Source organism: Sciurus carolinensis, chromosome 1, assembly GCF_902686445.1.
Source record: "Sciurus carolinensis chromosome 1, mSciCar1.2, whole genome shotgun sequence".
Classification (NCBI taxonomy): Eukaryota; Metazoa; Chordata; class Mammalia; order Rodentia; family Sciuridae; genus Sciurus; species Sciurus carolinensis.
The window spans coordinates 172,936,410-173,007,664 of NC_062213.1; the positions used below are offsets into that span (position 1 = coordinate 172,936,410).

Below are 71,255 nucleotides of genomic sequence, written 5' to 3' on the forward strand. Positions count from 1 at the left end.
TGAAGGCTGAATAGTACTCCTGTGTGTGTATGTATGTGTGTGTGTGTGTGTGTGTGTGTGTACGCACGCGCGTGTGTGCGCATGTGCACGCGCCACATTTTCTTTATCCATTGTATGTAGATGGACACTTGGGTTATTTGCATATCTTGGCTGTTGTGGGTAATGCTGCAACCAACAGGGGGTGCAAATATCTTTTCAAGATACTGATCTCATTTCCTCTGACCTTATAGATGTGGAATTGCTGGATCTACAACAGCTATTCTGAAAAGTGAAGAGGAAGGAATCTATGTTAATCACTAATCAGGATTTAGGAACCTGATTCCTGACAGGCAGTGAACCAGAGGACTCCATGATGTTTCCTGATGTTTCCTCATCTAACTCTCACAATTCTTAGAGATAAGAATCCCATTTTACAGATGAGAAAACCGAAGTGTGGAGGGGTGAGCTCACTTAACCAAAGCCACACACCTTCGGACACAGGTGTACAGACTGCACAAGCCTGGGCTCTCTCTACTGGACCATGCTGTCCCCATACTCAGCCGTCCTCCATCCCAGGTCTCCTCTGAAGTTCAGTGAAAGCTGTGAGCCCTGGTGGAGCTGCTGCTGATCCTGCTCCTAAGATGCATAAGACAGGCCTCCAGGAAGCGGTCTTGTGCAAAATAACACAAACAAGAGCAAGACTGATCCGACTCTTACTAGACGGCAGCATTCTCATGAATTGAATCCTCACAGCTAAGTCATCTCCACTTTACAGATGAAAAAACTGAGGCACAGAGAGATGGAGTGACTTGCCCAAGGTGAAGCATTTAGTCAAAGGCAGAGCCAGGATTTGAACCTGAGCTCCAGACCTTGTGACCCTAATCTACACCCAGTACTGGAGATAGTGAGAGATGAGCCCTGTCTCCCTCATAGTCCTTCCCCGCCTTGACACACACAGTCTCTATGCTCCCATTGATCCTGGCCACTGCACTTGTTCTGGCCCAGCCCCACCTTGGCCCAGCCAAGGATGGCCTTGGAGAAGAATGCCCTGGGGAGAAGGTAGTGCTGGAGTTCCATGGCAACAGGTTCCCAAGGCCTCTTCCCCAGTGAACTGGACGGGGCAGCCTCAGGGCCATTTTCCTGTCAGGGCTTGCTGCTATTTAAAAGATGTGACCCCAGGTTGTGCTCCTGATGTGAGCGAGGATTTGCCTGTTGTACTGGGGCCTCCCCATAGTCATCTGTTACCCTTTAGAAGAGGCTCAGTACATAACCTGCCCTGCAGCCAGGCGGAACAGCCTCCCCAGCTTCCAGGCTGTCTGTGAGGAGAGAAAAATACTCTGGGCCCCTCAGCACCCTTCTGTCCCACAGATCCTGGGCATCTCAGCATGGCTTCACTTTTCCAGGGACAATCTGGGGGAGATGTTCCCGACCCTCCTGGGAAGCTGGCCGGCCCAGGAAGCACCCAGCACTCCATGCACCCAGTGTTTGGGCCTTACAGCCTTCCACTCCCAGGCTCAGCACCTCAGGATCCAGCTCTTCCTGGATTTTGGGACCCTGACACAGCAGCTCCAAAATAGAGACCTTTGTATTCTCTAAGACTCTCTTTTCACAGTTTGACTCTTTGACAGAACTGGACAACAGACTGGGGAGATGAAGGCACTGTCTACACAAGCAGCCCAGTTGGACAAAAAGGAGACCAAGTTGTTCTGTAGGTGTGGACACAACAGCCTGCCAGAAAAACAGCCTCCTAAGAACTGAGTCAGAGGCCAGCCTCCATTGCCTCATTATTAATTTGTTCCTCAAATCACGGCCTACTGCACAATGGAGCCAGTGAATTCAACTCATCACAAGATGAGAACTCCAGCATGCACATTCTCTCCCTGGCTTCCTATATGACCTTAGGTAATACATCCCTCCCTGGACCCCTATAAAGTGAGGGGTAGGCCTTTGCATCCACCTAGAACTGATCATGAAGATTTCAAGGACTCTGGTCCACTGTAACTCTGTTATCAGTTCAAGGTTCTTGGAAAAGCACCCACTGATAACCAGATGTCATCATGGAAGGTACCCCCCTCATTACCCCCTCATATCCCATTTCTCTTTGCCCTCATCTTGTCCCTTATGTTAAGAAAATGCAAAAAGGGCTGACCCTACGATAGGCCAAGAAGATTCAAAAGACATCTTGGATCTGCCAGGGGGTGGAACTGTTGGCTGGAAGCCCCCACCCCTTAAGCCAAGCAATTGTCCCCTTAATTAAAGACACACCCTGGACTATGGAGACAGCCAGTGGAGACTGACTCATTTACCCTTGGACCATGAACCAGGCTGTGCTGAGGAGCCTGCCTTCTGGCCCAGAGGAAAAAGTGGCCCTTTTTATGGAAATTTCTTGAGTTTTCAGGAAAATAAGGAAAAGATGAAGGAGTTAGTGAGTTTATATGCTGAATTCAGAAATATCCAATGAGCTCTGTGTGCCAGGCACTTTATCCATTGTCTGGAGTCATTACGGATTAGAGTGACAAAATAACATCTAACACTTGGCATAGTGCCTGATACAGACTAAGTATTCAAACAGAACTTGAGAGAATGAATGAATGAAGTACTAGAGGAAAACTCCAGCTGCCTTTACGCCATTGAACCACGAAGCATCCAGGAGTGACCAATTTTTTAATCTGTGTACTAAGCCATGACTGCACACTCCACTGACCTCTGCTCTTCTTCATGATAACTTATTCTACCATGAAAGACAGCCTTTCTGTGTCAACAGGGTCCCTCCTGCCCTCTTGGATGCTCAATGCACCTTGTTCTTTCTAGAGACAAGGTGATCCTCTCCCTACCTAGTCCCTCCCCTCCACCTACCCACTCCACACAGCTGGATCTACTGGACCCTGCTGAAAAGACCTCCATCCTTCCTGGCCTAAAACTGATCCTTGCTGAGACAGCACTGAGAAGAATTGCTGCCATCTCTTCCTATTTGCACCCCACAGGGGCACGACAGCCTAACTCAGCTTTCCTGACCCTGCTTTCTCTCAGGGAGCCCCCAAGCTGACAGGGAGATACAAGTCAGCTCCATCCCTAAGGAGGGGTGTTGGGCACCCCTCACTGCAGCGGTAGCCCACTATAGCTGCCATCACAGATAGACATGATGGGCTTGCAGGAGGAGGGAGGGTTAGATGGGTGGGGGAGGACCCCTGATCACTGTGTTCCCTGTGACCCTGGCAAGAGGCTTGCCAAGGGCCCCTCCCACTGAACGAAGCAATCAAGAGAACCACATATGTATTTGCATAATATTTGCATTCAATTTGTTTCTGATTTACATAACTTCCCTAGCCTGGGCCCATTCTCCGGGGCAGTTCTCTAGGTGAACATGTATCTCCTGTCCTAGAAAGTGCCAGCCTTATCTCAGTGCTTCAGGAGTGCTCCCCTCTTAACCTGCCTAGGACACCTGGAGCATAGGCTGGGGGCTGGATTCCCAAGAATCAAGCATGCCAGCATGGCCAGGGTCCTGCATAAGGATACACAACTATGATGAAGCCCAGAGAAAGGAGGGAGCAGAGGAAAGGTGCCTGTCAGTGTCTACATGCTACCTGGCCCTGCCCTCCTCTCACCATCTCCCCTCCAACAAAGCACTGGAACCATTACAGCAGGGTGTAGGAAATTCCCAGCCAGGTAGAGAAATCAAGGAAGATTTTAGGAAGCAAGCACTTGAGCAAAGCTTTCAAGGAACAGTGGAATGTGACTAGGTAAATGGTGACACAGTGGTGAGGGACAGAGGCCATTCACCCACATGATTTAATTATTCATCACAAAGATTAGATAAATAGATAATAGATGATAAAGGATTGATGGACAACAGATACCTAGATTACACTGATTGATGATAAATTATTGATAGATAATTGAGAGACAAGAAATGATATATTGATAGACAAGAAATGATAAATGATGGATAGATAATAGATACACAGATTAAATAGATGACAGAAGATAAATGATAGATGGCAGATAGATAGACAGACAGGCAGACGAATGTCCAGCTCCGAGCCCAGTGCCAGAGATGCAATGATGGGTTAAGCATGCGACTCCAGCCAGTGAGACAGACAAGCAATTCTAATTTGAATTAGAATTCAAAGTCGCTAGAGCTGTGCTAGAGAGCTGCACAAATTGTTTGGGGAGCACAGAGGAGGGGACTATTAATTCAGCTGGGAAAGGAGATAGGAAAAGATGTGGAAAAGAGTATCATAAGAGTGACATTTGAACTAAGTGTCCTGAAGAATAAAAGGAAGGTTACCACAGGACAGGATGCAGGGAAGAGTTTTTCAGGAAGAGGAAATGATCTGAGATAAGGAATAAAGGCGCATGCCTGTAATCCCAGTGGCTCAGGAGGCTGATGCAGGAGGATCTCAATTTCAAAGTCATTTCTCTCAGCAAAGGAAACTATCAGCAATGCGAAGAAAGAGCCTACAGAGTGGGAGAAAATCTTTGCCAATCGTACTTCAGATAGAGCGCTAATCTCCAGAATCTATAAAGAACTCAAAAAACTCTACACCAAGAATGTAAATAATCCAATTGACAAATGGGCTAAAGAAATGAATAGACACTTCACAGAAGAAGATATACAAGCAATCAACAAACATATGGAAAAATGTTCAACATCTCTAGTAATAAGAGAAATGCAAATCAAAACCACCCTAAGATTCCATCTCACCCCAATTATAATGGCGATTATCAAGAATACAAGCAACAACAGGTGTTGGTGAGGATGTGGGGAGAAAGGTACACTCTTACATTGCTGGTGGGGCTGCAAATTAGTGCAGCCACTCTGGAAAGCAGTGTGGAGATTCCTTAGAAACTTGGAATGGAACCACCATTTGACCCAGCTATCCCACTCCTTGGCCTATACCCAAAGGACTTAAAATCAGCATATTACAGAGATACAGCCACATCAATGTTCATAGCTGCTCAGTTCACAATAGCCAGATTGTGGAACCAACCTAGAAGTCCTTCAATTGATGAATGGATAAAGAAAATGTGGTATATATATACAATGGAATATTACTCAGCCATAAAGAATGATAAAATTATGGCATTTGCAGGCAAATGGATGAAACTGGAGAATATCATGCTAAGTGAGATAAGCCAATCTCAAAAAACCAAAGGAAGAATGATATCGCTAATAAGTGGATGATGACACATAATGGGGGGTGGGAAGGGTTAGTGTTGGGGTTGGAGTTGGGTTTAGGGAGGGGGGCAGGAATGGAGGAAGGAAGGACTGTATAGATGGAGGGGAGGGGTGGGAGGGGAGGGGGGAAGGGAAAAAATGGCAGAATGAATCAAACAACATTACCCTATGTAAATTTATGATTACACAAATGGTATGCCTTTACGCCATGTACAGACAGAGAAACAACATGTATCCCATTTGTTTACAATTAAAAAAAAAAAAAAATTTCAAAGCCAGCCTCATAATGGTGAGGCGTTAAGCAACTCAGTAAGACCCTATCTCTGATTAAAATCCAAAATGGGGTTAGGGGTGTGACTCAGTGGTTGAGTGCTCCTGAGTTCAATCCCTAATACCAAAAATAAAAATAAAAATAGGTATAGACAAAATACGAAAGGGCCAAGTAGAGAGAAAGAATTCCAGAAAGAGACCAGAAGACTATAGCAAATCAGGCCAAGGAGATTCCTAGTAAATAGAAAACTGCAGGGTCTGTAAAAACCCTCTGGGCTAGAAAAGAGGTGACAGATGCTTTGTAAAAAGTTCCTAGTTTCAGCCAGTTTTGCCTGGAATCCCAGAGACTCAGGAGACTGAGTCAGGAGGCCTGCAAGTTAAACACCAGCCTTAGCAACTTCATGAGGTCCTAAGAAACTTTGCAAGACTGTCTCAAAATATAAATAAATAAATAGGGCTGGGGATGTAGCTCAGTGGTAAAACACGCTTGGGTCAATCCCTAGTACCAAAAAATATAAAAGTTCCTAGTTTATAAAGGGCATTTCTAAATTGCAAGGTTGGAAGACTGAGGAAGCCATTCAGAGAAATTAGGTAGTTGAGTAAGGAAATGACATGGAAAGGAAATGGCGAAGGAAGGAAGGAAGGAAGGAAAGAAGGAAGGAAGGAAGGAAGGAAGGAAGGAAGGAAGGGAGGGAGGGAAGGAAGGAGGGAAGGGAGAAGACTTAAATGCAGATGAATGGGTGACCCTAGGGCAGAGAGGAACCTATTCATCTCCAAGGAGATCTGGGAAAAGAGGGGCCTCCCACACTGATAGAGAAGGTAACTTCTCAACTGAGGGAGATATACAGACCTTATTAATGAGAGTAATGGTGCTGGTCAAAGTTTATATTCAAAGGTGACTCAAACTCCCAAACAACAACTATGTATTTGTTTCAAGTCACTGAAAATTTCAAGTTGTGAAATCAGGTTCAACATCCATCACAACCTCAGCTAGAACTTACACAGTCATGACAGATTCTCCTAACTGAAATTCTAGCACACCTAGCTAACTCCCGCTGTAGGGAACAGTGACAACAGACTAGAGCCTGTGACACAGGGATTATCCTGAAGAATCAGGGAGCTGTAGCGGGTGAGTGTCTCCAGTCCCCCACCAGCAATGACAGCAGACATCTGACCCACAGACCCCCACTGGGCCAGGAGGCTGGTGGGAGGAAGGAGCATGGCGAGCAAGGAAGCATAGGAAAGGACAAGTGGGAGGACCCTGCGCCTGCAACCCAGGGTTGTGCCAGGGCACTGGTTCAGGTAAGCCTGACATGACCAGAGCCCAGCTGAGGGTACTGGAGATGCTTCCTGGAGGAGGAAACGGCCCAGCTTAGGAGCCGGATGGAGTCTTGCACAGACACCAGGGGAGGAGCAGTGGAGGGCATAGGAGAGGTAGAGGAAGCTGAGCAGGCATGGCACAGGGAAGTCACACATTTCATTAACCCCCTTCTTTTCATCCACCCCCTCTATCAAAGATCCTCCCATCCTTGGAGGTCTCCAAGGCCAAGAAGGAACTGGTCAGGGGCAACCAGGAACCAAACCCAAGCTCAGCCCACATGGCTCCCGCTGAGCTCAGATATCTTTCTGACCACCTTGGGCCAGCTCGACTGCCTTCCCCTCTCCCCTCCCGCTACACTGCCAGCTCTCCTGGCCTAATTGGAAAGGATTCCTGTGTCCTCCGTCCAGAAGAAACAAGGTTAGCTGTGTAACCTTAGTTAAATCAGAAACATCTCTAGACCTAATTTCTTTGCCTATAAAACAAATTTAATAATCCCAGGGCTTTTATTAGACTGAAATGAAATGCAAACTATCACCCATTTGTATATCTGTTAAAGGTAAACACAATTATGTTAAGCAGATATTTTATTTTCTTCTTTTCACTCATGGCAAAATAGTCAAAATATATATATATAGCTGAGTACAGTGGGTCCCATCTGTAGTCCCAGCTATTAGGGAGGCAGAGGTAGAAAGATAGCTTGAATCCAGGAGTTTGAGGCCAGCCTGGGCAACAAACCCTGACCCCCACCCACTGCAAAATTAATGCTATACATGTCAAAAGATTTTAGGAACAGAGGGTGTAGCTCAGCAGTAGAATGCTTGCCTAGCAGGCAAGGCCCTGTGTTCAATCCCAACAACTCCACCCCCAAATTAATGTTTTTACAGTGAATAAGAATTATTTGTTTAATAAAATAGGAAAGCAAAAAAATTGAAAAAAAAGTTATACTTAGAGATTGAGAAAAGTTAGTATTTAAAATTATAATAGCTTTATCTGCATTGTTACTTTCATTACAAGGATTTTCCTTTAGGTACTATTATCATCATTGATTATTATTCCCAGCTTACAGATAAAGAAACTGAAGCTCAAGAAAGCTAAGTAACTTTCCCAAACACTCAGAGTCAGTAATTGGTGGAGCCAACACTAAAATCTGTCTGCAAGACTAATGCCCTTGACATAATAAACATACTTTTGTATAAAATCTTCTTTATGTTGACCATGCTCACATTCAAGTTTTTATTTTATTTTATTACATTTCATTTCAGTTTTGTACTAGGGACCAAACCCAGGATTTTGCAGATACTAGGCAGGTTCTCTACCACCACACCCCAGATCCATGCATTCAACTTTTGATTATTATGTGTGTCCAATTTTCACATACAAACACATACAAATCACATATAAACCTCAGCCACTGAGAACCTTTGATTAGTGTATTAGTCCAGATAACTGAGCTTTCATACAGTCACAGACTTAAGCATCAACTTTAATCATTCTTAGAAATTGTTCTGTAAAGATATGAGACTGTATGGCATTTGCTTGTAAATGGATGGAGTTAGAATATCATGCTAAGCGAAATAAGCCAAACCCAAAAAACCAAAGGTCAAATGTTTTCTCTGATATGTGGATGCTAATTCACAATAAGGGATTGGGGGGATCTGGGAAGAAGAGAGTTACTTTATATTACATAGAGGGGAGTGAAGGCAGGGAAAGGGGGACATGGGAGGGAATGATAGTAGAGTGAAACAGACATTATTACTTCATGTACATATATGACTGCATGACTGATGTGATCCTGTAATATGTATAATCAGAGAAATGAGAAATTACACTCCATTTATGTATGTTCTATTAAAATATATAAATGCATTCTTCTGTCATGTCTAACAAACTAGAACAAATTTTTTAAAAACTTTTTTAAAAGTTGAGACTCTAACTTCTTAATCAGGATATACAGAAAATAATGTAACCACTTCTTAACACCTATGAGCAGTCCTTGTCCTGCTCAGCCTGAGTGTATGTATCTCATCACCTCCTGCTCTCTCCCACCTCCATTTTCTCAATAATATAACTAACATTTATTGCACAATTACCATGTGCATTATTTCAAAAAAGTATTAACTCATGGAATTGCCCTAACCCTGGCCGATGGACATTGTAACTCCTGTTTGATAAACAAAGAGAGAAGCAGAGGAGGTGAAATGATGTGCCCAAGGATATAGAGCCGGCAGCCCATTGGTAGATCACAGCCACCCAGTCAGGATTTGAAACCAGGCAGTGGAGCTCTGGCAATGAGACCAGGGAATTCCAGCTGCTCTGGCACACAGGCTTTATCTTCCAAGTCCAAAGAGGAGTATAAGAGGCACAGATGCCTCCCCAACAGGGCGGAGGCTCTGGAGAGAGAAGGCACACTCCTGCAGAACTCCCCAGAGCCCACCTAAGGCCACAGCTGAGACTTCCCTGACATTCTGTTTCCTTTGTTCCCCATTCCCAAGGGTGGCCACTTACAGATCCCCAGCCCTTCCCCTGTCAGTCTCCAGCCCTGCCAGTTCTGAACTTTATACCTTCAGCTGTTTCCTGGCTCTTTACAAGTGGAAAAAGTATTCTTAGGATTGGGGTGTGTGTGTGTGTGTGTGTGTGTGTGTGTGTGTTTCCTTGCCCACAGAAATAAAATAGCAAGTCTGGTCCTTCCCCCTACTCCCAGTTGCATAACTCCAAAAGAGACAAGGAGCTGGACAGAAACACGAGGGGATAGCCACAGCCTCCTGCCCACCTACCCGCCACTGCCTGCCACGGGCCACACAGCAAACCCCTCTGCAGCCCAATCTTTTCCCCTTCCTTCTGCAGGGAATTACTGTTGTGGCCTGAAACCCAACCTGGAAAATGCATCATTCCTGCCCACCTTCCAACCTCATTGCCCGCAACTCCCTGGCACCAACCCTTTTTTCCAGACAAACCAGGCTCCTCATTGATCTCAACACATGTTTCATGCTTTCCTACCTCTGTGCCTTTGCCCACATGTCTTCTCCTCCAGGAATGCCTTTTCTTCTCCACTCCCTTTACCCAAACCCTACCATCCTTCAAGGTGTTGCTAGAAACAAGCACCTGGCTGAGAACCTACCATGTGGTGCTAGGATACAGTAAGGCAGGTTGGATCTCTGCTCTGAAAAAATCAAATAATAACCACACAAATGCAAATGATGAAAAACCTTCCCTGTTGACCCTCTGCTCAGATTTCCTGCCTATGGCCCACACTCACCAACGGCTGTAGTGCCTGCACAGAACAGCCTTAATAACCATTTTGCACTGCCATCTCCACCAAGGGAAATTCTCTTAAACTTTCTTTTTTTTTTTTTTTAGTATGGGGATTGAACCCAGGGGTGCTTAATCACTGAGGCATATCCCCAGCCCATTTTTATATTTTATTTAGAGGGTCTCACTGAGTTGCTTAGGGACTCACTAAGTTGCTGAGACTGGCTTTGAATTCTCGATCCTCCTGCCCCAGCCTCCCAAACCACTGGGAATACAAGCATGAGCCACCACACCTGGCATGACTCTTAAACTTTGAAGACTTTCAGCCAATGCCCACCTCCTCCATGGAACCTTGTACCACTCCTCCTCTAAACTTATCCTGCTTGGTTAGGTGGACTTCTCCAGGGCAACCCTGTGCTGAACCTCATGGACTCACCACGGACCCTGAAACCTGGAGGCCTCTGACCCGCCGCCCACTTCGCTCACCCCAGTGTGCTATACAGAGGCCATTGTGTCACCTCACAGCAGGGCCGAGAAACACTTCAGTGAAACCCTGTGATGTTTACAGGGCACATCTCACACTGTAATGTGACACTGGTCGTGCCTGAAATGTCTCAATGTTCACTACACAGATCTAGAAGTTTGTGTTGAACAGTGTCATTCCTATGGCTAAAGTCAGATCATTTTTGACTTTTGTTTGTAGCGGCAAACTTATTATCTTGGGTGATTTGTTGATATCTTTTTAGTAGCTTGTACATGAGCTGCTTGACAAATAAAACACAGTATATCAGACAGATACAACTTCAACCAGCAAAAATCATCTCTAAGAGGCTGGGATGTAGCTCAGTTGTAGAGTACTTGTCTCATATGCACATGGCCCTGAGTTCAGTATCCAGAAAGAAAAATCATTCTCAGACTGGGGGTGTACCTCAGTGGTAGAGCACTCGCCTAGCATGCACGAGGCCCTGGGTTCACTGTCCAGCACCACACACACACATGAAAAAAGGTTTCTGGTTTCTTTTGTTTTGTTTTGTTTTTCATTTCTCCATTCACTGACCTGCAAATTGTTCAGGGTTTGGGACAATGAAAATTCTTCATTCATTACTATTAGTCAAAAATAATCTGTTAAGACAAGAAAACTCAATGGGGGAAAGGACCAAATCAGTGTAAGCCAGTATTCTTTATAACGGACATTTAAAAGAAGGTGAAAGTTAAATCAGGCTCTGTACTCCAACAAGCACTGAGGGAGGGACGGTATCTCATAAAGATAATGAAAAGTCAGTCAGAGATGCAATCAAGTCTCAAAGTTTTGGACAAATGTTTCAAATTTCCTGGGTCCTGGAGTGTTGGCTCCCCAGAGGCAGTAACTGCTTGACCTGCTTTAGAAAGGGAAGTAGGACAGGATTTGCTCCTGAGTGAAGAGGTGGACTAGCTCACTGGTGGAATAGGATCTTGCTCCAGCCCCACCCTCCCCATACTTTCCTATGAAGATCCCACCAGATGACCCCAGGCAGTGCTTCCTGTGTGTGTTGGTGGCCATCTGCCATACTGAAGATGATCTGCTCCACTCAGCCAGTTGCTTTAGAAGCCACTCTGACAGGGGACAGAGCACTTAGTCCCATCTCAGAAGGGCAGGTGTCACGGTGCAAGGATTCCCCACCTTCTGTAGACTTTTATTGGAACACTCCCACACCCATATTCACATGCAGGGAATGCTCAAGAGCCATCCAACAGACCTGAGACCAATGATCCAGATGTCATCAAGGAGCCGACACACCGGAAGCCAGGGCGTACCCTGAGGTGGAAAAACTCCCTCTTGTTGCTTTCAGTCAAGTACCTGTCCAAGGTGCCATCATCACAGGCAGCACTTTCCCTGGGTAAATTCTGTACCTAAAGGCCCTGTTATGGTTTAGATTAGGTGTCTCTCAAAAGCTCTTGGGTGAGACAATGCAAGAAGGTTAGGGTGAAAGATTGGACTAAGAGAACCTTGACCTAATCAGTGAATTAATCCCCTGATAGTGATTAACTGAGCGGTACCTGTAGGCAGGTAGATGTGATTGGAGGAGGTGGGTCCCTGGGGTATATAGTTCGTCCTTGTTGAGGAGAGCTCTCTCTCTGCTTCCTGTTGTCATGCTCCCCTCCTCCACACCCTTCCACCATGATGTTGTGCCTCACCTTGAGCCCCGAGGAATGGAGTTGGCCATCTAGGGACTGAGACCTCTGAAACCATGAGCCCCAACATAAACTTTTTCTCCTCTAATAGTTCTTGTCATGTCTTTTGGTCAGAGGGGCAAAAAAATTGACTAAAACAGACCCATAATAGGAAAAGAAACAGGACTACTCCCAAAAGCATTAAGAAATAAGTCACATATACTCTGGTGACCGCCAAAAGACTCAAACCTGAGAAACGGGACTGCTGGAAACCTTGATCTCTTCAAACTTACTAGTGACCTCCTTCTTCAAGTGGGTCTGAACAGGAAACACTGAACACCGTGCAGAAGGGAGCCAGCAATAACAGCAATGTGTCAGTCAATTTTCTGTTACTGTAACAAATACCTGAGTAATCAAGTTATTAAAGAGAAAAGATTTATTTGGGCTTATGGATTCAGAGGTTCCAGTCCATAGTCAGTTGACCCTGTTAGTTTAGGTTTATCATAAGGTAGCACATCATGGTGGGGAGTGCATGGTGGTACTCTGCTTCTGGCCAGGAAGTTAAAAAGGAAGAGGAAAGGGCAGGACTCCCACTATCCCCTTCAAGGGCACACCTCCTATGACCAGAAGACTTCTGCTAGGCCCCACCTCCTAAAGCTTCTGCCACATCCCAATTGTGCCAGGTTGAAGACTAAGCTTTCAACACATAAGCCTTTGGGGAGCATTCTAGATCCACACCATAGCACCACACAGTCACAAGACCTAGAAGGATCTTGCAATAACTCTCCACAGAAATGGAAATGAAGGAGAAGACATTTGTTATAAAATATGTTATGGTTTGGAGGTGAGGTGTCCCCCAAAAGCTCATGTGTGAGACAATGAAGGAAGGGTCAGAGGAGAAATGATTGCATTGTGAGAGTCTTAACCCAATCTGTGAATTAATCCCCTGATAGGGATTAACTGAAGTGGTAGGGTGTGGCTTTGGAGTATATGTATATTTTGCATCTGGAGATGGAGTCTCTCCCTGCTTCCTGATCACTATGAAAACCACTTCCCTCCACCACACTCTCCTGCCATGATGTTCAGCTTCACCTTGAGCCCCAAGGAATGGAGCAGCCTTCTATGGACTAGGACCTCTGAAACAGTGAGACCTCAAATAAACTTTTCCTCCTCTATAATTGTTCTGGTCAGATCTTTGAGTCACAGCAGGAAACAGCTGACTACAACAATATATGATCATGTATTCAGCTCTTCTGAATAAAAGCAAACATCTCCATGGGTATAGTTCACTAGGTAATCAGGAGGCTGGTAAGAACGATGCATCTAACCCTCTCACCAAATTAAATAGGATCCCAAAAGAGTGGAGGATACATAAAACAAAATTTGACAATCTAAGAGGTTGTGTATGTTTGAAAATGATCATATGAAATAATTTTTAACAAGTGATCTCAAAACTTCAGAGGTGCTGATCCTACTTTTTAAACACTGTTAAGTCTTTGAGGTTTAGGTAACTGGATTACACTAGTCTTAAAGCTACCCTCTTTGTAGTATATGCAAAAGAAGATTATGTGATTGCAGAAAAAAAAGAAGGAAGTGGCGGGGGGGGGGGGGGGGGGGGGGAGAGGAGGAGAAAGTAGGGCAGGCACGACAGGAAGACAATGAGCTTGCTCCTGAACTGGACCAGGCCATCTATGCCAGCAATGGAACATGGGAGATGTATGCTGCTCTCTGCGTATCGATTTCTTCTTGGAATTAGAATGCTGTCCTCCTAAGCTTGTTGTGGGGCTATAATTAAATAATAGATGTTGAATACTTGGCACATAGTAGGCATTCAAGAAATCCTGACTCTACTTTATTAATATCTGTACTTTACAAAATAGATACACTCAGAAGATTCCTTGCTTTACAAAAGAATTCACCACAGGGACCCTTTAAGCCTTCTGCCCTGCAAGTGCATTTTAAATGGGATTGGGTTTGCAGAAATCCATTTACACATGACTTTTCAAAAACGCAGCCAAGGCACTAATGAAGGCAGGCGGATCTCCAGCAAGAGCTCCCCGGGCACACTCTCTCAGTCTCAGATGCTGTCCAGCAGGATTCTCTGAAAGACTGGAGACTAAAAACATCTTCTCTGAAAATCCACAAAGACCCACTGGCTGCCCTCTGGGAAGTCTTTTTTCCATGCATATTTGGAAGGGCTGAGGTGTCTCCAGCTATGGGTCCAGGCTTATGAGGACAATAGCAATAGCAATTGCCTAACAACATTAGCTATCATTTATTGGAGCTTCCTACGTGAGAGGCACTGTGTTAATTCCCATCCATTACCAGCACAAGGCAACAGAAGTTAACATGTTTATAACCACAAGGGCTTGCAGATTAAAGAAGCTCCCATAATTCCTCGCAAAAATCTCATAGGGTATTATCTTTGTTATTGTTGCTTTTTTAGCTAGAAAATCTAAGGCACAGAGTAGGTAAGTCATTTGCTCAAGGTTGCCCAGCTGCAAATGATGGGTTATTTAGAACAGTTCTAGCTCTGAAGCCTACCTTATTACGGACCTGCTACTCTCCATCCTGTTTCCCCTCCCCACCAGCACCAGATCCAGCAGAGACAGGACTGCGTGGTGGAGGGTCCCTGCGGGAGGCGCTGCCCCTCCCTCTGCCCCCTCCCCGTCTCACTTAGCCCTCCACAAGCTGTTGTCAATTGCACTAAAGTATTTACAGCAACCAGCCGACCGCTGACACCTCTGCCCACGTGGGCTATAATTTGATGCTCAAGTTGTTAAACAGCCGCTTTCAAGCTCCAAGCTCTTCATACATGAGTGTCTCCCCCAAGAGCCAGGCTGGCTGTCTCTCCACTGCTCCTGATGCCTGTGTGCCTCTCCTGCTGGTCGCAGGCATGTACGCATGTGTACGTGCTAAGTACACCACCACCACAGAGCTGCCACACACACAGTCACTACCATAAAACAACCCCTGTTCTCTGTCCACTCTCACCGAAGCACAGGCGTCACACAGCGTATATAACCTATCACAGACCCCACCCTCGCCCCTTCATACACCTGTCATCAACAACACACAGAAGACACCAAAAAGAGAATGGCAGAGAATACCCCGTGTAAAGCAGTATTCACAGGAAGTGACAGCTAGTAATGCCCATCCCAAATACCCCCTCGGAAATAACTCTCCTCTACATAATAATTTATTGGAAAATTACTCACATGCTCAACTCAATGTGAGTAACCAGATAAATACTCTACTTATTTTTTCATGGACTTGAGTTAAGTGTAGCTGTCACTTGGATGTGATTCTATCCGTACGTGCTTCTATGCTGCTGCATTTACTTAAACCCCTGACTGAAATCTAAGTGGCAGGGCCCGTGTATGTCTGGGGGTGGGGTTAAGGGTATACATGTCCTCTGTGCAGAGTGAACCCAGCATTGACTCTGTTGCCAGTCCTCTCCCCAGAGTCTTTTCAGAGTCAGGCTGCCCACCGCATAACAATTCAAGAGCAAAGGCATCCCTCCATCCCAGAAACCATATCCCATACCACCCCATTAATGTAACAATGGTGTAGGGGAAATTCGGAAAGAGAAGAGGGAGTAAAGGATAAAGGAGGGCAAAGAGCAGGGATAAGGGCCATACAGTCCACCTACCCAGGAGAGAACAGACTCAGGGACAGGTACTCACTCCTCTGTAGTCACAGAGTGGGGATGGCTTGGAGCATTGGACGCTTACCTGTTGAGAGTCTGGAGAGGATGCATACTTCCAGCCCTCCTGGGGCCCTCCTGTCTTCACAGACCAGGAATCAGCCTTAGCCCCTTCTGGAGGTGCTGGGGGAAGTGGGCCTGGAAGGCTCCCTGGGGTGCAGGGAACAGAATGAGCCTAGTCAACAAGAAGCCCTGCAGAGCAGCCTTCCTATGGAGGTTTGGACCTGCTGCAAACAAAGAGATTGAGAGTAGGCCAAGAGGCCAGAAAGATAACCTGTAAAGAAAGGTGAGAATAACAAGGGAAGGGTGGATGGGAAGACTTAGAGGGATGCATGGGATGACTGAGGCCCCAGGTGGCCCAGGGCTGCCACAGATAGAGCTGTCAGTGAAAAGACTCTGGACTGGGGTGGAGATCGGGTCTCTCCGCAACTTTAGCAAATCCCTAATGGAAAGGTCCTGCCTTGTACCCCTCTAAATGACTCCTCCAGTCCTTAAGGAAATGCCCCTGGGTCCTAGACAGGCAGAGCAAGGAAAAGGCTGGGTATAACTTCCCAGAAAACTCAAACAAAGTACCTGACTAGAGGTTCTAGAACACTAGGAAGTCAAAGGGAGAGGATAAAAAGCAAAACTGAGAGTGGTAATGGGAGCAGGCACCTGGACCCAGATTCAGAGAACCTGAGTTCAAGTGCAAATATTCCTATTGCTGATGCAAAACTGCAGCAGCCACAGAGCTTCACCACATTTTATCTGTAAAGTAGTTAGCTGCAAGTGCCCATCTCAAGACACCAGATGAGACAATGGGGTAGAAAGCCTTTTTGGTGATGACCGAGCCTCCTTGTTGATCAAGACTGTCAGTGGGGAGAAATCATAAGCACAGGGTGGAAAGAACAGTGAGCAGTTACCTACCAACATGGAGATCTTACTATCATTACAACACGTGTGTGCTCATGTGTCCTGTCTCATTCTACACAGGATCTGAGTTGGTTGAGAGGGAAAGACCACTGACAGGCAGATGAATGAACAGAAGAATGAGGACAAAGGAAACAAGAGGACAAGAGACCTCCAGGGCAGCAAAGTCATTAATTTTGACCTTGTTCAATTTGACATTCAATGAGCACCTACTATGTGTTTGGTACTGTTGGGTTTAATTATAGTTAGGATCAGTGAATGTAAACTTTACCCAGGACAAAGCAATGGCAAAAGTGAGTGTATTCCTTTGCCTTCTGCATATGCTCCTGGAAGCCTTTTCTATGCACTAATGTCCCATTCCAAAAGAAGGAGTGTTCCCAATGGGATCTGGTAAAGAGAGAGAGGGGCATATACAAGAGTGTTGGTCCATGGGGCAGGCTACCATCTGGTGATCACATGGCCTACTGGGAGCCAAGACTGCTCTGAGTGACCTCTCTGCAGGGAATGGGATGTGGGGATAGGTGAAGGAATAAAAGAGAGGACAGGGTACTTGGTTGTAGGAGACATTCAGTTCAGATTGGAGCACAGACCTCTCTGTGCCTCCAGTTGGACTTACTGAACTAGGAATAAAGGAATATTTCTGTTTTCCTCTGTCCCTTTCCAAGATAATAGCATGATGTCCTTTGTGTTGTTCACCAAAGCTGGGCATAGTCACTCAGATGGATCTTTAGATACTGAATGAAACAGAAGAGTCCAGAAAACTTTGCATGCTACTCAAGACTATATACTCATACAGCCCCATTCCTCTTTCTTCCTGCACACCCAGCCAGAATATATTTCCCAGTCTCCCCTGGAGTCAGGAAGAGCATGACTATGATTGTGTTCTGGCCAAGGAATGTGGTCAGAAGTGATGCCTGCCACCTGCAGACCTGGCCTTTAAAAACATCCCCTCCAGAATCCTCTACTATATTCCTTTCTCCCCAGCCCCTCTCTCTCCTTCCTTCCTCTCTAGCCCTGCAGCCCCCACCCCTCAGCTAACTGAGTTTAGAAGACTCAATAGAAGATGTGAGGGGCCTAGGGGACCCATGGATAGAATTTGCTGGCTGAGAGCTCCATTAATTTGAATGGGGAACAATTTTTTTATCTTTATTTTCACAAAACCCTAAATGAAAATTCAGCATTTTATTCAATTATAAAGAGAAGTAACAAACCACAACAGCATTCCTGGCACCAATGATTTTGCCATTCATAAAAATTGTAGGCATTTACTATGTAGCAAGCTAAATTGTTATGAAAATATCAAAAGCTCAATTAGGTTGTATGAACTTTGAAATTGCACTGTTAATCCCATGCTATATTTTATTTAACTTGTCTTATTATTATCATTATTGTTATATCTGAAATTATTCAATTATTTTATCACAAGTATAATTTCACAAAAATTTCTTTAATATTTTTGGTACTTGAACCTCATTTGGTCTCTTCTGTTAGTACTGTGAATTTGATTTCAAGAATTTAGAAATCTTTATTCTTACAGTGAGAAGAAACTTAACTGGACTGCCCAACAGGTTCCAAGGCACCAAAAAAGAAAAAAATCAGAACTCCTTCACAAAATAATGGTGCCCCTAGATGGAAGGCCTATGGGCCGGTGCATGGCTGCCTGGGACAAAGTACCTCCCACTATCACCATCACTGAGCCAATATCTGGATTATGAGATGAGTGGAAAATAATCTTTATTTGTTCAATGACTGAGACCTTGAGAACCATTATAATAGAGATCTGCAAGGCATGGAGAGTGCAGGACAGTCCTCTCAGCTTAAGCTAACTTTAGACTCACTCTTAGCTCTCCTAAATGGCCTGCCTCATAGGGTGGAATGTCTTAGATGCACTCCCCTTTCACTCAACCTTCTACCATTCCAATTTATCCCAACCTTCAAGGCACAACTCAAATTCCACTTCCTCCAGGAAGTCTCCTGTGCCTCCTCCCCACTCACAAAACTTACTATCCCCAACCCTAAGCACCGAGAACTGTTAGCATAATACTCTGAGCCTCCCCAGGGAAAGAACTTGGTTAAATTCCCTATCTGTCCCCCAGCCTACACTCACCCCTACAGTGGGCCTTGTCCTGGGATGCCCAGACTTAGTAGGGCCAGTAAATGTTTGTTCATGGGAGGCGAGTGGGTGGCTGAGAAACTGTCTATTTGATTCAGCTCTGTCCTTTGACACCCTGGCCCAGGTCCACACAGAATATGTATGTTTAAGGAAAATGTATGATTCAAGTGGAAAAAAAATATACCAGTGCTTTCCCACACTGGGGCCTCAATTTCCCTTCCCTGAAACTATTTCTGACCAGTCTGGATTTCAGACTAATATATATTGTCCTCTAGGTCTCTGTACAGCAGTCTCTCCTTATCCTCTGTTTTGCTTTCCACAGTGTCAGTTACCAGTAGTCAACCTCGGTCCAAAAATATTAAATGGAAAGTTCCAGAAATAAACCATTCATAAGTTTTAAATAGCTTTTATTACAGTATATTGTTCTAATTATTCTATTTTATTATTAATTTATTGTTGTTACACTCTTACTATGCCTAGTTTATAAATTAAATTTCGCCACAAGTATGTATCGATAGGAAGAAACAGTATATATAGGATCTGGTACTACCCAAGGTTTCATGCATTCATTGGGGGTGTTGAAACCTACCCCTGTGGATAAGCAGTGGAGAGAACCACTGTGGTTTTGGTAGCCAAACCACACTACAAGTCAGGAAGGAGTTAAAAATAAGATGGGTCCTCTCCAGCCAGGGTGAATGATACCTCCTCCAGGGTCCCAAGGCTGAGTCAGCCTCTTTGTCCCACACCCTTCAAAGCCACGCCCTCTGCCCACCCCCTTTCTTCTTTTCCTGCTCCACCCCTCCCCCAGCAGGCACTTGGAGCCCCCCGCCCTTGGGTAGGAGCTCTCATCCTCTCCTGGAAGCTCTGGAGAGCCCAGGCCTGCTCCACAGACAGCTGCTGCACCAGGGGCATGAGGACGGCAAGCAGGCAGCTCTCTGGCCTGCTCCTTCACAGTGCCACTCCACCAAGCTCCTTTTGTCTCCAGGATGAAGATGCACCCAGTTTGAATAAAGGCCCCCCTCTCTCCCCTCAGGTTATCATGCAACACTGGGGCTCAGGGTCTCTAGTCCCCACCCTGGATGCTGCTGTTCCCACTCCCTCCTCCCCACCACACAAAGAACCAGAAATCATTATTGTTCTATGGAGGATCATACTTCTGAATAACATTAACTCCGCTCACCTTCAGGCAATGCAATACTCCTTTGGAGGCCTTGCACTGTGTGGTGGGTACAGAGTGATGTATCAGATTCAGCTCCTGCCCTCAGGAGCTCCCAGTCTAATGAAGGAGGTGGAGCAATAAGCAAAAAAAATAATACCTCACAATTTTTTTTTTTAAAGCAGGAAAAGTTGCCCAGTATGGTGATGCACACCTGTAATCCCAGCAACTCTGGAGGTTTAGGCAGGAGGACTGCATGTTCAAGGCCAGTCTCAGCAATTTGGGGAGACCCTCAGCAACTTAGGGAGACAGTCTCAAAATGAAAAAAAAAAAAATTAAAAGGTCTAGGGGCATATCTCAGTGACCCAGCACCCCTAGGTTCAATCCCCAATACCAGGGTCGGGGGAAGAGTTCTGGGGACAAGAGCTAACTCCAGGCTTGGGGACAAGGGTGGCAAAAAAGGTTGGGAGGAGGTGACACCTAAGCAGAAAGGAGGAAAAGGAACAATCAGACCATTAACCATTGAATCATTGGCTCTTAGGCTCACTAAAAGCTAGACCCACAGGCTCCTAGAATCATTCTTTAATCAACAACCATTTGTTGTGCCAGATGCCATGCTAGGTAAAGAGGTCTCAGAACTGAAGGTATCTCATATCCCAAAGTTGTCCTGGCTTCCACACCCTACTCCTGAGGGAAAAGCTGTCCATTCTAACTCCAAGGCCCCAGGCGGAGGAAAAGGGGACTAAAGATGTCCTGGGTGCCAGAATGAAGGCTGAATCCTTCCTCACTGTGTTGAAAGAGGGCTGCGAGAGCTCACTGGGGTGGGCCTGGCACTCTGAGAGGGGATTGTGGCTCCCTATGGATTCAGGGGCTGGTGATCCCAATGGTCAGAACTCTGTTCCAGAAGTCAGACAGGATAGAGTTTGGAGTGATGGCCTTTTCCCATGAGAGATTTCAGCTCACCAGAGTTGGGGAGGGCATCCTGCACCCTTCAGCTATTCTCTCTCAAAGCCCAAGGTATTCTTCCTTCAGCGCCTAATCATAGCTTTAATTAGATATGCATTTGTGAACTTCTTTCTCTCCTCCACTAGACTGACACCATACTAAGGACATGTTTGTTCATAAAACTTGTATCCTAAGCTTAGGGAAGAGAACTAAAAAGACTGTGGAATGAATTGGGACTGATGGGTGGCTATGGAAGGACATCCCAGCAGACCAGGGCAGCCTGGCAATGAGCTCATTTCATTTTAAAGAGGAAACTGAACCCAAGAAAGGAAAGAGTGGCACAAAACTAGAGCTGCCCACCTCTATGGAGAAGGCAGGGGTGTGGCAAGACTGGCAGCAGGGGCAGAAACAGACAGAGAAGGGCACTCACAGTGCTGGTCCCCAAGATGCATCTCCTGAAGAGAATTAGTTCCCTTGAGATCCCCCAGGGGACAAACCCCACCCATCCCCCAACGCCCCACATGCTCTTCTTGAGATTTTAAACTCCTTTGTCCCAGGGTGTACCTGGCCATGGCAGCCTTCTCTCTGGCCAAAACTGCCTGAAAGGGCCCAGGGGAGAGGAGTGGAGCAGTTTGGAGATAGAGTGGTGCAGCCTTGCTTGGGTGCTCAACCCACAGGACAGTTTTACCACCTAAACTGAGCAAGGCAAGCCTTGAGAATCAGCGCACCGAACAGTTCAGGTAGTCCCACCACATCCCATTTAGTCCTGGATCTGCCCTGGTCAAGTCAGGGTCATCCCTGTTAGCATGGGGTCAGGCCCACTCGGAGCGGGGTCACCCTTGTTGGCCAGAGGTCATCCCTTTTTAGCACCAGTTCTCCTCTTTGGAGCAAGGTCGCCCCGGCTTGCAGAGTCAGCCTCTAATGGAGGATCAACCTGGCATGGGGCGGGGTCGCCTGGGTTAGCACAGGGTCATCTCTATTAGCTTAGGCTAAATCCTGTTCCTCGAAGAGTAAGCGCCTGGGACTTTGGGACCAGCGGCGCCCCCAGGTGGCTGGGCCCGGCTGACGCTCAGGATCCAGTGCCCGGGAGGGCTTCAGGAACCTCGTCCTGAGCTTTCCACCCTCGCTTCTCTCACACTTGGGCGGGGAACCTCGCCCACTCGACCCGAGCCTCGCCCTTCAGGAACTGCATCTGCTTCCGAATATTCTTTGCACGCATCTTTGGAACTCCTTCTGCTCACAGAATGCAATTTACTGCGTGAGCGCATCTGAGACCGAGAATCCGAGATGTAGGCGGAGAGACTTGTCACAGGCAAAATCCAGCCGAGCTCCAGGGGAAGCTACAGAGAGGGCGCTTTGCTCTCTTTGGCCCCTCCCGACTCCCCGAGGTCCCAGCGCCAACACCCTTCTGCCGACTTGCCTCTAAGAGCGCCATCCACCCAAAATCTAAAATTCTCAGGTTTGCTCCCAACGGGGACCTCTGGGGCCACGGTCACTTTCTCAGGCTTTGGAAAGGCTCCTTCTCCTCGCCCTCCTTGCTCAGATTCCAACTCCCATGAGATGTTCAGTCTTTCTGCACACCCCAATATTCTTGTCGTGGCAGGGCTTCCGGAAAGAAGGGCCACAAGGAACTGAAGTAAAAGGGTGTGAGAGTAAAGGCACCCTTGGGCTTTTCATGCCACCCTATCCTAGAGCCATTGTAGTCACAATTGTTAGGGCTGAGAGCTCTGCCAGATGGGAGGTGTCCACTCACCTTCAGACTCCGAATGTCCCTCCTCCACAAAGGAGGCAGAACTGGGCATCAAGACCTGACTACCCTTTTAGGACCCTGCCAGCAGAGGAGAAAGTCCAGGGTCCTACGTGGAAGACCCTCAGATCCAAAAAGGAAGGGAGCCACACATCCCAGCAGGTATGGGAGTAGGAGCCCCAGGAAATGGTCTGTAAGAGTCCAACACAGTCCCATTCAGCACTCTCAGGAGAGAAAGAACTGGGCTGGAGAAAAAGTTCTTCAGCAGAGGGGTGGCAGGGAGGCCAGGGCCTGAAATGAGTCCAGGCTAACTTATTTCTCTGAACTCCAAAGAGGAGGGGAAGTACTAGCCCAAGGTCACAATCAGCATTCTGGGGAGACTCAGGAATCTCTTTTCCTCTTTCTCTATCCCCAATATTAGAGATTCATCTTCACAATAGGTGCTAGGGTGAAGACCAGGAGGAGGGAGAAAGAGAAACCAAAGCCTGGCAACTTCCAGGGATGAGTATAAGTCAAAATCCTTAATACTGAGTTTGTGTACACACACATACACACACACTTGTCTACACCCACACATACACACCCCAACACTCCCTCCCCTCCAGTTCTGAACCTCTACCAGAACATCCCACCCAGGAAGGAATGGCTCCAGCTAGGGCTACCTAGGGCCTGCACCAGATTTTATCCCTTTAGTCTCCACTTTGTGAAAGGCCTGGAGTTGGGTGAGCACAGGAAATAAGGTGGTTGGTGGAAAGATTCTCAATCAGTCTTGCAGAGATGATTTACTGACAAGTAATGACTACATCCCCTATCCCTTCCTTGCCTCCAAGCAGAATGCCGGTGCCAGAACTTTCATGCTGCCTGGGGTTGGGGGACAGACTTGGCCACCTCCCTAACTCCCACCTCTATCCCCAAAGCAGGCCGAGAGAAGTGGCAGATGCTCTTGCTAGTCTACGCACCTCCCTTCTGCCAGCAGCACCTCACTCATCTCAATACAATCTAATTCATGTCTTGAATTACCTGGATAATTGTCTGCTGTATATATAGCACCTTGATCTCACTTTTCCTACCATCCTGCCTCTGGGAAGGAAGGGAGATTCATAAAGCATCCACAGCCCAGTGACACTTAGGAGTTCCCCAGAATTGAAGGGGAAATGCTGGTTTCTAAGTTTCCTCAAAATAACTGGATATGTGCATTAACTACCTATGCTGGTGCATAGAGGCTATAGGATTCAACCATATGCCCCAGATCCCACTGAGCGACTTTGGGCAAACTCCACCCCTCACCCATCTCTGGTCCTGTTTCTCCATCCATACAACGTTAACCTTGGCTACCCTGCAAGCTCTGGTGTTGCAGACTCTACAGTCTGCACCCGCACCTTTGACGGAAAAGAAAGTTTCCTTGAAGTGGGCTCCAAAGCCACCTCGGAACTGCTAGCCAAGTTCCTTTGTGCAGCCTGGAGGGGAGAGAGCTAGCAGCACCAGGCCAGAGAGCAGGCAGGGGCCAGACAATGGAGTCTCTTGGATAATTTGAAACAATCTGAATTCTGAACCCAGGCAGGTTCATGGGGTGGACATGATGGGAAAGAAAGGAAGCAGGAGCCTGGGGAAGGCAGTGAGCCTGCTCCCCTGCCAGTCATGTCACTGCACTCCTCAGCAGCTTTGCTTCATGCTCCATGTTCCCAGTCTTGTCTACAGTGGGGAGAGGGGGAAACAGGTCCCAGTTTTTGCTAAAAAGTAAGAGACCAGAAACTCAGGTCCCTTCCTTTTCACTCATGAAGGGATCCATTCCTAATTCTTCCACTCCAATCCTCTCCACCCACATCTTCCCAGCCTCTGCCAGAGCCACCCAAGGAGACTGGCCACACTCACAGACTCACACAGATACAGTCACAAATACACATGCTAGCACACACATAATCACTTTATGAATATTTGCCCCTAGGGGCTGGAGATGTAGTTCAGTGGTAGAGGGCTTGCTTAGCATGCACAAGCCCTGGGTTCAATCACCAACATTACAAAATAAAATAAATATAAATACAAATATTCACTTCTAAGCACACTTGCCAGAGCACACCTATCCCCTCTGGCACACACAAACATAAACACAGTCACAGACCCCAAATACCAAAAAGCACATACACACTTAAAGGCTGTGATATCATCATAAAGTGGAAATCTACAACCTTAACCCTTAAAGCACCAAACATGCTTTTTTACTTCAAATATGGTGATAATCACTTGTTTTGCCTTCATTTCAGTTCTCAAGTTCCCAATTAGACTGCTTTCAATGATAGGAGGCAGATGTTCACCGCTGTACTCCAGGACACAATAGGTGAGCAATAAGTAAGGGAGGAAAGGAGGGAGGGAGGAAGGAAAGGAGGAAGGAAGGAAGGAAGGAAGGAAGGAAGGAAGGAAGGAAGGAAGGGAGGGAGGGAGGGAGGGAGGGAGGGAGGAAGGGAGGAAGGAAGGAAGAGAGGGAGGGAGGAAGGAAGGAAGGAAGGAAGGGAGGGAGGGAGGAGGAAGGGAGGGAGGAAGGAAGGAAGAGAGGGAGGGAGGAAGGAAGGAAGGAAGGAAGGAAGGAAGGAAGGAAGGAAGGAGGAAGGAAGGAAGGAAGGAAGGAAGGAAGGAAGGAAGGAGGAAGGAAGGAAGGAAGGAAGGAAGGAGGAAGGAAGGAAGGAAGGAAGGAAGGAAGGAAGGAAGGAAGGAAGGAAGGAAGGAAGGAAAAGAGGGTTGAGCCAGACAGGAAAGAGATCTCCATACTTGGGTGAATTAAATCACCTGTGTTTGTCAGTTCACCCCAGTTGATCCTTATCAGCTAACTTCTCAGGAAAAGTGCTCCTGATTCTGATCCCATGCTTTTCAGATAGCAGAGGGTCATGAGACCGAGGTGCGGGATGCTCAGAGAGGCCGCCTAGCCAGAGGAACCCGGAAACGGCTTTGCAGTCGGACTGCCCTTGCATTGCACACGTAAGACCCGTGGGTTTGTAAATGCACACTTGGAATGACCCTCAAACCTCCTCCCTGTCACAAAGACAGGCTGGGTGGGGCAGCTGGAACATGGTAAACCCCACGCAAAATCGACCCCACCAGCGTCTCGGGCCCTTGGCTCCTCTCCATAGCTCGGCAACTGACCGGCTGCGTCACCTCGGCCTGGTCTTTTCCGTGCGAAAAGTGAAACATGGAGCCCTCTGGTCCTTAGGACCCTCAAGTTCCCGCTGTCTGTGTTCTAGGCTAATTTAAGTGACAGCTTCACTAATTGCTGTCATAGATTGGAATGACCTAGTCAAAGTGAGAAAGTGAGACCTATCCCCCAAAAGACTGGAACATTTGCATACGACAAGTAGTTGAGACCGGAACCGCAGGGGGCCCAGGAGAAAAAGTAGCCGGGAGGGAAGTTCTGGAGGGAAGCTCCGACTAGGGTGAGGGTGGAGAGAGGTGAACTCCCCACCCCCAGCCCCTATCCAGCACATCTACATCTGATCCGAATGGAACAACTAAACTCTGGAGTTCTTACAGCATCAACACCTGCTGGGGTGGAGAGCCGGATGGGACGAAAAAAGAATATTTTCTGTATGCGATGGCGAGTTAACTTGAACAATAAAGTCCATTCCTGTACCCTCAGCGCTCCCCTCTCACACTGCCACATACATCTGACCGTGTTGACACAGATAACTTGAAATACACTTTTCAGGTCTGCAATGATTTTTAGAAATCGAAGAGACGAATTTAAATTTTTTGTTGCTCCAATAATTGTCTTTCCAGTCCTAAGATCCGTAAACCCTAATTCCAAAGAAACTTCTGCCTGAAAGAGAAAAATGCCCCAGACGTAAAACTAGCCTCGGACAATTTTCATACTTCTAGGGAAACTGAGCACAGACCTCCAAGGTGCCGGCTTCGGGTGGTGAACCGCATAGGAGTCCAGTAGCGGTGACTTGATCGCATCCTCCCGAGGCGCGCGCTCGTGCGGAATTTGACACGCACTGCTTGGGAGCCGTGTGTCTAGGAATAACTGGGCGGGAGTAGAGGGGTGGTAAAGACTAGGAACTTATCGATTCCCTCTGATGATGAAATGTCCGCGAGGCGGCTAGCGAGCCTGGAGGAAGATAGCTGGCGGAGACCCTTGCTGCATGGAGAAACGCAAACTGGTTACTGCGAGCGATTTCCTCTGGGAGTCCGCTTGCAGCGAAAACACAACGCTCCACAGGGACCCCGCACTCAAAACTGGGGACCCAGCCAGGGTCGGAAACAACCTTCAGAGTGTCGGCCCTGAATCAAGAAGCGGGGCGCACCGGAGGAAACAGCCTTCTTTCCCCAGCAAACCAAAGCCTCCCAGTCCCGGGAGCGACCGCAGCTTCAGGCTTCAGCGCTTGCTCCGCTAGGGAAGGAGGCGGTGCCGGCTGGGATCAGCACTACGCCGCGCCCACTAGCCCGGGAAAATTTCTGTTCTCAAAGCCACAACTGGGACCCTCTGTCTTTTCTACAGATCTCTCCTTTGGTACCATACGTCTCTACACAGACCTTTAAAAAGCAGAATAATTCTTTCCCCGCAAATCTAACCAACTGTTTACTCTCAAATACCCTGACAGACCACAGACTTGGGAGGCTGAATTGTCCTGTCCGATCACTGCCCACCTTTAGTTTTCTTTCAGCGTGTCCCTGGAAACCTCATAACTCCAGCCTCAGGGACTAATGGAAGCTGGGTCTCGTCATCTTGGCTGGCCATCCTAGACCCAGCTACACAACCTTTTAAATCATGTCTAGGAATAATTTAGGCGCAAACCCAAACTCGCCTCTCTTCTCTTCAACCGGGAGCGCAGGGTTCGAAGTAAACTCCGAATTCGGTCCGTAAAGACCGCAGGCGAGCTGCCTCCTCCCACCTCTCACTAAGCAGGAAACCTTACAAGGCACACTCCACACTCAAAATCTTTTCTCCCTTTCTCTTGCAGGGTCCCTCGTTTAAACAGTGTCGGCGCCTTTATTCGCCTGACTCTGCGCGCAGGAAAACCCGCCTGGTCGGTCATTGTCTGGTCTGCCACCGCCCCCGCCCCCGCCCCAATCAGTGTCACAAAACGCCCCTTTCAACAGATTCCAAACCCTCTTCACCCGGGCGCACCGAGCCTTCAACTTCATTAAGTGAGCGCTAAGGCGGCGCGGGAGGAGGCGAAGTTTAAATAAACCCGAGCGGAGAGGGAGGAGGGGTGGGCCTGGGGAGGGCTGCTAGTTGAAGGGGGTAGATAGGAGTGTTTTTGAAAAGGGGAAAAAAGTCATCAGGGAAAAGCGCTTTGTAACCACGAAGACGCACCCGCTGTGGCGAGAACAAATTGGAAATGGAGGGGAAGTGTCCGCTCCCCCCGCCCCAACTCCGGCTCCTGGGTGGTCTGGGGAGACCCTGGAGAAAGGGTGGGGGGAAGATGGGGAGGAATAGGCGGTGAAAAGATTTAACCGCTTTAATTGGGCTGCAAGAGAGAAGTGCGGGGAGGCTAGCGGATGGGCCTCGATCACCCAAGCCAAATACTCTTCGATAAAATAGAAATGTTAGCCCTTAGCGGCGACTGAAAAACGTATGTCAAAGTTGGAGAATCAAGGTTGTTCTTCACTACCACAGAAAGTAAGTCTGCAAGATGGGGGAAATCCTGCCCGGAAAGACCCCCGCCCCCTCCCGTGGCCTCGGGCCTCTCGGCGCCGGATGAAAAGGAATGAAATTGAACGAAATTGAACGAAATGAAGTGAAATTGACCAGTGAAATTCGCCAATTTTCTTCCCCTTTAAACTTCCCGCTCTCAGCAGCACTCACTGAACCCTAGGCGGATTTCTTATCTTTTTTTTTTTTTTTTTCTCACCTCCGAGAGATGAAGGTGTGCCCTGGATATTTTCTTATGATTGTCACCAATTGTTGAGGCCTGTGGACGATAGAACCTCACCTGCCTCCACCCAGGCAAGGAGGGAACCCACTGGAGCTGTTCCCTAAAGGGATGGCCTATTTCTCCTCCAGGAGGCTGAGCTCCTAAGTGAGACATCACCCACCTTATGCAGTCACAGATTGAAAGGGAGTCACCAACTAAGCCCCTCCAGTCTGGAAGGAGGGAAAAGTCTGGAGGATTCTACCATACAAATCCTGCAATTCAGACAACACAAAGTGGTCCAGAATTCCAAATACCTTCCCTTTTCCCTGCCTTCAGCATTTGCAGCCTCCTGGGCTCTCTCAGTAATTCTCTTGTGGGTAGTTTTCATGGCCAGTTGGGCATTGGTTTCTGTGTGCGGCCCCCCAACCCTCAACCATAATTTTATCTGACCCAGGCTTGACCTTTATGACCCTCTAGAAAAAGAGGGTCTGAGTCCTGGGTCTGGGGCCCCAAAAGTCCTAGGAGTCCCTCATGCATCTCACTCCTCCAATTCCTATATTTCTACCTTTTCCTGATACTACCCTCCAAACACAGAGACACCAAGCAATAGGTTCAAAAAAAAAAAAAAAAAAGAGATTCCCCCCACTACCTTTCCCACACACACATATGCACATATGCTGGTGCACACACACACACACACACACACACACTTGACAAAGACACATCAAGAATCTGCTGCTTCTCCTGTAAACAGCAGTTACGGAAATGTTTTATCCATCTATCCACCATCAGATATGAATTCTGCCTGACTTAATTTTCTCTTTTCTAGAGAGGAAAAACCAACTGATAAGTCTTTTATTTAAAGCCCCAAATTAATATCTGGGCATGACCTATTCATGATCAATGAGATCACATAGCTGCAAAGGGCTTTATTGAGAGCAAACACATGTAGAGGACATGCATGCACGCACATACAGTCACATTTACCCTTCCTCCAGTGAAAAGAAACGAAAACAAACTCAGAGCAATGGAAGTCAACAAAACAGCCAGAAACAATTATCCTAGTATTAGCAGACATTTCCCAGTTTTTACCATTGAACCTAAGCTTATTTACCTGGACCATTTGATAAAATGGTGGAAAGGTGACCCACTGCATCCAACTCCCCCTATCATCACCACTACTGCCTTAGACTCTCAGCAAGAATGAGAGAGGGTACTGCCTCACCTCTGGCAGAGGAATTGCATGTACCATATATACCTACCTACAGATTTGTCTCTCCTCCCTTAGTGAAGAGGATGAGAGACTTAGGAATCCCAACACTTCCCGAGCTCTGATGTTCTCCCCACCCTCATCCTGATTCACACCCCATTCTGATTCTAAAGCAGCCTCTGTCCTCTAATATGTTCTTCCTTCCTACTATTGCCAGCTGCTGGGATCCTAGCTGAAGAAGCCTTCATACTTCTCTCTGTCCACACCCTCAAGTTCTCTGTATCTGGATCTCTGACCCTGTTTTCTTCTTTCTCTGTCACTTGTCTCCTAACCCTTGCCCTCAAAATGTGTCTGTTTTTTTGTGAAGGCTGAACTGTCACTCCGTGTATTTCCATATTTCTTCTCTCTTATGATCTCAGTAGAGCACACAGAGAAAAAAAGCTCAACTATCTCTGCTTCTCCCAAAGCATCACCTTACCCAAAACCCTTGCAAATGTGACGATGAGGCTTGCCAAGCACAGGTAGAGCTAAGGGCTCAGTAGGTTATGGGAGACTCCATTCAGATCAATGGATTTGCACTAAGGGAGTAGCTTCCAGCTATGAGCATGGCTGGGTGAACCAGGAATTTTGCCCTAGCAGAGAGACCCCATTAACTCTCCTTTATCATCATACACCTCTAGCCCTCTTAGATGGGAAGAGTGAGGTTTCAGTCCCGAATTCATGCCTTCCCCTCTGTTACCTGTGCCAAGAGCGGGGGAGTGGTGCCTAAAGGCCCTACCACGGCTAAAGAGAAACCTCTCTCCTCTCAGAGAGCGTAACCAAGTCGACACACACCCACAGAAAATGTTCATGGACATATGTAGAAATAAAACACAGATATTCTGAAATACAATGCACACACACACACACAGACACGTACACAAACCCCAAACACAAAACAATCCAAGTTCCATAAAAGCCCCTGCACACATCTATACAGAGGCACACAGAATAAGCATCAAGAGACTTATTCACCTTGTACTCAGTGGATTTGGAGTTCAAGAGCACTTAGCACCCAGATCTACCCCAGGCCATGCTAAATCTGAACAAGAAGAAGGTAAGACTTCTCAGGTGCATTTGAAACAGAATCCCTTTGCCCCAATTCCATGGTGAAAACCTTCCTAGTACCAGAGTGAAAATGAAAGTGCTGGAGGGGTCACTGGCTTTCCAGAGACCTGGCCCCATTAGCAACTGAAGGCCAAGGTCACAGTGCCCACAGTATCTGATAAACCCAAACCCTCCTCCGTCTGCCTGGCCCTTCCTCACTCCCCCTATGCTGGGGAGCTTGGGGTCTTCTAGGAGAGTCCCCAACAAGGACAAGGGAGTGCAGGCAAGCAGACTGAGCTGGTAACTGCCGAAGTTCGTGTATATTTATTCAATTGACACCAATGGGAAGGGAGGAAGGAGACAGATTTTTTTTCTTCCACACAAACCATCAGACAATTTCACAGAGTCTTCCCTAAGCAGAGGAGTCTAAATCAATGCACACCAGTGGACAGAGAACAGAGAACAGCCTGCTGTACAGATATTTACACATAATTACAGGACCCCCTGACACAGCTCTGTGCCCTTGCCCACCCCACCCCCACCTTTCCAGTCCCTGACCCAGACCCTTCTTTCCCACCCGACCTCATTGCCTTTAACTACAATAAATATCCCAGGGCCTGGGACTGAGGAGGAGGCTGAGAGGGCTGCTGGCCCTGGATGGCTGGCCCCAGTCAGCCACAGGAACAGGGGAAGTTCCTTGAAAAGCACCCAAACACAAAAGAGAAAGGATTTTTCCTCATGGACTGGAATCTGGGGTTTCTGCAAAGATTGTGGCGACCCCCTGCTTCACATCTCCGTTCAGCTTCGCCTGTGTAGATACTGCTTTAGGCTTTTGAGGGAACGCTTCCTTGGAGAACAGGAAAAAAAAACCTTGAATTTTTCTTTTAAGCACAAGCGGATAATAGATGTTGTTAAATTATAATATTGGACAAGCAGGGTCTCAAAGTTGAGGAAGGAAGAAAGGGAGACCTCTCAGTGCCCTTGGTGTTTCTGGCGGGATCCGCAGGGCCTGGGCAGGCATGTCTCGGGGAAGGCATTCTTCCGGGGTTGCGGAGCAGAGGCAGGCAGGGAAAAATCGAAGGTTCCCCCTCCCTCATTTGCTGCTCAAACAGGAATGGGATCTTGACTTGGGACCACTTAGCTTAAACCTGGGCCTCGCCCTGAGCGATGGAGCCCGCTTCGTCCCAATCTCAGCGAGATTCTGAGCGTGGAGCCTGAAGTGCCAAGTCACGCGCGCCGGCCCAGGTCTGGAGGCTCTTCATAAATAGACTCCCTGAGTTCCGCTGGGACCGCAGGAGCTCCCGGGAGAGGCTTAGGAGTGCGGGCCTAACTGGCCCTGGGTCCGCTGCGGTCAGAAGTGGCAGCCACTGAGGCCGGCGACTTTGCCGGCAAACGGTGGCCCTGTGGACAGGAGCGCGTCCCCGGGGTGTGAGAGGCGGATGTGACCCGCCACCGGAGCCAGGGCTGGGGCAGTCAGCATGGCCAAGACCTGGGCTTGACCCCCAGGTCCTGCAGCTGCCCCAAATGGCGATCCTGGGGAGCCCTCGCCACTGCCGGGGGGTGCTCCCCCGCCACCACCGTGGCCCATGATGTGGTCTATAGAGAAGGAAGGCCTCTGCCCTGCCCCTGCGCCACCGCCGCCCGCACCACCTCCCGCGTCCGTCTTGAGGCCCTGGCGCAGGAGTGCGGTGGACAGACCGGCCGCTGTGCCAGCTGCGGGAGGGCTCAGGGACGCAGGGTAGAAAGCTTTGGCGCAGCTCAACTCCGCGCCTAGGAAGGCGGGCAGGCCAGAGGGGCCCGGGCCTGACCCTGGGGCAGGCGCAGGGGCTGGAGCCGAGGCTGCACCAGCGAACACCGAGGCCGTCGGAGGGTCCGGGTGGAGGCGCAGCGGCGCGGCCTGGGGAACCGACAGCTGGCAAGGCGCGGCGGCGGCTGCGGCAGCGAAGGCGAAGGCGTGCGGGTGCGGATGCGGGTGCGGGGCCGGTCCCGGTGGGGGGTGCGCCGTAGGCCGGGGAGTGCCAGCCCATAGCCATAGCCGTAGGCGCCATAAGCGGCGAAGCCTGGTAGGAAGGCGCCGGGGTCCCCGGCCGCTGCAGCTCCGCCACGCAACAGAAGCTCTGGGTGAGGGTGCGGGTGTGGATGCGGCGGCGGTAAAGGCTGCCGCTTGAAGCGCTTGCGGCGCCGCAGGAAGCTGCCGTTGTCGAACATGTCGGCCGACTCGGGGTCAAGCGTCCAATAGTTGCCCTTGCCCGGGTTGCCGGGTTCGCGGGGGATCTTGACGAAGCAGTCGTTGAGTGAGAGGTTGTGGCGGATGCTGTTCTGCCAGGCGGGGAACTTCTCCCGGTAGTAGGGGAAGCGGCCGCTGATGAACTCGCAGATCTCGCTCAGCGTCAGGCGCTTCTTGGGGCTCTGCAGGATGGCCATGGTGATAAGCGCGATGTATGAGTAGGGTGGCTTTACCAACGGGCTCCGCGTCGCCCGCGCCCCCCGACGGTGGTCCGGGCCCCGGCCCCGCCGCGCCCACGGGGCCGCGGCCGCGCCTGGCCCTGGGCTTCCCGCTGAGGCCGCCGCCCCCCGGGGCGCTTAGAGCGCGAGGCTCGCCGTCAGAGCTGCCACCCGACTCCTCCTCGTCCTCTGCTACGTCTGCCTCGGCTTCCTCCGGAGGAGGCTCGTGGCCGTGAGGGAGCACGTCCCGGGGGCGCGGGGCCCGGAGCGGGCTGGGAGCTCCCCCCCAACCGCTGCCGCCGCCCACCACGTCTATGTCTGCGTCGGCTCGGACAGTGCGGCCGGGGAGCTCTCGGAGGAATGATCTCGCAGCAAGCAGCTGCCAGGGTCATGGTGCCGCCGCCGCCGCCGCCGCCGCCGCCGATCTCCGGCTCCGCTCCGGCCGCGGCTCCGGCTCGGGCCGCGCTGCTATGGGGCGAGTGTGTTTTGCGCGCGGGCGGGGAGGGGGCGGGGGACTGAAGCGGACAGGGAGGGGTGTCCCCCAGCTTCGCAGCGCCCCCTGGTGGCCTAACTCCGCCGGTCTCATCCTGCAGGGCGCACCCAACTGGCCGCTCCCTCAGCTGCCCCGGGAGCCGGAACCGGGACCGACACCCACCGTGCAGGCGGAAGGAGCTGAGCCACCCCTTACCCTGGCGAGTCTCCGTCCCTGCTCCCCCAGGGGTGGGAGTCGGGGCTCTACTAAGCCGCTGCCTAAGGCGGAAGAGCCGCGGGCTCTGGGCGGAGCTCCCCGGGTGGGGCGGGGCGGGAGGGGGTGGGCGGAGTGCCCTCACGCAGGGGCCCGGCGGGAACAAACTGCCGCCGCGGCGGGAGCTGGGCTCGCGCGGCTGGAGGCGGGTCCTCTTCCCGCAGCTCCTGCAAGCCCTAGGCTACCCCGAGCCTCCGCCTTCGGGGCGCTCAGTCCTTGGAAGTCAAGGCGGGCCCCAGCCAGAGCTGGTTAGAAGTGGCCCACAGCCCCCACCCCATCATCTCCCCAGACCAGCGCCCTGGCCACCAGCGCCGTTGGAACGCGAGCGGGAGCCTGAGACGCCCAGACCAGCGGCGCCCTCGCAGGGCCCGCCGGAGCCCAAGCGGCTTCCGGCCCGAGGGAAACAGTGATCTCGAGGAGAAAACCTGGCGCTCGCATCCTCGCGCCTCCGAGAGGTGAGATTCTGTCCGCTCCCCTCTCCTTCCCTCCAAGTCCCTCGCGGGGAGACCCAGGGACTGCGCCGCCTGTTCGTGATCCCTCCGTAAAGTTTCTCTGCTGTGTCCCTATTCCTGGGGCGCGGACGGGTCCATGACTCCGGGTTTGCCTGTACTAGGACTGCTTTCTGTCTCAGCTTCCGTTTGTTAGTCTCTGTGACTCTCGCCCTCGGTGAATCTGTCTCGGTTTCCTATGGAAGCTGCATTTGTCCGAATGACGGTGCGTCTGGGAATCCCTCTCAATTTCCCTCTCCCTTACCCCAGTCACACCTCGCCACCGCTCTTGTGACCACTGGACAGGCGGCAGGGCCCCCATGCAGAACTCCCTCAAAGAATCCTGACCCGTGTTGCCTTTCTCTCTCGGGAACTGGTGCACATTAGGTTGGTCTGCTAGCTTTTTCAGCTATCTAGATTCCTGCCCATCCCATTAGGCCTCTTTCTCCTCTAGTCTACTTCCAGGATCCCCCCCAAAAAGTCGCTCCAGCTCAGACTGGGCTCATTATGGGCACCGGACGTGGGCCAGAGCTGACCGCTGCCCCCACAGCGCCGCACAGTGGACAACGCTTGAGCATTGGCAGCCTGAGTCTCAACTGCCAGCCACTATTAAAAGGCTGTGTGACCCTTTTGGGTAACTTCCTCTTCTGAGCCTCAGTTTCCTGATCTGCAGAGCAGACCCAAGAATCAGGCTACTGGGGGTTCCAGTTGTGGCTTCAGTACTTAGCAGCTGTCACGAAAGTTTCTTAAACTCTTTAACTGTCTCCTCCTCTGTAAAAATGAAATTAAAAACACCTACTTCATGACTGATATGTAAAAGTAACAGTATTCTAGACTATTTATGGGGAGGGAATTGAAAGCACTTTATAGAATCTTGGGACGCTGTTCTTTGGGAGAGAAAAGAGTTAGGGTAACAGTAGTCTCTCAGCTGGATCCCTAGCCCTGGCCCATCTCCAGACTGCTATTGGTACCATCTCCAGTCACTGTGCTGAATTCAGTTCTCTATAGCTAAACTAAGAGCAGGGTGGGAGGGATTTGCAGTCTAGTGGGCTGGTTCTTAGGAAGGTGGATGAGGGGGTAGAGGAATTCTCTTATTTAACAGCAGCCTCCAATCAATGGAAGGGTCTAGTGTAAACCCAACTCCCCAGCCCCGTTGACAGGGCTACAGAGGCCCAGAGAAGGGTGAGAGGATTTGTCCAGGCTCCTGCAACAAGAGAGAGCAGGGCTGGTTTGCAACCCCTGTCATGGAACCCTCCCAATCGAATTTTTGAGTTTCCTAAGCTAAGAGCAGAAGAGAGTGAGAAACAGAGCTTAGCTGCTTATATCCAGTGAGAACAAGTCCTCTGGGACCTCTGACCAAAGGGATCCACTTGATGTGCTGGGTCTGCATAAACAGAACATCGGGAGAAAAAAGAAGAGGTCCAATCCTCAAATCAGGGAAGTAAGTTGGACAGGGACTAGTGGCCCCAGAATTTGAATTCCCAGGGTGGCCCTGCCCTCCAAAGAAACAAACAAAAGAAGTTTTGGAGAGACATTTCTTAACATAAGTGTAGATAAATTTACATACCTGAGGTTGCTAGATTTAGCAGATTTATTTTATCTGGCAACTCTGCACATACCTCAAACTTGCTTTCTACTACAGGGAGATCTCTCCCTCTCCCTCTCCCTCTCTCCCTCTCCTCTCTCTCTCTCTCCCTCTCCCCTCTCTCCCTCTCTCTCCCTCTCCCTCTCCCTCTCTCCCTCTCTCTCCCTCTCCCTCTCCCTCTCTCCCTCTCTCTCCCTCTCTCTCTTCCTCTCCCTCTCCCTCTCCCTCTCTCCCCCCCTTCTCTTCTCTCTCTCTGTCTCTCCCTCTCCCCACTCCTCCCTCCCCTCTCCCTTCTCCCTCTCCCTCCCTGCCTCCCTCTCCTCTCTCCTCTTTTCTCCCCCAGGACCTCACCTACAGATACACCATCAACCACTCACTAACTCTAACACAGCTGAGCTCTGCTGGTGTTTAAATAAATGGAAAGAAGAACAGCACTGACATTATCCTATTCCATTTCACCTTCTGAATGTCTTAATTTCAACAAAAGTTTGAAATCAGAAAGAATAGCTTCTTGCCTTACCAACACTCTCATTCCCCAGACTCTAGCTCCCTGTGCAGCTTCAGGGTAGGACTGGTTGAGGCATTTGCTGCCCACATCCCCCGGTTCTAATGCTCCAAACAAGATGCCATACCAACCAGCAGCAGCCACCAGCCCCTGCCTCTGTGTGGCTCTGCTGCGCATTAGCTGCTCCTGAGACCAACTTTGGGAAAAGGGAGTATAAATTCCCCAGCTTTTGTTCTGTAGGATGGGTCACGACCTTAAGGAATCATTCAGACTCTTCACACACACTTTTACAGTAAAACTGTAAAAATCATTCAGACTTTTACACACACATTTTCTGGAAGCTGAGGTCCAGAAGAATATGGTATTCGTCAGGCTTTTGAGGGACCCTAAGTTGGGATGAACCCAGGTGACTGGACTCTCAGCCCACAAGTCATGGATTTATCCAAATAACTGCTTCCCTGAGGAAGCGCCCCTCTTTCCTGGGGAGGGGATTTCTGGTAGCCTCATATCCCTTTAGAACTGGGCAATTTGTTTTAAGCAATGCCAAGAGTAAGTACTCTGGAGGGAAGGGAGAAGGGTCCCTCAGGAGGCAACCCTGGGATTCAGGGTTCCTTTTGTTTTCTTCCCTTCTCAGTGGTCCCTGCCTTTCCTGCCTGTACGTTCTCTACAGCCTCCTGTGAGTTGTTGTACCCTCCGCAAAATCTTGAACACCTTCACCTACAGGTACCTACTGTAGCCTCAGCCTCCAACCAGCCAAGGTTTCACAATTCTTGATTACAATGTATTGGTTTGATTGGTGGTCCCCAGCCTCCTCCTTCGTCTGCCTCACTGCCTATCCACCTTCATTGAGCAACGCTGAAAGTTAAGAGGAAGCTTTGTGGGGAGAGGGTGTGCGATTCCTGTGGAGAAGTTGTTGGGTGTTTATTGCAAAGTATGTTGTTTTCAATGGTTCCCAGGCCGTCTGTCCCTCCCCTTCATATGGGCCCTGTGAACTGGCCATTCTCGGCTCAGGGAAAATAAAGCCCTCCAGCGGTTACGTGAATATAGTTAAGTCAGTCATGAAGCTCAGAGTTGCACTGCTGGAGGACTTTGTCCGAAGACTCACGCTGAACTACAGCAGGCGGCCTTCGGGGTTTCAAGTTCGCAGAGCGCTGGGGGTCTGCTCCTCCTCGCGGTGAGCCGGCCCACCGAGGCCTCAGCTGGACCCGGCAGGACGCCCACACACTTCTCCAATTTCTTTCACCAAACCAGCCAGCCTCAGGGAAAGCGGAGAGGCGGACACTAGCCTCTTCCGGGCTCCCTACAGGGTTCAGTTCTGGAACGAAGGATGTGTTTGGCCGCAGCTGGTCTCGCAACCCTTTGCTCCATCTGTATCTAAACCTGCTCTGGAGAGTTCGGCGCCCCTTGGCTCAGGTCGGAAGCTGGACACTCCAGATCCCACAGAAGTGGCACTCGGGCGGTGCGATTGGGCTGTCCGCAGGCTGGGAGATGACTGCAGTGAGCGCGTAGTGATCCTCCAGCCCATCTGCTCACCCCCAGGCGCCTCTGCTGTAGCCCCACACTTTGTCAGCATGACAAAGTTCAAGAATTTCCGAATTTCTGTCTTCCTCTCCTTCCATTACTCCTGGCCACTGTTGGCACCCTGCTAGCCTCCTCCGTCCTGGACTACGTGGTTGAGGGCTTGCTCTAGCTACCTATGGCCCAAGTGGTGCGAGGCTATGGAGCCCGTCAACTCCCATTTGTGGGAAGAGGGTTGCCGGCTTAGGAGGGGTTGAAAACCGCGCTGTTACTGTACTACAGTGAGCACCCGCTCAGCAGATTCTGAGTTCCTGGTGAGCGCTGAGCGCTGCGGTAGGGCAGGTTTCACAGGATGCAGAGCAGAGTTGCTGCCGCCAGAAGAATGGGGGCCCTTCTAGGTCTGCTGGAGCAAGCTCCAGTTCTTAAAACACTCTGGTAGGTTCCTAGGTCCTTGGGTTCAGGAGTCAGTCCACGTATGTATGCCTTCTCTCAGGAGGAAAGTGGCTCTGTGGCTGAGTATGCTCCTAAACGAGGGTCCCCAGTCTTGCGTCCTCCCCTACTGATCTCACGCTCTGTGCCTGCAGGGCCAGGGTGATCCGGGACTTCCCTGAAAGGTTGAGCATCCTCCAAAGTCCGATTCCGCGGAGACCTGGTCAGAGAATGCAGTCCCACTCTAGGCCAGCAGCAAGACCCCTGCAGGGAAGAAGGGTGTGCCAAGATGCTGATCAGTGACTATGTCTGGGAGAGAAAGGAGGGCACTACTGGAGAGCCAGCAGTCTGGCGCCTGGCTTTCTTCCTACCAATCACAGGCTACCTGCTACAGCAGTGGCACTTTGGAACTGATGCTCTTTGGAGGGTCCTGGATTGGAGCAGGGCAGGAGGGAGGGTGCCTAGCCATAGGGACCTGGTTCCCCTAGATGACACCATCACATTTAATTTTTCAGAATCCCAGTGTGACTGGTGAGGCTGTAGGTCCCCATGTAGGCAGGGAGATACAGCCGAGTCCTCGTATCCTGTGGAGTGAATGCAGAGCCACATCAGCCTGGCAGAATCTGAGCCCAGATGGGGTGGGACACCCACCAGAGCCATGGTCCAGCTGCGGTAACGCTAGTGGTGGATTCCTGGGGAACAGCGACCTCTGGAGGAGCCTCGCATCTACACAGTCAGGAACTTCACAAGGTCTGAAACCAAAGCACCCCTTTCCCAGTTCACCTCCATCCATCCCTTTGGCAAAGTCATCCAGAGGTTCAGTCTTTGGCGTCTGCTCATTGCTTACATTTGTTTCCTTTTCCACTTCCTACCCCGGCTTCAAATTCCTGCTCAAATCCTGCCTCCTCTTGTGAAAGAAACCTCCATAACCCAGCCTGTCCTCACCTCTTCTGAGCTCCTCAAAAATCTAACACCTATACCCTCCACCTCAGGTTTGCTCAGCACTGTGGAGCTCACCTGCTTCCTGCTCACTATTCTCCAAAGACACCTTTAATCCACTCCACCCACCCTTTGGTGGCAAGCTGGATAGGCAGTTTTCTCTCTCCCCACACATACTAGTAAATAAAGACTGAAGTCATTTGTCCCAAAATTTGACTGTAGATTTTTCAAAGTTCATTTCTCAGGGAGGAAAATTGAGACCCAGAGAGAAAGTGGACTTGTCTGAGGTCACACAGCCAGTGGGTAGTAGAGGTAGAAGTGGATCCCTAATATCTGGTTTCCTAACCCAGAGTTCTCTCCATCTCTACTAGATGGGGAGCAAGTAATGTGGGGGAGGCCTCGCTGGGGGAGCTTGGACACAGGAGGGGAGAAATGAAAGGAAGAGATTGGAGGAGGGGTCACTGCTCCCTCCTGGAGGAAAGCAGGAAGCACAGTTGTGCTGGGAGGTCAGACCTTTCCTTCCCCCAACCCCAGCCCAGATTAAGCTACTTCAAAGGGCTCGTTTTCAGAGGTTGGCCGAAAGTCTTACATAAGCAGGTAGGTGGGGGCCTGAGGCTGGGAACAGCCTCAACTCAGGCAAACACCATCCTCCCTCATCAACCACTGAGCCTTGCCCAAGGGAGGGAGAGGCTCAGATCTCTTCTAATACACCTCCAGAGAGCACTGTTGAGATCACAGATCAATAAGAAGAGGCCTCCTGGTACAGAAACCTGAATCATTTGCAGGATTTCTTCCCTTTCTGGGGACAGTGCTTTTCTGCACAGGATACCTGGCAGCCTGGTCCTGCTTACTTATCCAGCCTTTCCTCCAACCCCTGCACTGCACTCACACCTCATTTGCTCTTACCTGTTCACTTTTGACCTAACTCATTCCTCCTAATTCTTGGAACATTTCAAATGTCAAGCTTTATTAACCACTTTCCCTGACAACGCCAGACTGTGAGGGGCTTCCACCCTGGGCCCCCAAAGCTCTGTTTAGGAGTGACCATTGTCAGGAAATGTCTTCCAGTCCATAACTTGCAATGGACTGTGAGCTCTTTGAAAACAAGGATTATATTATGCTCATCCTCATCTTTCCTTTGCTATAAAATGGGGATAATAATTGTACCTACTTCATTGGGGCTTTATGAGGATTAAGTGAGATAGTGTGTATAAACCACTTAACCCAGTGCCTGAAACTCTAAAAGACTCAGTAAATGTTTTGTATCATTACTGTTAATCACTATACCCCCTGCCAGGCAGAAAGCCTGATACATAGTAAGAGCTTAATTGGTGTTAGGTATGTGGGCACTTGAATGAAAGAATGTGTGAATGATGTGACTTCTTCCTTTTCCAGAGAGCAGCTTGGACACACCGATAGAAGTATGTGTTCTCTGAGAACAGAGATGGGTCCTCCTCCATCAGTCCCCATCCCTGAGAGGAGGAGAACTTGTCTCTAGTTTCAGAACTAGAACCCCCTAATCCCATATTAGTGGCTTAAGTAAGATTGATAGTTAATAAGACTTTTCACATCTGTGCAGACAATTCAGGATGACAGTTCAGTAATCTCAGAGACCCAGGATCTGCCTCTCCTGTGGCTCTGTTCTTTGTGAAAGTCAAATCAACTAACAGAAATTCAACAGAGGGAAACAGTCTAGAGAAAGAGTGCACATGCATGTGGGTGTGTTACTAGGGGATTGAACCCAGGGGTTCTCTACCACTGAGCTGCACCCCCAGCCCTTTTGATTTTTTAGTTTTGAGATGGAGTCTCACCAAGTTGCCCAGCTGGCTTCAAACTTGTTATCATCCTGCCTCAACCTACCAAGTAGCTGGCATTAAAGGCAAAATATACCACTGTTCCCAGCTAAAACAGAGCCTTAAGAACAGTCTCTGGTTCCCTGGATTCAGCTCTGACTGAAATTTGTCCATGATGATCCCTAACCCCAGCGGTCCTTGAGTTCTTCTCTGTGCTCTTTGCCTCACTTTCTACCTTTTAAAATGGTTATGACAAATCAAATCATCTACCAGACTAAACCCTGTTGAAATCTTTCGGGAGGCCCCCATTGCCTGCGATACAAAGTCACTCTCCTTTGTATGATGAACTGAATGAATATACAGGTTTGGGCTGTCTCCGATCTCTGTTTAAAGGAAACCTCTCCTGCTGTGCTCCATGTGGTCCATGGGACTGTCCAATCTGTCTACCTCCCACTTACCCCAAGAGCAGACAGGCAACCTGGCTGGATCAGCATTGCTAGTCCAGGACCAATGATTGATCTAAGCAGTAATAAGTGGCCTAAGCCGAGCAAATCACTCTTTCTGCATGATTTGACACATACTGCTGGAACTTGGAAATACATATATATAGACTATGGGATTCTGGTATGTATGCAGTTTGGGATCTGGGAAGAGTACTTCTCCTTTTGAATTGGAAGACAAGCATGCAGGCTTAGCTGCCAGAAGCCATCTTTCCCGCCACATAGAGAATGCTGTCTGACATTGAAGCCCACACACAGAGAACCAGCCTATACCAAGAGATGGAGTCTTAATAACAGTGTTTGAATCCCTAAACCCAGCTCTGCCTGAAACTAGAATCCTTGGACTTTCCAGAGACATGAAAGGAGTCTTCCCTTTTGCTAAGAAAAAGCGAGTTGAATTTCACAAATAGCAGAGCTGCAGGAGAGGAAGAGCCTGGATTCCCGAAACCACCGAACTGCCACACCACCCTGAACTGCCTGTAGACTTTATGTGAAAAGGACATAAATGTCAATCTTGTTTAAGCCATTAATGTGGCATGGGGGTGGAGGGCAATCTGTCACTGACAACCAAACCTAATCCTAAATAATATAGGAAGGGATGGCAAAATGTCATATAGACAGACACAAAGGAAAGGTCTGGGGTTGTTAGCCTAGATATAAATGGTGGGCACAATCACCATCTCCAGATTCTTACAGGGCTGACCTGGACCAAAGAAACCAAAGCAAATGAGAGCCAGAAGGCTGTGTTGAGACTTCCTTTCTGTGATTCCATTGCAAGGAAAATACTCTTAACAGGACTGTGCCTCAGAGATGCAGTAGGTTACCCTGTTGGCCAGGAGCTCCCCATCACCAGGAGTGTTTGAATAGAGGCTGAGTCATCCAAGTGCAGCAGAAAGAGTTCAGGTCTTAGAGTTGGATTCACATTATGCTTTTATCACTTACTAGTCTCAGACAGTAATGTCTAAGCTCTTTCCTTGTTTGTAAATCGTTCAGATATCTGTGTTGGACACTGGGACCAAGGAAATTGCTTAGCCCACCTCAGTGGCTCCTGAGACCTAGCACTCTAACTAGAGCCAGGATGAGTCAGGATGTCTCAGCAAGGTTCCTCTTCCTCCCCTTCAACCTTGATATGCCTGGGGATGCCTGTTCTATCCTGCTGGGAGAATGTACCTTCCCCTGGTTTGTTCTGAAACTGGAGAGGAGCAGTGAGGCCTGAATCAAAAAGTGGGCTCTACTCCCAGCCCTGCCTCTCTCTATCTTCCTGCATGACCTCAGGCATGAACCATCTCTCCCAGGGCCTCAGTTTCCTTATCAGACAAGTGAGAAGTGCATCCCTGGTTTCAGACAACCTGACTGTAGGATCGGAGTTCTTACTACTATGTCCTACCTACAGTTCTGAATATGAGCAGTTACCATTGACAGCAATATTAGTAATGTCACTGAAAGGCTTTGCCCTTCCCAGTCCCCTTGGAGCTGCCAGGACAGGTGCCTCCTCATGCCTGGCCTACATCAGCCCCAAATGGCACTGACTGCTACCTGAGCTGACATCTGGTCCAACCAGATGTCTGGTCCAACCCAGAGGCTTCCAGGCTGCTGAGAGCCTTGTTTCCATCCATGGAGTTTGGCTCCCCATTCATCACATACATGCCTTCACAGGGGTCTCTGATCTTCCCCCATCCACTTCCTCCATCAACCCGAGGCCACTCATATTTGGGGGAATTGAAGGCAATGAAATGGGAAATCTAAGGCAGATCTTAGAACATGATCCTGCAGTCAGAAGACAGGAGTCCAAATGGGGTAAGCGCAGCATGCATCAGAGAGCCTGGAGGCCTGAAAGGTGTGCTTCTCCACACCTGCCACTGATGCCCAGGGCTGGGGTAGAAGATAGAGGAGACATCACCTGGGACAGCATGATAGCCAGGGAACGGGCACCAGGATGGGAAAGACAAGAACTCAGGCATCTCTAATCAGAAGCCAAAATACCTGATGAGGGGACCTGGCAACACTGGCAGGAAGGCCCTGAGCAGGAGGGTGAAGGAGTTGGAGAAGATAAAAAAAAAACCTGACCATAGTCACCAAGGGTCCCTTTGAGAAACAAAAGGGGATAGCTAATGAAAGAGCCAGTACACAGGGAGCTCAGTGCCCTTACAAGGGCTGCATGGAAATCTACTTTTAGAGATTTCTCCTGAAGAAATGTCTGCACCCATATGGTATGGAATACGTACAAGCTCTCCTTGAAACACTGTTTGGAGTGCTAAAAGGTTGGAAATGATATAAATGCCCCTCAATAAGGGGACGGCTAAGCAAAGAATAGCACTTCCACAGAATAGATACTATGCTGTGTAAAGTAGAATAAAGAAGCTCTTTATTGATCTGAAAGAGCTCTAAGGTATGTTGTAGAGTGAAAAAAATTAAGATATGGAACAATGTAAACATTTATGCTTCTAATGGTTGGTTTTTTCCTTTGAAGAGAAAAATCATGTCATTGCTTTCTATATGCAACAGAAATGTCTAGAAGGATGAATAAAAATGAATAACTGCTTATCTGTTAGGGCAATTAGGAAACAAGAATGGAAGAGAGAACTTTCATGGGATAGTTCAAAAGTTATTTATTTCTTGGTACAGGGGATTAAACCCAAGAGTGCTTTACCACCAAGCTACATCCCTAGCCCTTTTTGCTTTTTTTTTTTTTTTTTTTTTTGAGACAGGGCCTTGCTAAGTTGCTGAGGCTGGCCTTGAAATTGCTATCCTCTTGCCTCAGCCTCCAGTTGCTGGGATTAAAGGTGTATACCACTACACCTAACATTCATGGAATACTTTTAAAGCCAAGTGAATATATTACCTATTCAAAAATAAATGCTTTAAAAGAAAAATTGAATCATTCCAATAAAGGATAAATGTGCAGCACATACAATAATAAAAACCATTGCTCTAGACAACACTAAAATCATTGCTAGGAGCAACAATAAAAACACTTCCTATGGACTCCAGCCTGAAAATATAGTTGGTGGATGTGAGTATTGAAGACAGAGGATGTGCAAGCCAGATTTGTGGTATCTGTAAGGGTCCACCACTGGCCCACCAGAAGGGAAGTAGGCAAGACAGCTAGGTGGGACCCCAGATCTGCCACCCTTCCCTCCTGTTCTGCTCCCTTTCTTCTGTCTTTGACGGCCTCCCTCCCTCCCTTAGTTCCACATAAATTGCTTTAAAAGTAATCAGTTTTTTTCAGTTGGCCAGGTTAGGCAGGGATTAGGATGGAGGGAGGAAGAGGGGTTTTCATAGGAACCAGAGGAGTAGCACCTCCCTTCCTTTCCTTCGAACCCAACCCAGAACCAAGCTCCTCCAGGAAGCCTTGCCTTTGTGAGCCCACAAGGCCCCACTTGCACTCCTCCATCCCAGCAAGTCATGGAGATAGATGCTCAGGTTGTGGCCTGTGTCTCCTCCAAGAAGAGTTCAGATCTCCTATCTCTGATTTTCTTCCTCAACCACCTACAACCTAAGGACAGCCCAGGCCAAAGGCCCAGACTGCCCAGTGAGTGAGATAGTTTAGGAAAGAAAACAGGTCCTATCTGGGAAGCCCACATTCAAGCAGAGTAGAAAATCTTTCCTGCTGATTACAAAGACCACCCCTACCCAGACACAGAGAATAGGACACATTCTGTCTTCAGAGGACACTAAGGCTGAGGGCAGAGCAGAGGCTCAAACTGGTGAGTGACCAGGTAACCTACAGTTCCCTCATCATATAAAGCACTCTACATACTACATTGTCATATCCACCAATATTTGACTTCTCTGATCTGGGACAGTATCTGCTTCATCTCTGAGCCTGCAGTTGGGGAAAATAGGGCCTGGCACAATCAAGAAGCTTGGGAAAGTTAGGAATTGCTGTGAGGGACAGAAAAAGGAAAGGACTTGTCTTAAGTGTTTGGCCTAGGACTAGACCTCAGTTTTTCTGCCTCCAGCCCACAACACACCCTTTCCTCAGTTTCCCTCTTACAGAGTAGATTAATTCTTTGCACCTGGAACACCCATCCCACTCCCATTCCAAGCTCCCCTGCAGTGGGGCAGCTACCAAGGGCTGCCAAGAAGAAGGGGACGGGAGGAATATGGAAGATCTGGGAGGGCTTCTCAGAGGAGGTGTGAACTGCAGCCAATTTTCCTCTTCCACGCCAGATAATCGGGTTTCCCACTAGAGCAAGTGCCTTTCAGCCACCAGAGCCTCCCCTCCCCACCAGCCCCAGAGAGCATCCAAATGGATCCTGGCTTCATTCCAGTGATTTCCTACTCAAGTCTGGTACACACGAGGTGGCCAATAGGTGGCGCATTTGTCCCCACAAAATTGATCAGGAAGAAGAAGGATGGAGTATAAAAAAAGGAAAGGGAGAGGGGCAGCATGGAGCTGGGAGGGAGCCGAGAACAGAGTGGAGAAAAGAGGAAACCGAAGACCTGTCACCTGGCTCAGAAAGATCCCTTTCAAGATAAGGACTGTGGGTGTGGGGGAGGAGGATGTTGGGGTAAACAGGAAAGTCATTAGTGCCTGGAGTTTTCCATCCAAGTTTCCACCTCCACTTACTTCTCTGAGAAAGGAGAATGACTTCGGAGTCAGACAGACCCAGACTCAAGCTCTGAATGTTTCTTGGCAGTTTGACCTGGGTAAGTCACTGGACTTAAGAACTCCAGGTGCATCATTTATAAAGGTGATGCTTTATAGCTTCTACAAAGGGGTGATAATAATAATCCTAATAGTCTTAATAATGCCATTTTTACATTCTATAAATAAACATTTGATTCTATGAATAAGCATTTGGTGGTGTACTTTTTATATTGCACTCCTGGATTCAATTTGCTGGGAAATTTTCCATCTTCTTTTATATGTGATATTAGACTGTATATAGTAGGATCACTCTTATCAGGTTTTGATAACATAAATAGGTAGGTTGACTTGGGATGATTTCCATTTTTCCTCCTTTCTGTATCAATTTATATAACTAGAAAAATAGTTTCTCTGATGGCTTAACAGATAAAACAGACCAGCGAGGTGCCCTCCAGTGGGAACAGTGAGAAGAACTGCTCTGACAATGTTTTCTTTTTCTTACAGAAGAAGAACTAATCTCATAGGCCTGAGATTAGTTACTCCTTAAATCAGTTGGCCCAGACCAGGAGTCACTAAGTTTTCTGAGTCAGCATGAAGCTATGGCTAAATGGGAAACTTTGTGGTCTTGGTGATTTGGGATTTCAGTCAATGGTTGGCAGTTTCTATGTCTTTGTATGTCTTCATTTCTCCATCTCCACCAAGCCACCATCCTGTTCTACCTGGATACAGCAGGAGCCTTTTAACTGGTCTCTCTCCACCCCAGCTCTCTTAACACCATCTCCATAGCATACATGGGAGCTATGAAATTTCCTCTGAACACAAGTTTGGCTACATCCTATGGATTTTTTTTTTCCAGTGTGAAAATCAAACCTCACACATGCTAGGCAAGTGCTCTACTGCTGAGCTATATCCCCAGTCCCATCCTATAGATTTTAATATATACTGTTCTCATTTTATTGATTTATGAATTCTACAATATTAGTTTTCTTCTAACCAAAGTTATTTATTTAGATAAGCATTTTAAAATATTAATTTGCTTCATTTGAAGTCTGACCCAAGAATATGTTCTTATACATGTAGGAAATTGAGAATTTTTAAATGTTTTTTCATTGCAATGATAATATTAAATACATTAATAAAAGCATAATCAGGGTCACCTAGATATCCTCCTTATAAAAGAAATCTGATATTTAGAATCTTCATTTGCACTTATCAAGTGAGATGGGGCAATATATGTAGATTTTATAAATAAATGCTGCATTTAGGTCAGCTGATGACCTCACCTGTTTCATGAAGGAATAGTTCCAGTTTGTTCAAAAGCAAAAAATGGTGGATGAATTTAGTCATCACACAGCTCAAGGCATTCCAAGCCCAAAAGATCTGCTATGGAAAAATCAACACCACAGTCATGGTGCAAGTGATTTACTTTCAGCTAAATAGTATCTTTTTTTTTAAATTTGATTAATGCTATGAACTTGAATTTTTATGTTGTTGCTCTGTTTGAATTTAATTGATAAAAATGTTTAACAGTTACATAAGAAGTAGAAGCTTAAAGAGTTTGTACCTACACATACTAAGTGACATTATAACAAAAGTTTAAAGTCAATACTAGAGGTCTACATAATTTTTTTCCTTTAAAGTAGACCATATTAACCTCCTTTATCTTGTAAAATACTCCCTCTGCCTCCATACTTCTAGGAACTCTCATAGAGATACTTCACATGGGCTTAAAATAACCCAGTCACTACATTGGAGAACCTCCACATTACCTATTTTTTCTTTCCCAGGTAATTACCTGCATTCCCAGGTGCCCAGAACTCTGAAAGTTGCCTGAATGAGCCTTTCTGTTGTCATCATTGTCAGCGTCCCTACCAAAGGTTCCACTTTCCTCTATACTCAGGCTTCCATGTGCCAGGGTTGCCTTCTTTCATTAGCTGGACCCAGAAAGCCCACAAACTCAGCACCATCTTGGGCCCAAAGCCACTGAAGTTAGGTCACAGCCCCCTCTTGGGGCTTTTCTTCTAGAACTTCTTCTCCTATAAGGAGTTCTCAATGGTCTCCTGCATTCATCCTCCTGCCCACTTACACTGAGCTAGTTTCCCTGGAGGAAGTGCATACTAAGCTGAGAAAATACTTCCCATTCTCCTATTCCCCAATCTCTTCCATAAAAGTTTGCAGAAACACAGTTTTGACTCAAGTATTTCATTGTCAAAATACATGCTTTTCTCATGCTAAAACAGTCATCTTAATTTCAGATGTGCAGTTTCCAAAACAATTTATCTCTGCTGGAACAAGGAAATAAACCAAGAAAAAGGAAGATATGGAATCCAGGAAACAAAGATTCAAAACAAGACAGAGATGGAGGGAATTCCCAGGATAACAGTGAAGGGAAATTCCTGGTCCACATCTGTGCAACAGACATGGAAAGTCAGTCCAGATTGGAGCTGGAGGATGGAGGGATCTGGGAGAGATGCCTCCAGGAAGGTAAAAGCATACAACCAAAAGGAGTAATGGATTTCCCAATAAGTTTGACTCAAAAAAGTCTACCAGAGTGCTATCAGAAGGTATGGGAAGATTTAGCAGTAGGTACAAAGGAAGCTGAGCAAATAAAAAAAACCCAAGACATTATTAACTCTAGGAAAAATAAAAAGTTGCACACCCCAAAAAAGGAGTTGTAATCATGGTGTACTAGTAGTTTATCAAAGAATAATATTTATACAGTAATAATAATGTAAATACTAAGAACTGAATTAACCAAAAGTTAGTGAATAAATGGGAAGATATAGAGATTTTAGAGGTAAATAATCATCTACTATAATAGAAAGTTAATCACTGTTTTAAGAGAGAGGAGTATAAGCATGGAAATATATTCCAAAAGAAACAAACATGAATTGAAAGTAAATGTGTAGGGGAAGATGCAGGTTTCCAAAGAAGGGGGTAAGACACCACTGTAAGCCTTTGATTATTACCTGACTTGTTAGATTATGGGATTATTTCAATTTAGCAAAAGTTAAAGTTAAGCATTTAAAATGTGTCTTCAGAATAAACAACTTGTAGGTTTCTACAAGAATGAAAAGGCAAAGATCTATTTAACAATTTCAAAGGTTCTATTTAGACTATTTTTTCACCTAAAAGGAAAAAGAATGTTGAAATCTTACTGATGGATTAAAAAATGGTGACTTTGAAGACAGAGTTGGGTTAAGTTTTTGTTTTGTTTTTTCCAACATCTGCCAAATGACTTATAGCTTTCCAGACTATGAACTCTCTGAGGACATTAAGAGCATCTTATTTGTATCTCTGTTGGCCTCAGAGTTGAGCACAGAGCCTGGCACACAGCAAGTCCTTGAATAAAGAAAAATTCAGGAGGCATTTTAGAAATAAAAATGTTTCTGACTTTCCAGTTCAGCGGTTACCTTTCTAGAATTTCCCTACAGATATTGCCTTCTTGTCCTCCAAGGGCTCAAAGATCCTGGAACTAAGACCTGGATAGTGATGACAATAGGGGAATTCAGAGATCAGGAAACACTTTCTGACTTCAGGACAGTGAGAAGGTCTTGTCCTTCCTTGGGCATTTCTTGAATTCAGGAGGAATTTATCAACAGGTGCTCTGAGGCAGGAAAAGGGGCTGTAATACCATTTGTGGATTTTGATCTCTGTGGAGCTCTGTTTAGAAAACCCAGGGCTGGATTTTCTGCTGCATGTTGAGTACAGGGAGGTTCAGTCTCCTCAACTGACAAGTGGGGAAATTGCCTCTATGTCCACCTCTTTCTCCTCTTTTTGCCTTTTACACAAGTCACTGTGACGACTGCAAGTAACAATATATTTTTTTTAAAAAGTGCCAAACTACTGCCTACTTAGTCATAATTTGGAAAATTAGGCACAATATTAGTCCCTAGGGATTCATTTGTTCAGTCAACCATTCAACAAATATTAAAAGGCTGCTATACATTAGGCAAACTGGATCTGACAAAGCAGGTAATAGTTGGGGGAAAGGGTCTACACAGGGCACCTTTTACTCCACTGGGCATACCTACTGCCCTACCTCCAAAGACAGCCCTTCCTCCTTCCTAGATTCCCTGTACCTTTGCCCTTTATGATCTGCTCACCCTCGCCCTCCATCACCACCCAAGAGTGATATCTAGGACAGTGCATCAGGCACGTCCAACAAACAAATCACATACTCTCTGGGTTCAAGACGAACCCTGTTCTACCCACTCCCTACCTCTAATCCAGGCCCAACTAGACTGAGAACCCTGGGCAGGAAGCTTGGAAAAGCCTAATACTTACCATTTGGCTCAACATCCAGCTCCCTCCCTCACACTTGAACCTCTGAGTATCCTGCTCAGTGCTGCCCTGTCCTTGGTACTGGGTCAGGCATGAATTAGCTCAGATCAGTGCTGCTGCATCTCAGTTCAGCAGAAGTGGTAAAATAGGGGGCACAGCCTATGATGCATGTCCCACCCCAGAAGTGAAGTTCAGAAGGGTGGTGTGGTCTGTGACCGGCTCACTCTTCTATGGTAGGGAGCCTTACTCTTTTAGACTGAGCCTTCAGCCTGAGCCTGGTGCCTTTCCTCTAGCTTAGTGCACATACTAATCATGAGGGAATTTTGTTAAAATGTAACATCTGAGGTTCAGTGGATCTGTCTGAGGTGGCATCTGAAATCCTGCATTTCTAGGAGCTTCCAGATGATGTTGTTGGTCCACAGACTGCATTTTGAGTACAAGGCTCGACAGCATTTATCTCATTTCTCTGAGCAGTGATAATTAATGTCTTTCCCCCACTGATCTACACACTCCATGAGGCAGTCTTTGCCCATTCGTTCAGCAATGTATCTGCAGTGCCTAACACAGTACTTACCACATTAAATATTCACTCTGAAGAATGAATGAAGGTCAATGCTCCCTTATCCAAAAGATGATGCCAAATAGCAGGCAAGCCTGCTGCCCAAATGCACTCACATAAGCATGCAAACACCCATGAACATCCTATCTCATCTCTACCAGGTTGAGATGCAGTAGATGGGATTTGGCTCGGCCAATGTGCAGTTATGGCCGAATCATCTCCTTCCTGCATTTCATGAATCTCCCCCTGATGACTCACAAGAAGGTTCCCTGTGTGGCATCCCAAGATGCAAAACTCACCCACTGTCCTCCCCCAAACACTCCCGAGTCACCAGCCAGCACACCAAGCCCAGTGAAAGGCTTCTTTCTTTTTAATTAAACCAGATTTAATTAAAAAATAATAACCTGATAAATCCTATGCTTTCCAGGGCATAGGGCAGACATAGAAGCCCACTAATTCCCCTCTCAGTCAGGAGTCTTTGGTGCTGCTTGTCTCAGAAATCTCCAAGAACTGTCCTCAGGGCCTGGAACAGGCAGCCAGGTATGTCCGGGTGGAAGGGGAGTTGAGAAACAGAGGACAGATAGGTAAATGGCGGTGGGTGAAGTACAAGTAATGAACCCAGCAGTCTGACCTCTAATGTATTGGCAAAACACGAGATGAGGTTGACCAGGTAGAGTCAGTTGAGGAGGCAGTTGAGACCAGAGGTTCCAGAGACTTGGAACTCACCAGGACACCTGGGGGAGCTCGCTGGTGGAAGTCTAGCTCCCAGGGACCCATACCGCTGTGGGGGTGCAAAGATGGGGGTTCATAAGTAGAGGGAGAAGACATGAAGGGCTCACAAATTGGAGGGGACCTTTCAGTCAGGTGTCGAGACGGAGGGAGTCTCCTCAGGGTTGGAGGACACTGAAGGATTCTGCAAATGTGTTCAATTCAGGAGGCAAAGATGGGGGTCTCAGAGGAGCGCCCAAGCGGGCGGTGGAGGGTGGTGGCCGCGACGGGGCCGCCCACAAGGCACGCTCCAGTCCTGAGGCCCACAGGAGCTCTTGCCCACGGGAGAAAGCTCACAGGTAGCGCTCCAGCCCCGGCGCGAAGCCCGGCTGCCTGAGGTAGGCCTCCCCAGGGCTCAGCGGGCCCAGGGAGCCGGCCGGTCCGGCCAAGGCCAGGAGGGGTTCGGCGGGCAGCGGGCCGGGACCAGGGCGCGTGGGGGGCAGCCCCAGGCGGTCGGGGGCCTGCGAATAGAGCGGTGGCGAGGCGGCGGCCGCGCAGGGCGGAAAGGCGGCGGCGTCGGGCGCGGCGCAGCAGGGTGGCTCGGGGGCGCCCAGCCCGGCCAGCTCCGGCTGCAGGCTCACCAGGCTGTCGACGCTGAAGAGGCGCGCGGGCGGTGCGGGCCCGGGGGCGGCGGGCGGCGGAGCGAGCAGCCCCGGGCCCGCGGGAGCGTAGGGCGCGTAGGGGAAGGGCAGCGGGGGCCCCGGCGGCGCGGCCGCGTGCGCGGGCAGCTCGGCGCGCTTGAAGCGCTTGCGGCGCCGCAGGAAGCTGCCGTTGTCGAACATGTCGGCGGCCGCAGGGTCCAGCGTCCAGTAGTTGCCCTTGCCCGGGTTGCCCGGCTCGCGGGGCACCTTGACGAAGCAGTCGTTGAGCGTGAGGTTGTGGCGGATGCTGTTCTGCCACTTGCGCGGACTGTCGCGGTAGAAGGCGAAGCGCTCGGTGATGAAGCGGTAGATGGCGGCCAGCGTGAGCCGGCGACCCGGGGCGTGCGCCAGCGCCATGGCGATGAGCGCGATGTACGAGTAGGGAGGCTTCCCGCGCTGCAGGGGCCGCCGTCGCCGCCGCCCCGGGCCCGGCGCGGGTGTGGGGTCCGCCTCCCCGCCACCCGCAGCCGCCTCCTCGGGCTCCCGCCCGGGCTCGGCTCCGGCCAGCGGCGACGGCGGCGGCCCCGACGGCGCGACGGAGGGTAAGGCCGGGAAGCCAGAGAAAGCGGCGGGCGAATCCATGTCGCTGCGCCCGGTCATCGGGATGCGGCAGACCCTGCCCGCGGTCGGGGAGAGCAGGAGCCGCACAGCTGCCTTATATGGACAGAACCCCCTCCCCACAAGGGGAGAGGGCTCGGACCTTCCCAGTTGGCCTGAGCCTCCCCTCTATTTTGCTTTCCCAGCCCCTTTACTGTCTCACTGCCCCCTCAATTTAGCCCCTCCTTCAGTCTCATCCTTTGGGGTCAGTTTTTCCCAGACCCTGCCTCATCTCTTCCCCATCTCCACTGGGTCAGCCCTGAGGCCCTAGCCCCAACCCACGGTATTTGATCAGCCCCTTCCCTTTCCGCCCCTCCCTCTACCCCCTCCCCTTTGGGTCAATCCCAATCACAAATCCACCCATTCAGCGCACTCTCCTGGCCCTCTCCCCATTTTGCTCCTCCCTCACCATAGACAGATCCCCTCCATGCTCAGGTCTTTCCATCCCCATGGAACAGGGATGAAAGAAGTCTTGCCAGCCCACAGTGCCTATGTGACTGCTCAGGGAGGCCCAGGGCCATGGTTGGACAGTAGGGAACCAGGGCAGAGGTCACAGAGAAGGGCAGGGGCAGAGACAGGCTCTAGGAAGAATATTTGGAGACCCCTCCCCATCAGGGTCATCATCTCCTCTCTCTGCTCCCTCTCCCACATCTCTGTTCTACCCTTGCTGCAGGCCTTGTGAGCTTTCTCTGAAAAAATAGTAAAAAGTGATCCAACTGCTTTAAATCAAGAGTCCCTCAAAACCCACAGTTGGAGATGCCCTTCTCGCTGCAGGTTTCCACACCTCTCCTGTTCAATAAAACTATTTCCCTTCTCCTTTTGTCCCTCACCCTCACACACAGAAAAAAAAATGCACAAATAGCTCTGCACAGCTTCCAGAGCTCCAAGGAACAGTTACCAGTTGGGTAACCCCCCTCCCCCCACGGCCAAAAGCTTCTACAGACTAAAGATCTGAGAGTGACTTTCTAATCCAGAGACATCATGCTCTTGTCTCATTGGGGAATAGGGAGTGTTGGCAGTTTTTGTTAAAAACAGTTTGGGCAGTACAACACCACCATCATTTAGAGGGAACCAAAGAGTGAAGGAGTCCTGTCCTAAATCACTTTGTAGTCAGGGGACTTGGAGGGCTGCCTCAGTCCCTATATCCAGGCCACTGCCAAGTCCTGTCTGTGCCACATGGATCCTGAATCCATCCCTCCTTCAGTTCTCATAAGCTCAGGTCAGCCTACATCATTCACCAAGTACTTCTGAGCCAGGTCCTTTAGACCCTGAGAGCTTGTTTGGAGGTTCTAGCAGGGGAACGCAGCTATTTTTACACCCTTGATGGTAGAACCATCTTCTATGGATGGTCTTCCCCTATCAGAAGGTCCTCCTCTTCGACCAATCATAGAACTTTGGGAGGGATGCATGTGGAGTGATAAGGGAGGAAGAGGACACCCACCTAGCCAGTCAGGTCAACTGAATCAACTCTAGTGATCAATCAGGGTAATAGATATCACAGACAGGTTGCCCTGACATCCTGGGCTAGGCTGTTTGGGAATATTCAGGGCAAGACAGAGACAACATGACTTATAACCTGGTGGAGACATGGACAATTTCCAGCTAGAGAGAGGCAGGCTGGGGACTAGGAAAGCAGAGAGGAAGGAGATGACATTTGCTCCACTCGTAACAATGATGCTCAAATAGGTCGTTCCTCAATACCCTCTGCACATTGCTTTCTACAGCCTGAGCACAGGAAAATGCAGTCACACCAAACAACTCACCGGAGAGGAGGGCCAAAAAAACAACTGCAGCAGCAGGGACTCTAGCTCCAAGAGCAGAGTGACCTGGAGCCAATTCTCATTTGAGCCTCAGTTTTCTTACCTGCCAAATAAAAGTGATAATGTCTCTTCTCAGTGTTGTTATGAGACTATGTACAAAAATGCCTGACCCACATGGAAAGAAGTACTTTTCCCCTACTACACAATTAGGATTTCCAGTAAGCAGGAGCATAAGGAGAGAAGCAGGGCATCTTTTCAGTCAGGTGTAGCATATTCCTGCAGCTAGACTTGGATAGAGAACCAGTGCTGATGGAGCCTCAGTCACCTCCTTTCCCCCTCTCCCTAAGGATGAAGCCCCTGCAAAGAAGACCCCTACCATAGCCTCTGCCTCACACCTCCAGTGAGTGAGGTGTCATGGGAAAAAGTGACTCTTATTACCTCCCATGGCCAACTGCAATTGTCTTATACTTTTAATTTTCCAATCCATGACAGCCTGAGACATACTATATGTTCAATAAATGATATTGAATGTGCCATTAACTAACCTAATCCTGAGGAGGGTGGGGGCAGGGAGCAGGGCCAAAAGGATGAGAACCCAGACTCTTCCAGTTCTTTGTGACTGTCTGGCCCCCTCCATTGGGCCTGCTTCCCAGAGCCAAGCAGGCCGGTGTCAGGGGGCGGCCCAAGAGCTAATCCGCGTTTTCAGCGTGGCTGGGCCCTCTTTTCACAGGCCCTGGGCCGGACGTGATGCGGCTGAGCATCCGGGCATAAGATGGCCAGTGAAGGCGGCCCCTTTCTCATGGGCCTGGATTCCAGGCGGCCCAGCGTCTGAGTGGAGCCCCTGGGGCGGGAGGAACACAGTGGCTGGGCTGGGCAGTCCTTTGTCTGACCACACTGGGTGGATATTCAGGCTGGCAGGAGGGATTAATGGCCAGGGATTGGCCCTGGGGCCGGCCTTCCCACTGCCCTTTGGAGGCCAAAGGCCCAGGTCAGGGCACATAGTGTTGATGGCTCTCTAGATAGGAGTGGAAATTCCCACCCTTGTCCAAAACTGTTTGCACTATCCCCCAAGACTCTCTACCCCCAACCCCAGCTCTGCAGACTTTGAGGCAAGGAACAGAGGGTGGGGCCAGAGCTTACCAAGTACTCTGCCTAGGAGAAAGGTACTCTGCCTCTGGAGAGAAGGGGTGTGTTAACCCAATGAGAGTCCAAGGGGTTGGCCTTAGCTGTTACCAGATCCTTTAGGACTTCCTGGAATATTCCCATTCCAGAGTTACTAGTTTGAGACCATCCCAGAATTACTTATTTCTAAAGCCCTCTATCATGGCGTCTAGGAATCCAGAAATCCAGAGGCGAGAGAAGAGGCTTGGAACTGCAGGAATTCCTAGACCATCCCCAGGACCCTCTCTGACCACCCAAGGGCCTTGAGGGCTCCTGCAGGGCTCCCTCCCTCTGACTCCCTAAACTAGAGCTGCTCATTCCTCAGGGTCCTGAGACAATCAGTTCCAACCTGTCTGGCATAGAGGACATCTGGGAACCCACTATAGCAAGACCCCTTCTGGCCAGGCTGCTCCTGAACTAAGGATGAAAGGAGCAGCCCAGCCCTGCCCACAGGGCCCAGCTCCAGAGGGGCCTGAGCCAATCTCAGAAAGAAAGCATGTGCAGGCCAGAGACTGGGGAGAGCCTCAGGAAGTAATCCAGGGCAAGGGTAACTTTGACTTCTTCACTCCTCAAGCTCTTTCATTCCACCAGTCCTAAGCCGGTGTGTGGAGGCTGCCTGAGCACTGGATCCTAGTGAAGAGTTAGACTGTTCTCTGCCTTTGTGTGCTCAAGAGGAGCCAGACAAGCAGACACTCATGCTATGGTGGTCAGCGCAGGATGTGGGAAACTTGGAAGAGGGACCTCACCCAGCCTGCCAAATCAGGAGGGTTTCCTGGAAGGTGTAAAGCTCCAAATGACCAGGTGGGGAAGGACCCAGGCTAGATTTGGGTCTCATTCTCTGTCATTGCACTTACCTTGTATTATTGTCCTTTCATGTGTCTCTCTCCGCAAGTGGGCACTATATGCACTGAGGGCACATCAGACATCTCATTCATCTTTGGATCCCTGGCACTTAGTGTAACATCTGACAAGAGTTGATGACAGTAGCTGGGCACAGTGGCACATGCCTATAATTCCAGTAGCTCAGGGGACTGAGGCAGGAGGACCATGAGTTCAAAGTCAGCCTCAGCAACTTAGCGGGGCCCTAAGTAACTCAGTGAGACCCTGTCTCTAAATAAAATATGAAAAAGAGCTGGGGATTTCACTCAGTGGTTAAGTGACCCTGGGTTTAATACCCAGTACAAAAAAAAAGTTGACAGTAGAAATGTATCAAATAGTTGGAAGGATGACTGGATACCAGGTTGAGAAAACTGTGGGTACAAAGTGCTGAAGGCAAAAACATGTCTGTTCTGGGACTTCTCTCCATCCACCTGACCCTGATCCCCGTAACACACCCACTCCATACAGAACCAAAAGGAGCTACTTTCAGCCCAAGTGCCAGGTTCCCTCCCACTCTGAGTCTTTGCTAATCAAAATCAAGACAATGCAATTTGCCAGCCTTCGATACAAATACACTCATGTAATTTTCCCAAACAGCATCCCCACATCTCCTCAGACCTTTATTACACAAGGTTCATGTTTCTCTCCGAAAAGCTCCACCTCCATGTTGTCAAAACAAATAACAAATAAGTACATAAAACCTTGAGGGTTTTCCCACCCAAAGGCAGAGAGAGAACAAATGGCTTCTTCCACTGCTCCTCTGCCTGGAGGAGCCTTTCCTCCCTGACCCGCTTGGTGCATTCTGACTTTGTCCCTTGAGAGCCACTCTCAGAAGATAACCATTTTTTCTCTAGAAAACATTTCCCAATTTCTCCTTCCTCAGACAAAAGGCCTGCAACACCTCTCTCCTGACTGTACCCACAGGGACCTCAGCACACACTCCTGCCTGCCTCCCTGCAGAAGGGGAGCAGCTATGGGGTCAGGGTGAGCCCAGTCATCCTGAAACCCTGTCACAGGCTGTGAGCTTTGTGTGCATGCCCAGCTGACCATCTCGCTGAATGAATGAATGAACAAGTGAACACACGTGTCCAAAAGAGCAGAAAGTTCCTAAGCCTGATTTCCAGTTAGGAATCAGCCTCCTGCCCTCACCACCTCTCTGCTCCATGGCCCTGGGCCGAGACCCCCCACGTGGTCCTTGCCTTTGGAGGGTCCAGACTCAGCTCAGGCTCAGACAATGTTGGCTCAGCCCCGGGGGTGTAATTCCAGCCACTCCTAAACCACACACACGGCATCTGAAATATGTATACTCCACGTCATTTTGGGTTTTGGGCCGTCAGCGTTCTGACATCTGCCTCGCCTGGGCACTCTGGGATGGCTCTGGGCCTCAGGCCTCCCTGGTTCTCTTTTCTAGAGAAGCTGAAGCTGGTGGTGCTGCCTGGTTGAGCCCCAGGAGCCCCAGTTGCAGGAGCAATTTTAACCGCCCCACCCCACTCCTTTGCTCTAGGCCCCATGCAAGTTGCACACCCCCATGGCCCATGTTAGACACAAAAGCTCCTAGTGTCTGAGGACTCTGCGATAATCTAGGCCAGTGATTCCCAACGACTGGGCCCCTCACTAAAGGCAGATGGAAGCCACGTGGCACCCAGTGCTGTCTGTAAACCGAATGCATGGTGTCTCACACACAAGCACAAATGCTCCTCAAATGGATATAGTTGCTGTTGTGATAGATAAATACAACCACATTTAAAAGCTTTGCAGTTGTTTTTATTTTTGTCATGATTTTTAATCCATCAATGGATATTAAAAGCACAACTACTATCATATGGGGTAGCCAGGAGTTTTTTAAATCCTCATTCTTAATCTACTGCTAGAGTGCAATCTATGTCTTTTACAGAATTAGATATTGAGGTCCAGAAAAGGGAGAGGCTTGCCTGAAGTTCCAAAGCAAGTCAGTGCAAAGCCCAATATTGAGCCTAGGACTCTGACCCCTGGCTCCTCCTCCTCTGCATATATTCAACAGTCTTCTTACAGCACTGCATTGGTGGCAGACTGTACAGGGCTCTGGGAGCCAGAAATGGAAGGTCAAGAGTCCCTCCTACCTTATGCTCAGGAGCTGACATTTGGGTGAGAGTGAAAGATTATGAAGGGAGAGAGACACTGAACAAAGACTTTGTTCTAACTGCTAAAAGAAGTCATTGAAGGACTTGAATAGGAAAGTGCTGTAAGACTCCTGTTACACAATAACCCCTGCATTTGCGGTGTGGAGGGTGCACCAGAAGTATTTATCACTTAACATGTTTTCAATGTCAAGTAATAGAAAATTCAACCCAATTCAAACGGTAGGCAAATATGTATTCTCCCTAACAAGAAGGTCAGAGGCAGGGCCCTGGCTCCACCTTTCCTCCATACCCTGGGCTTGGCTAGCTCTCATGAGTCGGCTTCATCTTCAGGCTGCCACAAGGTAATGCCAGCAGCCAGATCTAAGACCTGGATTCCAGTTGTCTGGAAGTAGGGAGGGTGTCTATGCCTAACCCTTAGGAGAGGAAAGCTCCCAACCCCTATCTCCAGATTTCTCCTCAGCTCTCATTGGTCAGAAATGGATCACTTCCCTACTCATAGACCAATCACTGACAAGCAGGAATGACGGCTTTGCCTAACACCTACCTACTCCTGGAACTGGGGATGGGTCACATTCCCATAAAGCAGGTTACTATGTGGACAGGGATAGACAATGGGGGTGGAGGAGGGGAGGGATACCATTAGGAAGGAGAAAGAGGAGCCCTTGACATTGGCTGCAAAGAGAGAAGAGAGGAGGCTGGAGGGCCACACTGGAGTTGACTCATCAGGGCAACCTCTGTGGCCAACTCACCTTTCTACCTCGCATGCTGCTCACATAACCTGCTCCCCCACTTGGTTCTCAGCTCCTAAGGGTAAGGTCTGGGGCACTGCCCCTTATAGATCTAGGATAGGCCACTGAAAAGGAAGAAGAGTGGATGAAAAGGTGATATATTTCCACAGTAGGAAGCACTGCCTTCCATCTGAGATGCATCCACACAGGGACCAGGTAATAACACTCTGTGAATGATCATCCGTCTGGGCAAACCTGGAGCAGTCAGTTTGGCTATCATGGACCTCAGTTTCTCTTTTAGAGAAATGACAGAGGATATTCTTATTCTTTGGCAATATTTACCTCTCACAAAATATTAAGTCTCTATCACCTTGGAAGGACTCCGGGGTAAAAGATGAACAAGGAGGGAATAAGAAGAGGGAGACTTGAGTTGGTAGGCAGACAAGAACTGAGCCACGCACAATGGTGCACCCCTGTAATCCCAGCAACTCCAGAGGCTAAGGCAGGAGGAACACAAGTTCAGGGTCAGCCTGGGCAACTTAACAAGACCCTGTCTCAAAATAAAAATAGGGTCACATATGTAACTCAGTGGAGTGGCCATGGGTTCAATTCCCAGTACCAAAAAGAAAAAGATGAGAACTCCAGGCAACTCCAACTAGCTGGTCAGAGTGTGTATCTCATCCCAGCTCTGTTCTTGGTGACCTCATGTTAGCAGTTTGAAATAAGCCACATGGGAGTATTTACACCACAGAAATTGGCGAATGCTACAAATCTGGGTGCCCCCCACCAGTTGAGATCCATCTGTTAAACATTCACCAGCCCACCACTTGGCAAGACTCCAACAACTAAAATAATCAAGATCAGATGAGACTGAGGCTTTCCCATCTGGTTCAGTAGGAGGCTCTAGGAAAGGAAGGGCAGGCCTGTGGGCAGAAGTGGGGAGGTTGGTAGGGAGAAGGAGAGTAGACACTTACTTGACTTACCTGTCTTCTCTCTGGAACCTTTAGGCTCATACTCATGGAACTCCACTTCTGTGCCCAGCACTAGGCTAAAGCCTTACATAATATCTCAGATCCTTTCAGTGGCTCTTCAAGGCAGGCCTGACCTTCTCTCTTTGTTTTATCTGTGACTTGATTCCATAATTACCCCTTCTGAGAATTCATCCTGGGGCATGTGCTTAATGGCACGTGTGCAAGGATGGTCATCACTGTTATTTATTGTAGAGGAAAAATGGAACCTAATATCCTGCAGTCAGGTTGCATCCATTCTTTGGAACATTAGGAAAACTTCAAAAGAACTATTTTTGAGAAATTTTTAGTGACATGAGGAAATGCTCATGTTATATAAAAAACAGGCTATAAATGTTATACAACATGGTTTCAAATGTTTGAAAAAGAACATGAAGAAAGTGGGCCAAAATATCAACAGTTTTATCTTTAGGCAATTCCACTTTTTATTTTTTTAAGAAATTAAAATCATGAACATTATTCACCTAGTTGTGTTCTTGTAATATATGCATTTCACTGCATATGTGTTAATACTTCAACAACAAGTTTTTAAAAATTATAGATACTTAATATGCCAGATACCAATAACAAATGGCTACCTCTGGGGAAGAGATCTGTAGTAATGCAACAGTTATATCTGCTGGCCACAATAGTACATGTCAGGCATCCCAGCTACTTGGGAGGCTGAGACAGGAGGAGAACTTGAGCCCATGAATTTGAGGCCATTCTGGGCAACACAGAAAGACCGTCTCAAAACAAAACAAAACAAAACAAAACAAAAAAACCCACCAACAACAAGAAACAGGAGTTTCTTGTGCTACAGTATTTGCATATTCTGAATTTGGAATCCTGTTGAGTGTATAACATATTCAAAAATAACTTGATTGAATTTTCAAAAAGTATGCATGACTTCATGAACTGGAAAAAATGTTGATTTCAAAAACTATCCCCAATTTACAGATGAGAGAATAGAGTTTCACAGAGTTAGAACTGCCCAATCATCCAGCTAGAAAATGGTTCAAACTCCAGAGCACATCCAGGGGTAGCAATCCCTGTTTGGGATTTTGAGTTTGAAATCACTGCTTCTCCACAGACTCCCATTGATAGATGCAGAAACTGAAAACACCCAAGTTTAGAGCCAACTTCTCTCTGCCTCAACTCAGAGAGAGCCCTGGCTCCAGGCTCCCTGCCCTAGGACCTCTTCTTTCACCACCCCACCAGGCCAATAGCCAGGCCAACAGCCAGTACAATAGGCATTGTCCCTACCATAGGTCCCCTCAATATACCTTAAGACAAAGATCCCCTAAACTGCCCTTCCCCATGAGACCCAGAGAGGCCAATCATTCACCCCAAGACCTTCAGCAGAGCATACATCCCAAGACTAGAACCCCAGAAAGTGTGCAGAAGCTTGGGCTGTAGGAGAGAGGGCTCTCCGGAGGCAGGAAGCAGCATCTGGAACAGTTGTGTCCTTAGAGCAGCCATGCAGTCATTAACAGGGCTTTGGCACGTTTGGGGGCAATAACTGCATGTTGTCCCCAGGGTGCATTGTGAGCTGCTTTTGCTCAGAATGTAATGAATGTGTTTCTTACAAGGGAGGGGGGATGTTCGCGCTCCATTCAAGCCTGCCTGCCTGGCTGCTCTTGGGCCGTCTGGTTGGCATTAGGCTCACGTGCCTTCCTATATTTAGTTGCATCCCACAGCCCTAGGATGAGCCACTGGGTGTGACTGTGAGCATGGCTTCCCTGATGGGGCCAAGGACTAGCGGGGCAGCCTAACTGGGAAAGAATCGCTCACTCCAGGGTTTTATTGTGGCCAAGACTCACTTCTTTTATCTCCACTTGAAAACTCCAACAGGGGATTTTCAGAAGCTTCATACATGAAAAATACAAATAAATTCAGGAAGAGTAGAGAATTTATGATCTCATCTCTTGTGTCCCTTCTGCTCCCACTCAAGGCTTTTACCTTCTCTCATTCTTCTGTGGGCCTTTTACAAAGGTCAATTCTTCTATCTTTCCTCTTCTTTCTGTCCCCGTCTGAAAAGCCCAGCCCATACCACCTGTAAGTCTGCCAGATGAGGGTAAGTCTCCTTCTCTGACTTCCCCATAGCACCTCACTTCCCTCTGTCACAGTCATTGTCAGAGGAGGTACTAAATGCTCATTTAGCAACCTCTGCCACCTGTGTGTTTCGAGAACCAGTAATCTCTAGTAAGATTCCCAGTATCAGGGTTGGAGTTTTGGCACACATGGGGCCCTAGGTTTGATCCTCAGCACCACATAAAAAAAAATAAAATAAAGGTATTGTGACCACCTACAACTAAAAAATATACATATTTAAAAAAAAAAAGATTCCCAGTTCCAACAAAGGGCTAGGGATAGAACAGATGAACAGATCGGTCTGTGCTATCAGACTGATTCATTCAATGACTAAACTGATGAATATAGTAATAGAGCATCAGAGATGAAAAGGGATGGGATATGGCCTCATCATTTCACAGGCAAGGAAACCGAGGCTTAGGGAGGGAAAGCAGAAGGTATTATCAGCAGTCACTGGTTGCAGGTGATTGACACCAACTCAAACTACTTAAGAAAAATGAGGTAGGTGGGTGTATTAGGTATAAACCATTGTAAAGATGAACCTGGACTTGGCCTCTCTGGAACCAAACACTCACGAGTCCTCTTCATGTCCACTTCACTTTTACAGACACCTTTCTCCCCATTGGGGCCCTGGCTGTTGGTTACCCTCTGCTCCCCTCATTACAGTTCCGAAAATGGAGATAAAAGAGTTGTGGTTGGGGAAAAAGCCCCTGAGAAGGACTCTGAGTGATCCAGTATGGGGCCCATGCCCTCTTGATAGAGTACTGAGGAGGGTGGCCACTCTCAGCTCAGTCAGAGGAAAAGCAATTCCCCCAAACACACGGACACATTGCAGCCACAACCCTTGGGGAAGTCATTGTGAGCTGGTCAGCCACCCTGATTTACATCTACCGGAGTCCCTAGCAGTTCTTGAGAGATTCCATACACGACTCCTGAGAGATTTCAATAGCCACTGTCCTGCTGTAACTTTATGAGGTGGGTGCCATTACTCCCATTTTACAGAGGAGAAAACTGAGGTCCAGAGGAGATTGAATAGTTGGCCCAGAGTCTTAGAAAGTTAAGGGCCCAACAGAACATTCAGTCCCACCCTCCTCTGTGTACAAGTGAAGAAACTGCAGTTCTAAGAGGTTAGGCGCTTGCCTGAAGTCACAGAGTCGGCCAGTGGGATGGTCTGGAACTAGGAAAAGAACATTTAGACTATAGGTGTGTACTAGGCACCTTTTGGGTATCTCCTCCACTTGTGACAATTTTCCTTCTTTCAGAATAGCCCACATGACCTTGGAAATGACTCCCAGAGGGGTAGCCTGGCAGCCACATTGGTCCTGTGTGATCCATCTCCCTATACAAAGCTGACCAGGATGGACTTGGACTACTGGTCCAGTTGGACCAATAACCTCTCTTGGGAATTTGGAGATTCTTTTTACATGACTGGACCTGTCAGGTGCTGTGAACAGCCACATTTCCCCCATGTGATCTAAGGGGAGAAGAAAGCACAGTGTAGGGCAAAACACCCAATACCTTTGTGTTCCCTAAGGCTTTCCCAAGCCCTTTTTTGCGTCAGGTTCCTTTAGACTCCTAATCCCTTGTAATCATGTCCTCTTTCTTTAAACAGATCCTCATGGGTTTCTTGCTATGAAAATAGCATCCTAATACAGCACAGGACAAGGGGCTTTTGCTGAAAAGAGTGCTATTGCACAGAACCGTACAGGAACCTGAACCATTTTCAGTGATCAGACAAGAAGGTCAGTGTGGGAGGGAGGGGCCAGGAAGGCCTCCCTGGAGCAAGCAGGACTTCTCTGTCCTTCTAGAAAATGCTGAGGTGATGCAGGGAGGCCAATTTGAAGTAACTGAATGAAAGGCCAAACAGGGAGGCAAAGCAGGAAACAAGATAGTCTTCTGGTCCCCTAGGAGCACATCCAAAGCCACCCACAGTACAGGTGGACATAGGGAAGGACTGGGAAGCATGAAGCCCTGGAAGCGGTTCTCAGGGCTGGCAACAAACCAAGCTGTTATAGGGAAAGCAATTCTGTGTCCACCCTGTGCTCTAGCTGGATACCAGGCAGTTGACCATCCCCTGCCCCTGCCTCACACTCTCTCACCTCCGTGCCTTTGTTCTGTCTGCCTAGGAACCTTCCAACCTATCTGGGCCCAGCTCAAATACTGCCTTCTCCCTAACACCTTTTCTGTCACACTCGGCTCACCCCAAAGGGATAGCTAGGCTCTCTTCTGATAGTTCTCACTTGGACCCACTACCACATAGTTTATAATTATCTGTGCAAGTACCTGTTTGCTTCCACTAGAACCTGACCCCTGTGACCAGGACTCAGATCTGATTCATCTGCTTCCCTACTGCCCATTGCCAGGGCTGGCCCTTGGTAAGTGAACGTTTGCTGAATGCCCTAGGCAAATCACAGGGCTTTTCATCTAGATAAGGAAGCAAGTGCTCCATCCCTGAAGTGGCTTGTCCGGAGGCTTATGGCTTAGAAGTGGCAGAGTGGGAAGGTATACCCAGTTTACAGATGGCCATCCTCTACAGGTTGCACCCACTGCTGACAGTCTACAAGGGGGCATCCAGAGCTTCTATAGCAACTTAACTTTTCAAGTTCATGGCTTCAAACCCCCATCACCCTAAACTCCAGCCCTCTTACAAAGAGTTCTCTAGATGTCCCTGCCACCATCATGCCACTCTGACTATACCTGTGCAGCACTTATCACAGGTGTAGTTGCTTAGTCCTGTGGGTGGCTGCCTAATGGCTGCTTCTGCCATCAGACTGTAAGTTCCATGAGGGTAGAGTGTTTTCCAAAATCCATCCCCATCAGTACCCCATTGTTTCACACTAGGTGTTTCCTTGTAGGCCTGCTCCAGGGCCCATTCGCATTGCCACGCAACCAAATGTATCCAGAAGCTCCAACATCCCTGAAGGGCAGAAGAAGGTCTATAGGAGAAGATACAGAACTGTGAGGCCATTTGCAACATCTGGGAGGAGGGGCTGGAAGACACATGGGCTGATCCTTGCCAAGGAAAGCAACAAATATTTATTGAGCACGCTGTATAACAGGCCCTGTGCTAGATGTTTGGGATATAACAGAGATTTTTAAAAAAATTTTTTTAAAGTTATTGCCTTCTGGAGTTTACATGCTAGTGAAGAACAACAGATATGAAGCAAAATAAATAAGCAAATCTTATAGTATCTTGTGTCTTGGAAGGTCATTAGCACCATGAACAGCAATCAAGTAGGGAAGAATGATAGAGAAGGTGGGGTCCCGATCACGAAGGGCCTTGAAGGAGGCCAAGGAGGGAGCCAGTTGGATACACAAAGGAAGAGCAGGTAGTGGGAACAGCTAAAACAAAGATATGGAAGTAGGAGGGCCCCTGGCATTTTTCAGGAACAGCAGGGAGACCAGTAGCTAAAGCAGCAGACAGGGCACAAGAGCAGTACCATGAGGGTTTTAACCTTTGGTCTGACTTGGGAAGCCACTGGAGGTTGGCAAAGGAGCAACATGAGCTTATTTAGTTTCAAAAAGGATCACACTGTCCCACTGTGTCTTAACACAGTGATAGTCTCACCAGGCAAGTTGGTGCATCCCTGTAGTCCCAGGTACTTGGAAGGCTGAGGCAAGGAGAATCACAAGTTCAAGGTCAAATTAGCAAGACCCTGTCCCAAAATAAAATAAAAAGGGCTGGGGATGGAGCTCAGAGATGCAGCACTTGCCTAGTACATGCGAGCCCTGGGTTCATCCTGACCCAATGCCTGTCTCACTCCTCTGTCTCTCTCTCTCTGTCTCTCTCTCTCTCACACACACACACACACACATACACAGATCATTGTCTAATGAACACTGGGGATTTAATAGTTTAGAATGAATGAAGTGTAAGAGGAAAGAATGAAAGGAATCGCTATGGATGGGAGGAGCTGAAGAGGCAAACCCAGAGAACAGTTCTAACTTTGATGCCAGTGATTCTGAACTCAATTATGAGGCAGTGAAAAGGAACCAATTTCTGCTGAGCAGAGTGTGAACCTTCTTGCCATTGTGCCTTAGTGGTTGAAACTCCTTTTCATTGGAGATGTGCAAGCCAGGACTGGATGGCCTATGAGCTTTTGTCTTTCCATGGCAAGCCCCAGCCTGTGTCAGCTGACCTCTCTTCCTGTCCTGCATCTCAGATGTTGCAAGCAGTGTCAGAGTCTCCTTCTACAGGACCTTCTTCTGGCCTTCAGGGATATCAGGACTTCTTAGTGCATGTGGTCCACCTTCCTTAGGCAATATGAATGATAGACTGGGCCCAGGAGCAGGCCTGCAAGAAAACATTGACTGCAGAGCATTTGGAGCAATGTTTGGCTGGGGCTAGGATGGCAGCAGGCACTTTGTGGGCAGAGTCCTGGATTCTAGGAAGCAGAGGGCAAGGCAGGCCAAGAATTCCTTGCCTTCATTTTTTTGCCTCTAAATTCTTCCCACAAACCAGGCATGTTCATCTTCAAACTCCAGGGTTTTTATGAGTAATTATGGTGACTTCTATAAATCTCCCATGTGTTGTTTTCAAAGAGGCAATTAAGGAGAGGAACCAGTCACCATTTTCATTTCTCATTAAGTGATTAGGGTTTGTTTGGCAAATCCTGACACCAGTGGCTAGAGGCAGGCTTTACTGAGCTCAACTTGAGCCATTCACAACCTCTGCACAGTTAAGCACTAGTTCTTCCTTTGGTCCCAGCTTCGTGATCTGAAGGAATTAGAAGGAACCCTTTCATTGAATAGATGAGGAAATGAAGTCACAGAATGGAAACTGAATTACCAGTCTTACACTGCAGTGAAGCCAAGCTCTGCCTTTCAGGATGGGATTCTGGTCATCACACCAGCCTGCTCTCTAAAGGAACAGCCCTCAACATACTTGTTACCTCAAAAGCAACTTTACTTCTGGAAGGAGCAGTGAAGGCTCCTTCCTGAGCCTTGGGTCATTTTCCCACCTGGCTTTTCTCTCTCCTAACCTCAAATTAATTAGGGCAGAACTGTTGGTTGCCCACACAGCTGTTATTCCCAGCATCCTTCACCTTTGCCCGTCTCCTACTACAGAGTGTACTCAGCCTCCCTCATGGTTAGGAGAGGCTACGTGACCCAGTTTTACATGAGTTAATACAGTGATAGGGAGGAGGTGGGAATGAGGGTTTTGAGGCTGGTGAGAGGGTTCTAGTTGGGACCCTGGGAAATTAGCTTAGAGTAGTAAGTGACAAAATTTGTAGGTAACAAAACCTTCCTCTATGCAGCCTGGGGTTGGAGGGACAGGGCAGGGAGAGTGTCTTCTGCAGGTAGGGTGACCGACTCATTCTGTATTCTTAGCACTTTCCAGATTTACCACTAAAACCTCACATCTGGGGACCCCCCTCAGTCCTGGGCCAGCCAGGTGGAGCCCTGCAGGACTCAGGGAGGCCTGGTATCCCAGTCTTGGGGATGTCACCCAGGTCCTGTGTCTGTCACAAGGAGGCCTGGGATGAAAAGCCACCACCAGGGCAGGCAAACTTAGCAATGTCTCAGGTCAGGGAAAGCAATAATCCCTGGGCAATCTCAGGCTTTGCATCCAGGCGTGGGGAGAGAAGGCAGTGCCAAGTGGCAGCAGCCCCTCTTCAGCTTCAACCAGCCTTTCTCAGTCCTTTTGCAGAGTCAGCCTTGTGTTATTATCGCCAGTGAGTAATGTGGGACCATTCTAGGGGTTCAAGACAGAAAAAGTGCCCCCGAGCCTGAGACACATGTTCCCCAAACCAAGCCCTAGAATGGAAATGTCACAATTCATTTGTTAGGTTGGAATGCATGGTGGGGTCTGAGTTCCTAGGAACTTTCAGCTGATGGCTAGCCTCAGGGTACAGAGGAGAAAACCTGGAAAGGTGAAAGAGGAAAGGTGCCTGGCGTTAGCAGAGGGACAGCAGGACTGGAAGCCCTGAGCCACACTTTGAGGACCTCCCATTTGGTCCAGTGTGGTAATGAGAAGGACGAAGAGCGAGCTTGGGCTGAGGGTTACTGGGGATAACAAATTGCTGGCTTTATCCTCCTTTCTCCTGATAATTTTCTAAAACGACTGTAAAGGAATAAGAAGGATATAAACTCTCAATAAAGATTTGGGTTAGGCAACCTCAGTAGATAAGCTATTACAACAAATTTCAGGACAACAGAAAGCCAAGGGAGGGGAGACTAATACAGAAGGGCACACCAAGCCTTCTGTTGAAAGCACAGTGAAAGACAGCCTGGCAAGGAGGCCAGCAGCCCTGCGAGAACCAGCAAGTCTCAGAGGTCTCAGAGCTTCACGTGGATGGAGTCTGTACACTGGACCGTCTTTCTCTTCCCCTGTGGCAGAGCACCAAGAGATTTGGTGTCTACTCTCCAAATGGGAGATCAGAGGCATCTGAAGAAATGTAACATCCTCAGAAGACCTTCCATACGAAATTGGACTGGGGAAGTGACTCAGTGGTTTAGTGCCCCTGGTTCAATCCCCGGTACCCCACCAACACCAAAAAAAAAAAAAAAAAATCAGTTCAGGGCCTGGGGGTGGCCTTCTGCCACTGGGGTGGGATTAGAGGGAGGAATTCTAGTGACAGACTGCCCAGTCAACCCAGGGCATGCCAGCTACCAGTGAGCCTTAAGTTTTCATTTTCAAATATGAATGAACAAAATTACCACACATTTGAGGAAAGCCTCCAAACCAAGAGTAAGAGAAACACACAAAATGAAACAGAAAATAATGCAGGGAGCAGAAAAGAACTTAAATTTTTTAATACTCTTTTAACATCTTTACCTCTATCTATTCATCAAATAAACACTGGGTGTTATTTGAAGAAAAACAAAGAGGACAGAAGAGCGCTCTTGAAATTTTTAGATGTAACAGAATGTTTTAAAGTTAAGAAAATTTCTCAGAGAGTGAAATAAAAACATAAGGAAGGAAAAAATATGAGAAAGAAATATAAGACATTAAGAATCAGTTCAGCCGGGCACAGTGGCACATGCCTGTAAGCCCAGCAGTTCGGGAGGCAGAGGCAGGAGGATCTTGAGTTCAAAGCCAACCTCAGTAATGGTGAGGGACTAAGCAACTCAGTGAGACCCTGTCTCTAAATAAAAAGTACAAAATTGGACTGGGGAAGTGACTCAGTGGTTTAGTGCCCCTGGTTTAATCCCCGGTATCCCACCATCAAGAAAAAGAATCAGTTCAGGGCCTGGGGTGTAGCGCAGTGGTTGAGTACTTGCCTAGCGTGTGCAAGGTCCTGGGTTCCAGTACTGCCCCCGCAAAAAAAAATCCTATAAAGTTCACAAAGTTTCATATTAAAAAAAATTATGTCCCTAAAAATGAATGAAAAAGTGATCCACACTCAGGTATAACACCCTGATGTTTTTGAACAGAAAATGAAATTTATAAAAGTTTTCAGTGGGGAGAAATAAAAAATAAAGAGAAAAGGTAACCAAAGATAAGAATCAGAATGACTTCAGAATTCTCAGCAGCAACCATGAATGCTAGAAGACAGTGGAGAAATCCATGAATGCTAGAAGACATGGAGAAATGCTTCAATAATGCTTCAAAATGCTGAGTGAACCTAGCTAGAATTCCATGCAGGCCAAACTGTCAATTATAAGAGATCATAAAGGCCTGTGGAGATACATAAAGAGTCTGAATATTTACATCCCATGCACCCTTCCCTAAGGTGGGTCCATCGAAGTTATGCTCCAGAAAAACAAGGAAATAAACCAGGAAAAAGGAAAATGGGAATTTCAAAGAAGAGTGAACCTCATGCAGAAAGCTATGAAAGGAAGTCAAAGTTAGAAAGACAGATGTCCAGCAGTCTTGGAAACTAGCAGACCAACCTGGAGTAGAACAGAGGACCCTGAAGGGAGACTGTAGGAAGGGGCAGAGAGGATGAAAGAGAGATTGCAGGAGGGAAAAGTAAGGCCATCAGAAACTTGAGAAGAAGTAGTATAAGTAAGAAATGCAATCGAGTAATGGCAGCTCTGCATTATATGGCACTAACATAATGACACAGAAATCAGTTTACTAGTCTCTAAGTTCCAGGATGCATCTATCATCAAAGTGGAGAAGACTTAGTTATAGTTGAAGAAGAAAATTTTAATATCATTAACCTTGACAATATAAAAATAAAGCTACCAATGACAAAAGATGGATGAAAAGAGGCAAAGAAGGTGCCTGTATTGTTCATTCACACAGCAAGAGCCAGAAATAAAACCCCTAGGTTATGGAACAAGGAAAATAAATGGACTAG

General features: G+C 48.3%; 3 protein-coding genes across 3 annotated transcripts; 1 reads left to right on the plus strand and 2 right to left on the minus strand.

Annotated features, from left to right (window-relative positions):
• Nucleotides 1-31,463: 31,463 nt before the first annotated feature.
• Foxd2 (forkhead box D2) lies at nt 31,464-33,704 on the minus strand. The gene is given in 7 exon segments (XM_053743281.1): nt 31,464-32,869; nt 32,872-33,345; nt 33,347-33,388; nt 33,391-33,450; nt 33,452-33,639; nt 33,642-33,674; nt 33,677-33,704. Coding segments are annotated over 7 exon segments (1,476 nt in total). The 3' UTR covers nt 31,464-32,218.
• On the plus strand, nt 33,703-37,336 carry LOC124963320 (serine/arginine repetitive matrix protein 1-like). The gene is made up of 4 exons (XM_047523011.1): nt 33,703-33,791; nt 33,906-34,032; nt 34,238-34,512; nt 37,270-37,336. The coding sequence occupies exons 1-4, from the start codon at nt 33,703-33,705 to the stop codon at nt 37,313-37,315; spliced, it is 537 nt and encodes a 178-aa protein (XP_047378967.1). The 3' UTR covers nt 37,316-37,336.
• A 14,976-nt stretch (nt 37,337-52,312) lies between these two features.
• On the minus strand, nt 52,313-53,260 carry Foxe3 (forkhead box E3). Its single transcript, XM_047519730.1, has one exon. It carries the CDS (start codon nt 53,258-53,260, stop codon nt 52,313-52,315), a length of 948 nt encoding a protein of 315 aa, XP_047375686.1.
• Nucleotides 53,261-71,255: the final 17,995 nt, after the last annotated feature.

Bases quoted from the DNA above. Each gene is read 5' to 3' on its own strand.
- LOC124963320 (XM_047523011.1), top strand. From the start codon at position 33,703: ATGGTGCCGCCGCCGCCGCCGCCGCCGCCGCCGATCTCCGGCTCCGCT. The intron at 33,792-33,905 runs GTGTGTTTTGCG...CTCATCCTGCAG, and splicing joins GCCGCGCTGCTATGGGGCGA to GGCGCACCCAACTGGCCGCT. The intron at 34,513-37,269 runs GTGAGATTCTGT...TTCCCTTCTCAG, and splicing joins CATCCTCGCGCCTCCGAGAG to TGGTCCCTGCCTTTCCTGCC.
- Foxe3 (XM_047519730.1), bottom strand. From the start codon at position 53,260: ATGACCGGGCGCAGCGACATGGATTCGCCCGCCGCTTTCTCTGGCTTC.